The following is a 69044-nucleotide window of genomic DNA, read 5'->3' as shown; positions in this document are numbered from 1 at the left end:
TTAGGCTACCTGGCCTTTAATTCCTGGGATCCCTCTGGATCCTCTTTTTTTTAAAAAAAAGCTGGAGTGAAAATTGCTATGTTCCAGTCATCTAACAGAGACCAGTTTTAATGACAAATTTCATATACTAGTTAGTAGACCAACAATTTAATATTCGAGTTCTCCAAGAACCCTCAAGTGTATGCCCTCTGGACCTGCAGACCTGTTAATTTGCAGTTTGTGTAGTGGTCCTAGAACTTCATCTCTCATCACCTCAGTTTGACACAGTTCTTCAGGCTCCCTTCCTAAAAAACAGCAGCTGCAGTGTGGTATGTGCCACATAAGGGGTTCCCAACCTCCAGGTGAGAACTGGAGTTATGGCCAATCTCCAGACTTCAGAGGTAAGTTCACCTGGTGAAAATGGCTGCATTGGAGGGTGGGCACTTTGGCATCACATTCTTGCTGAGCTCCTCCCCTCCACAAAATCTGTCCTCCCCAAGCACCACCCTCAAATCTCCAGGAGTTCCCAAGCCAGAATTGGCAACCCTAGGGACCCCCACATTTTCCACAGTGAAAAGACTTGACAAGAAGTTGTTGTTTCTTTGCTCTCTGCCCAACTTCCTTGAGCAATTCCTTAGTCTCCCGAAGACTCAACTGCTTCCCTAGCTGGTTTCCTGCACCTGATGTATTTGAAGAAATGCTTATTGTTTCTCTTAATGTTTTCATCCATCTCCTCCTCAAATTCTCTTTTTGCTCACCTTATTGCCAACTTACATTTGCTTTGCCAGAACCTGTGCTCCTTCGTGTTCATCACTTTAAAAATAAATCCCGTTATGGCTTCCTTGATTTGAGTCATTAATCATGCAGGCATATATTAGACTTGGTGGTACCTTTCCTGATTTGAGATATACATTCTATCTGGGTCTCAATTAGTGTATTTTTGTATAATGTAAGCAGATAATGCAATTGCCCTGACCTGAATGGCCCAAGCTAGCCTGACCTTGTCAGATCTTGGAAGATAAGCAGGGGTGGCCCTGGTTAGTACTTGGATGGGAGACCACCAAAGAATTCCAGGATTGCAACACAGAGAAAGACAGTGGCAAACCACCTCTGTTTATCTGTTGCTTTGAAAACCCTTTGGAGTCACCATAAGTTGGCGCTGACTTGACAGCACTTTCCAGTATTCAAAGGTGTTCGTATACAGTATTACAGTCATATTTACAACATCCCTGTAAATATCATGCAGAAGAACAGGGCAAGGAAAGAAACTGAAATGCTCCTGAATATGCTGTTCACAAAGGCGTCTCAGTGGCTTCTCATATGTGTGTGTGTGGGTGTGTGGGTGTGGCACATTGATGTGTGAATTAGAGAGCTGGAGTCGCTGCAGAAGGAGCATTTCAGGACCCAGACAGCAAGAAGCATAACCATTTCACTGTACAGCCGTTTGATGCCGCAGCCGATATCCTACCAGTTTGGTGTAGAGCCAGTTTGGTGTAGTGGTTGAGTGCACGGACTCTAATCTGGGAGAACCGGGTTTGATTCCCCCACTCCTCCACTTGCACCTGGCTGGATGACCTTGGGCAAGCCGTAACTCTGGCACAGCTGTTCTTGAAAAAGAGCAGTTTCTGTCAAGAGTTCTCTCAGCCCCACCCACCTCACAGGGTGTCTGTTGTGGGGAGGGGAAGGGAAAGGAGTTTGTAAGCCGCTCTGAGACACCTTTGGGTAGTGAAGGGCGGGGTATAAATCCAATCTCTTCTTCTTCTTCTTCTTCTACCACTCCTCTGAGCAAAGGCTGAATATTTTCCCTGATTTAAAGGGCTCTTACTACAATGGAGGAAATCTCTCCAGCCTAAGGAACATCCCAGAAAAGAGGGGGTTAAAGGCATCTTCCTTATGAGGAAAGGACAAGGCCTTGGGATGGATTTGTTTAGCAAAAGGGGGGGGGGATGGTCAAGGTTTATAAAATGCTGAGCAGCCTAAGAGAGGCTTCCTTAATGAAGACTGGAGGGTTGCCATCGTACTTCTAAAGGATGGTCTGCTGCTTAAGAATTACCAAAGAGAATAGGTGGGTGGCCCTTCGGTCTGTGCTACCCATTCTTATGTGGTATTTCACTCCTAAGAAAAAAGATGACAGCTCCCAAGCCTTATCAGGAAACCACAGGGTGTGAAGCCTCCTGATTTCAAAGGTGTGTTGTGTGTGTGGGGGGGGAGGGATTGTTGACAGAGGGCTGTGAGGGCTCCCATGGGGGAAGGCAAGAATCAGCAACAGGGTTCCTGTGTCCTTCAGTCTGCTCTTGGCATTTACACTTTTTAAAAATATTCCCTACTTTCCCCTCCTAAATCAAGTTAAGTCTCTAGCCCTTCTGCATGGATATCATAAATACTAGCATTACCACCACAACAGTACTGAGGCTCTTTAGCTATACTGCCACAATGAATACAGGTGATCCAATGAAAGTGGTCTGTATCTCAATGCTCTTTTCAAGCTTTGACAGTGGAGGATGGAAACTCGAGATCTGCTGGGCCGGTTCTCCAGCCAAGCCACCCAGGCAAGTGCTCGGGGCAGCACGGTAAGGAAAGTACCAATGGCATCGTTCCCTGCCACGAGCGGCATCCCCTCTTGGGCTGGCACTGTCACCACAGCTTAAGTCTCAGCCAAATCCCCATGACAACACTGCAGGGGCTGATGCAGGCCCCAGAAAGTATGGGTTTACCTTGTTTGGGGTGCAAATTATCCTGAACCGGATGGGGGGGTGGTTCCCTAAAAGCAGGGAACATTTTTTTTTAACGGGCATGCTCACCCTCAGCTACCACAATACCAAGGACAGCTGTGGGTCATATATAGGCATTGGATTTGGGCCTGTTGGGTCTTGAGCTGTTTTTCCCCTGAGCGGAGCCCAGCTTCTGCAAAGAATTCAGATTGAAGTTGTCACTGGGGTTCAAACCAACAGTCCCCCCAGAGGGAGGCAGGAAAGAAAAAAAAGTTTATTCCAACTAGCTATTCTACTTGTTGAAAAGAGGAGGGGGATCTCCATTGACCGCACAGAGCGAGAGAGAGAAAAGGCTATGTGCAGGATCATGTGACCTACACAGATAAAAGCCATGTAAAATAGGGATGGTCATCAGGAGGGGAATCCGGTGAGATTGAGCGAAAAAGCTGGTTGGATCCAGTGTCAGAAAACACAGCTGCTTGTGATGAATGCCCTCCACTATCCAACCCAAGCCCCAGTGGTTTACCATGGACGGGATCCCGGTGGGCTGATCTGCTGACCCCTGAAGTTTACATTCCTAACTACCATTAAGGGGGGGCACCATGGAATGGAGGTAAGCCCTGGGTGGCTCCAGCAGCTTCCCTTGAACTTGCAACTGTGTTGTAAAAGGACCTTCTTTCCCAAATTTACCAACACCTTGCAAAAACATGGCAGCTTTTCAAGTTGCAGGTCTGTGGCTTTTGACTTGCATTGCAGAAAGCCATTGTCTCTCTGCACGGACACTGAACAGACCCTCCCACTCTCCCTCCTTGCAAAACCGACCAGTTTCCTTTCCTCAGGCCATCCATCATAGAGCCCCAATGAGATTAGTCTTGTTGTGGTCCCCAGGATGGGGAAGATTAATAGACGCAGCAAGTCCTTGGTGCTCAGAAAGCAAGGCCACAATTCAGCTGAGGGTATCGATTCTCAATCCAGTTCTAAACACTATGGCTCAGATACTGCTAAAGCCAATTGTGACGATATGTGCTCTTGGATGGGAGCAAGATCCATTGAAACCAGTGGGGTTCAACAGCCCATGTATTACATGTATAGCATGAGGTATGTGTGATCAAAGGTCATTTGAGGATACACAGTGGCATGTCTTGTTTCACCCTCAGAAGTAGATGTCCCAATGAAATCAATGGAAGATGTTAGTGGCAAATTATGCAAACCCCATTCTTCAAGTTGGTTTTATATCCCGCCCTTCACTGATCTGGCCTGGCGTGATCTGGTCCATGGGGTCGCAAAGAGTCAGACTCGACTGTGCGACTGAACAACAACTTCACTACCCGAAGGAGTCTCGGCATAGCTTACAATCGCCTTCCTCTCCTCTACCCACAATAGATGCCCTGTGAGGTAGGTGGGGCTGAGAGATCTCTGAGAGAACTGCTCTTGAGAGAACAGCTCTGGGAGAATTGTGACTGATCCAAGGTCACCCAGCTGGCTGTATGTGGAGGGGTGGGGAATCAAACCCAGTTTCTTTTGTTGATAAATTCCTACCTTTTCTTGTTGTGGTCCCCAGGATGGGGAAGATTAATAGACGCAGCAAGTCCTTGGTGCTCAGAAAGCAAGGCCACAATTCAGCTGAGGGTATCGATTCTCAATCCAGTTCTAAACACTATGGCTCAGATACTGCTAAAGCCAATTGTGACGATATGTGCTCTTGGATGGGAGCAAGATCCATTGAAACCAGTGGGGTTCAACAGCCCATGTATTACATGTATAGCATGAGGTATGTGTGATCAAAGGTCATTTGAGGATATGCAATGGCATGTCTTGTTTCACCCTCAGAAGTAGATGTCCCAGTGAAATCAATGGAAGATGTTAGTAGCAAACTATGCAATCCCCATTCTTCAAGTTGGTTTTATATCCCGCCCTTCACTGATCTGGCCTGGAGTGATCTGGTCCATGGGGTCGCAAAGAGTCGGACTCGACTGTGCGACTGAACAACAACTTCACTAACCGAAGGAGTCTCAGCACAGCTTACAATCACCTTCCTTTCCTCTACCCACAATAGATGCCGTGAGGTAGGTGGGGCTGAGAGAGCTCTTTCGAGGACTGCTCTTGAGAGAACAGCTCTGGGAGAATTGTGACTGATCCAAGGTCACCCAGCTGGCTGTATGTGGAGGAGTGGGGAATCAAACCCAGGTTTTTTTTGTTGATAAAGTCCTACCTTTTAACTTAAGTAACTGATCTATCGAGAAGAAACAAATCTGCATATTACCAGAGCCACAGCATACATACCTTTCCAAGATACAGAAGGAAGTAACCTAGCCAAAACCCACCTCATTGTTAGGTGGGATGATCCAGTTTAACTGGTCTCTTTTTAAGTACCCTATAAATGTTTTAAACAAATAGCGCTAAGAAGACTGAGCTTGGATGCAGGAACTTCCTAGTTCAACTTTGCCATCAAGAACTCAGTAGGAAAAGCACACCCGCCCTTCCCTCCAAATATGGAGTAAAGATACCAATCTGCTTTGCTTTTTTGTTGTATAGAATTACTGGACTAATGTATTGTGAATAACTTTGACCAAAATTTCAAAAATAGCCTAAAAAACTACAGACCAGTCTTCAAGTATATCTTTAACTCTCAGCTCCACCAACTACAGCTTCCCCCCACTGATCATCCAAGTAGAGCTTATTTGATTAGAGATTAAACCTTGAAGCCCTGCTAGATATATTATTTGCTATTCCTAAGTAAGGTACTGGCTTCTCAGCATTCAGGTATTTCTGGATGAGACCTGTTATCAAGATTCACATCAATCAATCTGGCTTCTGTCCTTGTCATGGCACAGAAGCCACCTTGGTCACACCAACAGATGGTCCCATAGTGGTCGACTGTTGGGAGTGCATCCCTGCTGCTTCTCCAGGGCTTTTCGGGCATTTGGTACCATCAACCGTGGTATCCTTCTGGATCATCTAGTAGGACATCATCTTGGTGGGAATAATGATGTAGTTCTGGCCTCTCTTGAAGGGAAAGTCTCAGAGGTTGATGCTGAGGCACTGTGGTCCTGCTCCCTGGCTACTGGCCTGTGGGGTCCCTCGAGGCTCCATCTTGTCCCCCATCCTGCCTCACACATACATGCTGGAAGAGATCACCTGGAAGCCTGCAGGAAAAGTGTCACCCACGTAGCGATGATGGCAACTCTGCCTGTCCTTTCCACCTAACTTCAGAGAGGTCCTGGCAGTACTGAAGCAGTGCTTAGAGGCAGCAAAAGAGTGGATGAGGTTGAACAAACTTAATCTGGAAAACATGGAAGTGCTGTGGGTGGGGGATGAAGCGGATACGGGAATACAGGTACTGCCTGGTCTGGAGGGCATTGAATTCCCCGTGTGTAACCTCAATCTTGTACCTACCAGATCGGTTCTCAATTTGCTGCTGGCCTAACGCAAAACGCTTGTTTGACCTCTAAAGCCCAAATGGTTGCAGTCCAAAACCTCCACCCATATATGTGTTCAGTGACCATCTGAGGGAGCAAGGCTATGGAAACCCACACTGCAACTGGCATGGTTAGTTAAGATCCACACAAAAGTCTTCCCAGCTTGACTTCGGAACTCTTCCCCGGGAATTGCATTTAGCCCTCTTACTGAAGACCTTTCCCCATCAGTCTTTCTACTCAAAAGCACCTTTGAGCAGAAATGAGGGTTGCCAGCCTCCAGGTGGGGCCTGGCGATCCCCCGCTTTTACAACTGATCTCCAGCTGACAGAGATCAGCTCCCCTGGAGAAAATGGCTGCTTTGAAGGGTGGACTCCATGGCACTGTACTATGCTGAGGCCCCTCCCCTCCCCAAACCCCGCCCTCTCCTGGATCCACCCCCAAAGTCTCCAGGTATTTTCCAACCCAGAGCTGACAACCCTAACAGAAATCCTGTTTCCTGGTTTTAATAATAATTGTGAGCAAGGGTGGCTTGCCATTGCCTTCCTCTGCATAGAAGTCCCAGTCTTCCTTGGTGGACTCCTGTCCTAATACTAACCATAGCTGACCATGCATAGCCTCCAAGCTCTGACAAGATCAAGCTAGGCTGGACTACCAGGCTGCAACATTCCTGGTTTTAGTCCCTTTTAAAATATGTATTTCTGTATTTATGACTGCATTTGGTACTTTAACATGAGCCACCAGGGTATAATTTTAGCGAAAGGTGGAACAGAAATTATCCTAATAATAAAAATAAAACACAAATTCTGGGATATTGTAATTAACAAAATTCATCTATGTTGGATCTTAGACTTGCAATATCTCCCAAAGACATTATTTTAGGTTTTAGTCACAATTTTCGTGAAAAATGAGCACTTAAATAACTTTGGCAGCTAAGAGAACCAGTGTGGTGTAGTGGTTAAAAGTGGCGGACTCTAATCTGAAGAACTGGGTTTGATTCCCCACTCCTCCTCCACATGAAGCCAGCTGGGTGACCTTGGGTCAGTCACAGTTCTCTCAGAGCTGTCTCAGCCCCACCTACTTCACAGAGTGTCTGTTGTGGGGGGAGGAAGGGAAGGCAATTGTAAGCTGCTCTGAGACTCCTTCAGGTAGAGAAAAGTGGGGTTAGGGTTAGAGTTTCTCCTTATAGGAAAGAATTGGAAGCCCACTGAAAATCTGAATATTAAAACTTGGCTTAAAGTCTGGAAAACTGAAAAGTTGTTTGAAAGATAGTACAAAGCATCAGATCTCAGAAGCGAAGCAGGGTCAGTACTTGGAAGGTAGACCACCAAGGAAGACTCTACAGAGGAAGGCAATGAACAACCACCTCTACTTCTCTCTTGCCTTGAAAGCCCCTTGGCTGGGGTTGTCATAAGTCAGCTGAGACTTGATGGCACTTTACACACAGAGAGAAAGCATAAATCTACTTTCCCCATCTATCTGGCATCCTCTTCTTGATTTCTGGCAACCAAAGTAGAGTCTACGTTTGCCTGTATTCATTTGATAAACTGTGTTCTAGATTCTTCCTGTTAATTTTTTCCATTCTTCTCACTCTTCCACTGTTACTGAATAGAATTCTAAAACCTATCGTTTTAAAAGGAAAAACCTTTCTTCTGCTGTTGAATTCTGTTTAGGGTTTTTGCACCCACATTTAGCAAGGCACACTTGATTTCTGCGGCGCTCCAGTAACAGGGCTTCCCCCATTTCAGCTGGTTTGACATGTACATCCCCCCACTGCATGCCCTTTTAAGTATTGCAGGACCGCCCGTGGTGTTTTGTTGTGAGTGCTAATGTGTTTGGAGCGGAGTGCCAGCCCTCCAATCTCGCCCTTCCTCGATGCCCAAGGGAAAGGAATGTGTGTCATGCTTTGTTTTGGGTGGTGGTGGTGGCGGCGGCAGCAGCAGTGGTCTTGCCTTTGCTCAGAAAACTGCCAACAGCTTGAGCTGCTGTAAAAGCCCAGCGCTTGCACACTCAATTATTTAAAGTACCCAATAAAGAAATTAAATGCAAGCCACGCAGGAGAGGCACGAAAGCACAGTGTGAGAGGAGAGCCAGAAATAGCTCCGGCTGCTTCCTGCTACGTCGTTGCCATTATGAGTCACCTGTGTCCTGGTTCTGTGTTACCTTTAGTGGCGGTTTAGGAAAGCACAAGCCCCTGTTGGTGACTGCAGGCAAGGACGTTACACAGGTGTGCATGCACGGGGTGCTTCTGAGCAGCAGGCAAGGAGCTGTTGATCACCTCACACGCAACAGCTGTTCCAGGCAGCCTCAAATCAGATGGCTGCTTTGTTTTGGCCTCTGCTTCTCCCTGAAAGTCCCGACGGTACCATCTCTCCCCCCCCCCCAAGAGAGACGCCAACATATAGTCGTGACGCCGTGTTTGTTTCAAAATTAGAGTCTTCATTCAAAATTAGAGTCTGATCTTTGGCAGAGATCTCTCTGCATGAATGGGCTCCAGAGAGAGAGAGACACACACACACAACCGCTCGAGATCCCGCCATGCTGCTGTAGAAAAAAAAAAAAAAAGACGGTGCCACGAGACACAAAAAGTCACACAAACCTGAAGGAGTCGGGAGAGGGGAGTTATTTCGTATCTGGGGTGGGGTTCGATCCCCCTGCCCTCTGTGCTGTGCAGGTGGGAGGAGCCAAATGTTGTTGTGCAGGTCAGATGTCCCAAGAGGTGTCTCTTTCTAAATCAAGCACTGGCTATGCACTGCCTCGGCATAGGGCTGAATAGAAGGCAGGGACAGTGTAGCAGGCACTCTATGTCCCGCACCACAACCTCCGTAACAAAGCAGATTGGGCTGGGGGGCGGAGCTGTAGGAGAGAAGATGAGCTTTCAGAAGAAGGAAGCACGTACACAGGGAGGCCATCCTTGTTGGAGAATACAACTAGAGCAACTTCCTGTCTGAAGAACTGGGCCTTCCGGTCGTCAGGTTAGTAAAGCACCTCCCAAATCAGCAAGGAGGACAGCAGTGCTAAGACTGGACTCTGTTATGGATCTTAGCCTGAGGAGGTGCCCTGAAGGTACCCCCCCGACCACGAGCCGCCCAGTCTTCAGCTCAAATGGTGACTGAAAAGAATGACTGACGAAAGCCCAAGGATGCCGGACGGCCACGGCAGGCTCACCGGCCAACTTGGCTGGAAGCTCCCTTCTGAGCATCCAGTGCTCCCCCCCCCCCAGGCCACCTCTCCTCTGCCATCCCATCCAACACAGGCTTCAGCCGCTACCCTAACCTCCTGCCTCCATCCAACCCTTCTTGCCGGGGGGATTGCCTGGAGATGCCCAACAACAGACCTGGCAGCTGAGAACGCTCGGCAACCACAAGACAGAGGAATGGAACGGATCTTGGCACCTACTCCCTGCCCATCACGCCTGCCAGCCTCACAGGCCACACGCCCCGTCGGGCCCAGGCTGGTCCTAAACTAGAGGAAGGAACCTGGGGCCAACTGTTCTAGCTAGCTAGCTAGCAGTGATGGCTCCAAACGGTCCAGAAACTGCTGAAGCGGCACCAGAGTCCAGGTTACACTCGCCGGTCTCTGCCGGCTGAATCCGCTTGAGAGTCTTGTGTTGGTGATGGGGCATCTGCGGTGGAAAGGAAGAAGAAGCCAATTAGCAGTTTCCGGTTTGAAGCAGGGGGTTCTTCACAGCTCCTTTCAATAGCCTGCCTCCAAGGTAGGCCACGCTCCACAAAAATAGGAAATCTAACCATACAAAGCTGCCCAGGATCAAGGACGAGTAGCACACCGACATCACAGCCAAGGACAGAAAGGCTGGAGACGGACATACGGTTTGAAAAGTAAATTGTTGCTCGTGGGATCCACATGGAGGTTTTTCCTGTGCCTTGGCTTCCAAACTGCAGCAGGTTTTTTGGGGAGCACCTACACAAATATGGTCCTCTAACTGTCCTCTTTCCAAACCTTCCCAGTCCCTGGCACGTTCTCTGTCAAAACGGCTTTGGTCATGTCTTTCCAAAAGGCACACAACTCTCTAATCCTTTTCATTACAGCGTCCTATTCCACACCCCACACCCCCCATGATCTAAACAATTCTAGATAAAAGGTGGGGTGTTTGCATTGGCAAAAGGATCTGGGGGGGGGGGATGGGGAACTACTTCACCACCAGCACTACATCCCCAGCAGCAGCTCCCCACTTCACAATCCCTTTTGAGTCTTGTCGCAGGCAGGCCCTTGCAGGCAGGTAGGCAGGCAGAAGGGGGGGGGGAAGTTCATCATATTGAGCCGCTGCCTGTCATGCTGGCTCAGAGCCAGGGCACACACCTTTTTTTCCTACTGTGTTTTTATTGCACCCCCCTCTTGCTGTTTTGAAATATTTTACACTGTTTTAAAATATTTCAAACCTGTTGTGGAGCTGCCTTGGGGCCCCCAAATGGGACTGAAAGGAAACACGCAAGCTAACTAGCTAAACCTCCAGGCGTGAGGCCCACAGAAGGGCCCCTCCCACGGACTTCCCACTGGACAGAGAGAACGGGGGTGAGCCAGCAGCCCTCCCTACTGGCCACGCTTCCCCTCCCATGAGACCTCACACCGTTGACTCTTGGCATCCCCTACCAGCTGCTTCTTCAACGATGGTGCCGGTGGGGCTTTCTGACCAGCAGTTCTGCTGCCCCCACTGCTGCGAGCGGAGCATCACCATCTCCTCCAGGTTGCGCAGAACTGTCACGGTGCCCCTGGGAGGGATCCGAGCCGGCTCCGGAGCTCTGCAAAGGGGAGGCAAGAAAGAACAACATGGAAGTGGAGGACAAAGAGGAGGATTTGTCAAGGGAGGGAAAGAACCTGGGGGGGAAATGTTCTTACGGAAGTCAGCATGGCATAGTGGATACAGTGCTGGACTAGGATCCTGGGAGACCTGGGTTTGAATCCCCACATCCACTATGGAAGCTTGCTGGGGGACCCTGGGCCCATCAAAAACTCTCAGCCTGGCCTACCTCACAAGGTGATGTGAAGGAATGGAGGAGGGGAGAATGATATCTCCTAAGCCACTCTGAGTCCCAACTGGGAAGAAAAGTGGGAGAAATAAAGGCAAATGCACCCACGGCACAAGGGAATTCTGCCCAATTTGGCTCCCATGGACTCTGTGCTTCGTATACTGCCTAAAGTTTATCTTCAGTCTTGGTGATCCGTTGATTACCACGTTTCCCCACAGCTCTCAGCCATCTGGGGGACTTGGGTGTTCCAGCAGTCGACTGCTGGGTTTTGTACTTGCAGTGGGATGCCTCCATCTTTGGTCTCTTTTCCCCCAGAAGCCCAAGGGGGGCAGCTGACAACAAGCACCGTTTCAAATTGGCCATGACCTGGCTCAGCATTTCACACAAGGATGCTGGAAAGGCAAGGCCTTAAGATCATGAACTGAAACATCCCATACTTCCCCCTCTTTAAATATCCTGCCTGGTGAAGAGTTCTGGAAAGCTCAAACGCCTGTGTCATTTGAAAGGTTCTAATAAAAACTATTGTGTGGCTTCTGTGGGTATTATGTGACTTCAGGTTTGGGATGTAGTATTTCTGTAGCTGTTTTAGAGTATTCTTGGTCCTTCTGCTATATCAGCTCAATAATTCCTACATCACCCCTACAAGGTAGGACTATACTATACCCATACGGCTGGTGGCTGGGTTTTGAGGATGAGAAATCATGATTTGCTCTTAAGGCCACCTATGTAAACCTGTGGCACAGCAAAAGTTTGAAAGTGAGATTTTCCAGCACAGTGTCTTAGCCTTACAGTACCAGCTCAACTAGAAGTCATGGCAGGATGGGAACTTTAGCCTCTTAGCCTGTTTCAGTATCCAGTGCCCTCGCCAAGTGATCATCATCATAACCTTCCTAAAGAGCAGATTTCAATCTGGGACTCTCTCTCCTTTTTTGCTTCTGGAAAGGCAAAAGGTCAAGAAGTGACTGCTTAAAGAAACTATTAGCTCAATCCATCAGCAAGTTATTTAGGTATGAAACATAGTATTTACATCTACTGTATAACAGTCAGAATATTGGATCAAGACTTAGGAGACTGGAGTTCAAATCCCAATTCTACCATGAAGAAGAAGAAGAGACTGGATTTATACCCCGCCCTTCACTCAGCGTCTCAGAGCGGTTTACAAACTCCTTTCCCTTTCCCTCCCCACAACAGACACCCTGTGAGGTAGGTGGGGCTGAGAGAGCTCTTTCAAGAACTGCCCCTTCAAGGACAGCTCCTGTAAGAACTGTGGCTTGCCCAAGGTCATCCAGCAGCTGCAAGTGGTGAATCAAACCCGGTTCTCCCAGATTAGAGTCCGTGCACTTAACCACTACACCAAACTGGCTCACTGACTGATCCCTATTCCACTTGCCCTGACCTGACTCCCCTATTGGGCTGCTTTTTAAGTTTATTAAACTACATATTGCAAGATCAAAGCACAGATTCCGAACACAATGTAAAGTTCTGGCCTCAAGAGTACTTTGAGTCAGGTTCCACAAAATATGCCCAGGTGGAGGGGGGGGGAGAAACCCTACACAATGTGGTAGCAAAATTCAGCTGTGAATCTCAAGTTTCTGTGGGTTTTTTTTAAAGAGACGCACAAACAAATTTCCAGCTCTTCGGGTTGTAAAGATAGCTTGGAAGTGTGTGGCAAAGCCCCCCCCCCCAACTCAGAAGCCAAAGGTAGCTCAGTGATGTTTTCCAGTGATCAGGGGGTGCTTCACATCACTCCTTGCCCCTTCCAGCTAAGAGAAGCAGAATATCATTACATCAAATATATGTTTAACTTGCATAAACTATACATGGCGCAGAATTCATCTAATTGTTGCACCACATTTCAGTCAAACCTCAGTGCAGAATTTTAAAAAATGCAAATGACCCTGCCCTTAGCCTGGCAAAACAGAAATCGGAATTCAAAGGAGGACTGCATCACTCGGAGTCTCAGAGCCTCTTACAATCTCCCTTCCCTTCCCCTCCCCACAACAGACACCCTGTGAGGTAGGTGGGGCTGAAGGAGCTCTGACAGAAACTGCTCTGACAGAGCTGTGACTGACCCAAGATCACCCAGCTGGCTGCATGTGGAGGAAGAGTGAGGAATCAAACCCCGGTTCTCTCAGATTAGAGTCCGCCACTCTTAACCACTACACCAAACAACAAGTTTTCTACCGATTTAGAATGGGGGGCAATCAGACTATTGGCAGCAAGGGTCAAACAAGATACAATCCAGGACTGATAGTGCAAACCGAAGCAGAGTTCTCCTCTTCCACTGATGTTGATGGGTTTAGAAGGGTAGAACTCTGCTTAGGATTGCATCGGGAATCGCTTCAGTTTTGCCTGAGAAGTCAAAGCACCAGCCCAGAGGGGGACAGGAAAGTGGTGCAGAGAGCAAGGGTGCTTATTTATATCTTACCTCCATGCCATGTCCCCGGGCCCCGGCCTAAATCGTTCACCCTAAATTTTATTTGTAGGGCTGCAGCCAAGTCCTGTTTGGGAAATTCCTGGAGATTTGGGGGCAGTGCCTGGCAGTGTGGCGAGGGGAAGGGGCTCAGCAAGGATGCGACACCATAGAGTCCACCCTCCAAAGCTGTCGCTTGCCCTAGGGGAATAGATTTCTGTAGCATGGCAATCGGCTGTAAGTCCAGGAGAACTCAACTTGGCAACACTAGTTATTTACCCGTGGGGGGACGGGGACGTACCACACCCCCTCCCCAATGCTGCTTCCTGAAACTGATCCCCCTCCCCACATCGGTTTCGACGCTTAAAGAAATCATTCTAAAAAATGCCACAGGAAGTCTCATCCAGCTTCTCTCCTCCCTCCCCGGCTGCTTACCTGTCTGAGGAGACTACACCTGTGTGGCTCATAGAACGCCTTACCTGGGAGGGAATAAACAAGAGAACGAGGACACATTCATCAGGTAGCATCCTTTATTTATGCCTTCTCTCTTTGCTGCTTTCACAATCACACATGTGGATTAAGTCATTGCTCCAGGCCCAACACACATTGGAAAAAACGAGAAATACCATTTTTAACTCGAACGACTGCCTGCTCCCATATGAACCCGCCTGATGGTTAAGATCTGTTTCAGAGGCCCTGTTCTGTGCGTCATCACAGGAAAGGTGGCTGAATCCCAGAGACAGGGGGGTTGGACCCAGACTGGATCCTTCCAATGGCAGAATAAAGCCTCTGTTGCCTCCCCACCACTGACCTACACAAAATGCTGCTCTTGGGGGCACCCTGAGGAATGAGATGAGGGGGACTCTGCAGCAGGAAGGGACAACCAGTGGAAATGGCCGAGCTGGAGCCAAACTAGACAACTGCTTTTTAAAAGACCTACAAAATAACTGCCGGGAAAGGCTATTAAAAATAAAGCAGAGCCTATTTAGGCTTGGAATGCCACCATGGGGGGGGGGGGGATGCCTCCTGCCTCCCCCCCCCCAAGTCATTTTCCTGTGCTGGGAGTTCTTTCCTCATTTTGGCTGCTCCACATGCACAGAATACTCCATACGGACCAGCAAAAATGGGGAAATAACTCCCTTGCAGCCATGTTTGGGCATGCGGAAACAGCAAGGGGGTAAAAGCAGGAGCTCTTCCTCCCCCTGTGGGTTCTGTTTTATTTTTTAATAGACATTCCCTGCAGTTGCTGTGCAGCTGCATGGAATCTGGAACCAACTCTTTTTAAAAAGTGAACAACTAGTCTGGCTTTCAGTCTAGATCCAACCCAGGGTCTTTTTTGTTACTTCAACTAGATCAGGGAATTCCTTCTCCTCACCTGGCACCGAACTGCCTGAATTCACACATCACTGGATATTGTACTACGACAGTCATTAGCAGCTGGATTCTCCTGTGCGGACGAGCCAGTCTGATTGCAAATGATTGCTATGGTGCAATGATAGTGTATGGATACAGCCCAGGTGGAAACATTTGTGTTGTCCTGGGCTTTTAGTTCATTGGGCAGTGTCCCCGCTCCTGCCCTTCTACTTAATTCTGTGTTGCAATCTCCTTTTTAAAAAAATCTAAGTTTAATCTCTTTTTTAAAAAAAAGTTTCCTTATTGTTTCATCCTACGCTGTAACGTATGCAACTGACAGATGACTGGAATTTTAGCATGAATTCCCAAAAACATACTATGCTACCATAACAACTACCAGCTCTGCTCCACTCCACACTAGACAGAACACATTTAGAATGCTGTGTCCAGTTGCATTAAGACAAATGCAGACAAACTTGGAACAGATTCAGGGGATTGCATCCAAGAGGGTCAGACGTCTGGAATGAGAAGTTATTGTGCGTCTTTAGCCTGAAAAAGGACGCAGGAGAGACACATTCACACTCTTCAAAATACCCAAAGAGGCTGTCATATGAGAAAAGGTACAGCCTTGTTGGAATTTCAGTACCGGTTAATGCGTTTTTGGATTTTTATGGTCCACCCTTTTTATATTTTGTGCACGAACAAACTAACGAAGAAACAAAAACATACCCGATGGGAATGTGGGAGTTTGGTGCCCACGAAATCAGAAGGTTGGGGGACCGAAGGATGGTAGAGTTCAGGAGCCAAGCGGGTGTTGGCAAATTTCATGCATTCTTCTAGTGTGCAGATGAACTGGCTGCAGGTAGCCCGCAATAAGGATGACGCTTCATTCATCTTCTGGGGGAGCCAAGCATAAAGAAAGTGGGTAAGAGCCTGCATGGTTATTCTGATCCTCAGAACCACAGTTCTGGAGGGAGCCAGACTTAAAGAGCCTTGACCCAAGGACCAATCCAAACTTTTGGTTGCTGAAACAGTGCTGCTCGCATTCCCATGCATCTGTTAGCTCCTCAGGATCCAGTTAAAGGCGCTTTCAGAGATATGACTCTGCATGCAAAAATTAAGGAAGAAAGGCCATCTTGGAACTGGTCCCAAGACCTAACTTCAGGGATCTCTTCAGAGAGCAGGCACTCAGCTTCTTTTCAGGGTGAATTCTGGCCTCCTGAATTAACTGCACTTAAGAGGGATAGCAGGGCCAACACCACAGCTAAGGCTTGCGAGGGTCCTTGCTCACCCAGGATTTTTACCCAGGTTGGTGAAGAATCCCACTTGGAGGAAAGGTGGGCGGGCGGGTGCAAACATAAGGTTTCTGATTACTTAACCACAGCGAGGCAGGCAGGAACAGGCTGCGGGGCTGCTGGCTCCCTCCCGCCACCCCCTCCATTCTGGAGCACAAACTCCATCGGTCAAAAGCATACTCTATGTTCTGCTAGAATGGGAGGCAGGAACGCCAGCAGGCTCAGCTCTGTCTGCTAAACCCCAGTCCTATCTCATGCCGATCCCACTCCCAAGCAACTGTTAGGGATTAGATGCCACAGCTGAAATCCTCCATGCAATCAGGGTTTTGAGGCAAGCCAGCAGCAGCTGTGAAGGAGGCCAGCCGAACTGACACAGGCATGAAGCTCAGTGGTAGTTCAGACATATAGTGACTGCCACCCACATCCCCAAGAGCTGCTGCGCTCCATGCCCTGGGAACACAGCAACTCTGGCCAAGTCTACGAGTGGAACCCAGTGGATGCTGTTCTGGAAGATCTTTCTTCAGGCGATCAGGTTTTTATCACCTCCTCCCACCAAGCTTAAAGGGCTTGGATCATTTGGTGCAAACATTCTGCAACCAGTGTCAGACTAGGATCTGGGTTGGAATCCTCGCTCTGCCATGGAAGCTTATTGGGTGACCTAGGGCTAGACACATTCTTTCAGCCTAACCTACCTCACAGGGTTGTCGTGAGGATAAAATGGAGGAGCAGAGAATGATGTAAGGCCCTCTGGGTCGGGGGGGGGGGGGAGAAGCAGGGTATAAATGAATTAAAGCAGAGAGACCGATGTGTTCTCTTCTCTCTCTCTCGAGTACATTTTTATCCTGCCCTTTCGTCAAGGAGCTCAAGGCAGTGTATACCGTTCTCCTTTTCTCCGTGTGATCCTCACAACAATCCTGCGAGGTAGGTTGGGCCTAGATAAAGACTGGCTCAGGGTCACCCAGCAGACTTCATTGCAGTGTGGATACTTGAACCTGGATCTCCCAAGATCACAGTCTGACACGCTAACCATTACACCTCAATACCCTGTTCCAGTAATGTGAGGGCTACTGATGTTGTCATTGCCTCCAGGTCTGGGTGGGGACACAGATAAATGGGTATGGTTAAAGGAAGTTGGGACTACAGGATCACAGCCGCAATACTGACAAACAATTCCCCTCCTCCACTTATGCCCCTGGGGAAGGCACAGGGCTGAGCCCCAGAGCTGCTACTGTGAGAACCAAGGGTGCTAACTTATTCTAATAGTCAAATCAGTGGCAGCCCACTGGCTTATGGTACTTTTCCAACATTGCCATGAGAACTGAATCATTGTTCCTGCCCTTCTGCTCAAAAACATGCTTTTGCTGCTACAGCCCACCCTCCTGTGCCAATCCAACTCATCACCAGTCTTTTGATATTTACTGAATGCTTCCCCCCCCAAGCAAAACCCAATGAGAAAAGGAAGACAGAACCGCCTAATAACCAGATCAGGTTTTTAGCACATCCCCCACCAAGTTTAAGGGCTTGGATCAATTGGTGCAAATAATCCGGAACCATATACCTGCTGGGACCATTATGTGGGGCACCCTGCCTCCATGTAGGGCATTCAGCTCTCAAGGGTGATTTGGTGGCGGTGGTGATGGGGAGAACCTTCCATGTGGTGGGCTGTCAGATTTGTGGTTGCCCCCAACTCTGTGATTGCTCCTCTTCAGAAATGGCAAGACATCAAATTTTGGGTGCTACTGGGGGGGCAGCAGGGGGAGATGTACAAGCCCCCCCCCCCCTAAATGAATGAGAACTGTCCATTGGCTTGATTTGATGTAGTGGTTTGGTGTAGCGGTTAAGTATGTGGACTCTAATCTGGGAGAACCGGGTTTGATTCCCCACTCCTCCACTTGCAGCTGCTAGATGACCTTGAGCAAGCTATAGTTCTGTCAGAGCTGTTCTCTCAAGGATAGTTCTCTCAGAGCTCTCTCAGCCCCGCCTACCTCACAGGGTGTCTGTTGTGGGGAGGCGAAGAGAAAAGAGCGTGTAAGCCACTCTGACACTCCGAGTGAAGGGCGGGGTATAAATACAATCTCTTCTCTTCTTCTTCTTCTTAAACCAGAATTGCACAGAACTTCCTGGTGGATAGTGCCTCATGTTATGTTTGTGGGAGGGGAAGTATCTTGTGGGTTTTCCACCCCAGCAACCAAAGTATTCCTGCCTCTTATCTGATCTGGACTTCTGCAGGTGTTAACCTGCAAATGGGCAACATCAACAACTGCCTGTGCATGGGCTTTCTCCATGGTGGCTCCCGTCTTGTGGAACAGCCTGCCCAAGGAGGTCAAGAAAGCTCCCACTCCCCTGGCCATCTGCAAACCTGAACTATTCAAGAGGGCTTTTTTGCGCAGGTTAATCGGGTTGCACTATACAAAATGGTTCACAAGCTTATCTGGATGAATAATTGGGATTGTGGTCTATACTTGGTATGTTCCCCCGGAGAGCACTGCGTTCAGGAGAACAACATCTGCTGGAAGTCCCTGGCTCAAAAAGCATCCGGCTGTCCTCAACCAGAGCCAGGGCCTTCTCAGCCCTGGCTCCGGCTTGGTGGGACTCTCTGCCAAATGATACCAGGGCCCTGTGGGACTGGTTACTGTTCTGCAGGGCCTGTAAGGCAGAGATGTTCCGCCAAGCATAGAGTTGGAAGGGACCTCCAGGATCATCTAGTCCAACCCCCTGCACAATGCAGGATAGTCACAAATACCTCCCCCCCCCCCCCACGACCCCTCACAATGCAGGATATTCACAAATCCCTCCCCCCCCCCCAAGAACCCCTGTTCCATACTCAGAAAATGACAAAAAACCTCCAGGATCCCTGGCCAAACTGGCACAGAGAAAAATTGCTTCCTGACCCCAGAGTGGACAGCAATGGCTTGGCAATTAGCTGCCTCTCCCCTGCCATCGGGGGTTAAAATTGTACTGTGACGCCATATAGATTTTATGTTTTTGTATATACCACCTATTGTTTTAAGATTTCTGTATTTTATCTGGATATTTAGATTAATGGATTGTTTTTATGCTTTGATGTAAAATGTTGTACACCATTCTGAGCCTGCTCTGTGGGGTGAGTGATATAAAAGTCGTTATTATTATTATTAATAACAAATGCTGTGTATAACTTATCACAAGTAGGATCCTATTTATGTACTTTCTATACTGCTTAAGGTCTCATGCAATGCTCCCTTGAAGCTGTGGAGTCTTGTGAGCAAAAATTCTACTTTGTGAGCTACTGGCATTGAAGTTGTGAGTGAGCAATTTGGCTGCTGCATAAATTCATTTGCTCTGGAGCCATCCTTCCTGAGCTAAGGCAAAAAACGTGTGAGCTGGAGGCTAAAAAACTGTGAGCTAGCTCACACTAACTCAGCTTAGAGGGAACACTGCCCATCAGCTGTGTACCCCCCCCCCTTATAGTCTGGACCAGGCAACACAAAAAGGAGGTTTGTTGAGCTCTGGTGGGTCACCGTAAATGGCTGGTAAACTTCAGCAAAGTGGGTCAGAAATTGTATTGGGCCATTTATAATTAGTATTTATAGCTCACAACTTTAATGCCAGTAGTTCACACAGTAGAATTTTTGCTCACAAGACTCCACAGTTTAGAGGGAACATTGCTCGTGTGTACTTATGTTATGCTGTAGTTCTTTCTGGTGCTTCGATTCTAAAATCCGACTGCACTGATTCACTATCTGTAACACGCCTTGAGTCCCTGTGAGAAAGGTGGACTATAAACAATGTAAATAAGTAATTAAACAAATACATATATATGTTGTGTTTTGATTTTAAATTTTCAGTTTTAACATATCTCAGTGTCTATATATATATGTATGTATGCATGTATATATGTATGTATGTATATATATTCTGTAAGCTGCCCTAAGCCTGCCTTGGCAGGGAAGGCAGGATACAAATTAAACAAACAAACAAATCGGCTTTAGGTCATAAGAGCTACATTCATTAATCCTTCAGGTGCAGCCAGGACTCTTGGGTATTTGGGCTGCAACAGAGTCACATAGCTGCAACATAGAGGCTGCTCGTCTATCACTGCCTCCGACACTCCAGAAACCTCTCTGAATACAACTGTTAGACATTAGGATTATGCACTGGACTCCGACCCGTTAATACCCTGCACTGCAATAACAATGGGGCATTTGCCCTCGGACTTCCTCCAGGCTGGGATGCTTCGTCTTCCTGCCCCAAGCCACCTTCCTCCCAAGCTGCCCCTACCAGGTGGATGGTAGGATCCAGATGCAGCATCTCAGAAGCCCACTTTGGACCCTGGCCATGGCAGCATCTGCACAGTCTGGGAGGAGACGACAGGCACAGGCCGCTCCGGGAGTCTCCTCACCAACTGCCGTTCTCTGCTACTTTGGCACCCCGATAAGACAAAGATCGCCTTTTGCTCAAAAACGATACAAGGTATGCCTTCTTGCCATGCTGCACGGAACTAGAGCGTGGAACAGTCCAAACACACAAGCTCAAGAGATGTCCCCACCTGAATGTCAAGCGGAGAGCCGTTGTCTTGGGGATGTGTTGCCTCCTGCACAGCCAGGACCTGCTGCGTCAGCACATCACAGTACAGCCGCAGTTCAGACAGCTTCCTCCCCAAGGACTCATGGCTTAGGTCCAGATCTGAAGAAGACACACGCACACATGGATTTATGCAAATACTGCCAGTGCCCTTTTAGGGGCTGCTTGTGGAGCAACTGGGTGCCCTTTCCAGTGCTGGGCATCTTTACATCTATATTTGAAGGCCAAAATCCTGGACTCCGTCAACTTTCCAAATCTCACAACAGCCAGAGACGGGCTTCTTCCCTCCCAGCATCTTTCCAGGACACATTTGGCTGTTTGTGAAGAACCTTTCCTTTCATTGATTAGCTTCACTGACCTGAGGCCTTAAGCCAAACGTACAAACAGCTACTATAAAACACATTACATATAATTACAAGATGATTTAGACCAAACATTTTTATTTATTAAGAACAACAAAAGACAAAAGGTAAGAAAAGAGCAAGAGTCCAGTAGCACCTTAAAGACTAACAAAATTTGTGGCAAGGTATGAGCTTTTGTGAGTCACTGCAGTGACTCACAAAAGCTCACGCGTGGCCACAAATTCTGTTAGTCTTTAAGGTGTTGCCAGACTCCTGCTTTTTTCTACTGCTACAAGACAGACTAACACGGCTACCCATCTTCATCTGTCTCCAAAAGGTAAGAAGGAAGCAATGAGCGTATGTCAGGGTGCAAGTAAATCACAGAACAGTTGCTCAGCGTGCTTGCAATATGGCATGGGACAGTAAATAGCAACAGCAGCCTCTTGAGCCCTGATCTCAGGAGAAGGAACTCAAAGGGCATCAGCAAAGGTTGTGGGTTTGGGGATGGTCTATGCGTGCATGCAACAAGACTCAAAAAGGAGTCCTATCATACCTTAAAGAGTAACAGATTTGTTGCAGCACAAGTTAAACATAAATAAATGAAACAATTTTAAGAGGTGACAACTCCCGCTTTTGTTTATTATGGCCACAGAAAAAGCCCCCCCCCCAACACACCTGCAGAGGAACGAAAAGGCAGAGACCTAAGGTGGGAGAATACGGACTGCGTCATTTCCAATGGCAGCAGGAGGATCATGTTTTTGGAACATTCTCGTTGACTAAACCTCCTTGCAAGTAGAACACCAGCAAAGAAAGCAAACAGAAAATGGGGGAGGGGAGATATAGAAGCTTTCTTCCTGCTGTGCTAACTTTCCTATTAGCATGGATCCCCCCCCCTCGCAAAGAACCATTCAAAGCTGGACCTCCTATCCATAGCCTGTCATTCATTCTACCACTCCACTGTCATCTCCTTCCACTACCTGTCATGACCCCCCCGTGGGTCACCACCCTCGTCTGCCACCACTCTGGACTTAGGGTCCCTTGGAAAGGCTCAGAGTACCCTCCCAAGCCCAACCAAAATGCCCCTTTTAAGCCGTGATGACCAGGCAGAGAACATAAAACAAAGGGTTTATTAACACAGTAATGGGGCATTGAAAACAAGACAAGGTGCTTAAAATATATAACAGTGTTTAAAGGCAAAATAATCAAATCTAATGTGACTACCTATTTTGCTTAACTAGTTACTATTTCCAGGCCCACAGCCCTCTTATTCCAGACCTCCTGCCTGTACTCACTCTGTCCCAAGTGAGGGATCTTTTCCTCAGACCAGACTGTCCCCTCAGTTTAGCTCTGTGAGACAAGACCGCAGAAGAGAAAGAACACAGTTTTTCAGCCCTCAAAGCTTAAGTTCCATTTCCTCACCCAACCTCTGTACACTGATTGGCTACAACTGTTGCTAAGCATTGTGGGGGTTGTAGGCTGTCTGCTCTCCACGCCCACACAGGCCTCTAGGCCTTTCTCCCAGACCTACACAGATCATGACACTACCCTAGTAGAATTTGTGTTTAAGTAAGGCTGTGCCACAGCTCCCATCCATGTAGGACTAGAATTGGAGAGACCCAAGTTTAAACCCCCAGTCTGCCTTGGAAGCCTGCTGGGTGACCTTGGGCCAGTCACACTTCCTCATCCCTAGCTACCTTACAGCGTTGTGGGGAAGATAAAATGCAGGTGAAGAGAACAAAGTAAATAATAAATACATGTAACCAAGCTGAATAAATATGAACCCTTGCAGGGTCAAGAAGAAAGTGGCATATTTCAGTATTCTGCATTAGACTAGTCTGTAAGCATCATAACAGCTAAGACTGACTCCAGTTACTGCAGAGTGAGCTGAACTGAACTAAGAAAATGATCCAAGGGGTGGGGCTTAAAACACCCAGGGGTTTCTGGCTTGGTAAATAGACATTGTTGATTCAAGATAATAGCACCCTTAACAAGCCCGGATATCCTTGTGCAAACAAGCCCTAGATCTACCCAGTCTGGTGGGGCCAAAAAAGAACTGGCTCAGGAGCAACAGTCCAGTTTTTCAGTACTCCTCTAGTTTTTTCAGTTTCTCTTTTTCTTTCCAGGTTTTGCCAAACACAGAACTCTTCAGAATAAACATCAAAACTTCATAGAAGTTCTGCATAGCATAGCATCCCTCAATATTCCAGCCACTCCTCAACATTCCATCACATCCTGGGATGACCAAGCAACAGAAACTAGGGCCAAGCTGTGCAGAGGGGACCAGGCTTCATCCTCAGCAATGCCTTTGAAGTGTTTTAGGAGACTAAGAAAATGAGCTGCCATCTGGGGCACAGCTGAGAGGGGGCAAAACCTGCCTTCCATGCCAGGATCTGGTAATGTACTAGGGCAGGTTTAGCCACTGCCTTGAGGGTGTACACACCTTCACTTTCCCACATATGGATGGCATTCATCCCCACTGGATGAGAAGCAGAAAAATATATGCAGGGAAGGGGAGGGGGTTGAGAAAAGGCTTGCCCTCCCTCCCCCCACCTGTTATACCAGTCAGGCCTTTAGCCAGCTACCAAATAAAAGCAAATGTTATCTAGGGAATTATATTAACTTAAACACAACACCACAACATGAGGCTGCCTTATTGTGACCCTCTGTGGCGAATTCTCAGTGCCAGCTGCAATGCTGAATCGCTGCGAGGACCTCTAAGGTTTCCCCCCAGCCCTCTCAAAGCAGTATGAGGGTAGAGGAAAATCCATTTCATTACATCATAAGGAGAGCCCTGATAGATCAGACCAGTGGTCCATCTAGTCCAGCATCCACTCATGTCTCACACCGTGGCCAACCAGTTCCTCTGGAGGAACAGCAACAGGATATAGAGGCCAAGACCTTCCCCTTAGGACCTGGGATCCAGAGGTTTAGTGCCTCTGAACATAGAGGTTCCCCTCAGTCACCACAGCTAGTAGTCACTGATAGACTGAATCTATCGAATCCCTTTTTAAAGTTGTTTATTCCTGTGGCCATCACTACATCCTCTGATGCACTGATCTTTCTCTCTATCCCCTGCCTGGCCCCCGTGGTGGAACTGATTACTATTTTTCCAGCCTTTGTTAACAACGAGCCATACTTCAGGACTAGGGTTGCTAAGTCGGCATGACTCACTGGCAGGGGAGCGTTCCTTCTGTCCGGGAGCTGCCGAGGGATGCGTGCACCGCCAGAACGTCACAGGAAGAGACGCACGACATAGGGCATGTTGGGGGCATGGCCCAGATCGTTGGGGGGGGGAAGCATATGGTTCCCCCCCCCGACGATCTGGGCCACGCCCCCAATGTGCCCTACGTCGTGCGGCGCCCCCCCCGGCGCCCCCGCCCGGGCTTCGGGGGCGGAGTTCCCCCCAGGGCCCGATTCCGCCCTGGCGGAAATCGGGCTTCCAAAGCGGGGGTTTCCCCACCCCCACTTGGCAGCCCTATTCAGGACTGAAGAATGTGCCAATGTGAATTGCTGGACGTGTGACACCTATGTGAAGGACTGCTGTCAAGGTCAGCAAAATGAAGTACAGAAGGGGGAACAGAAACAGAGCAAAAATACAAAGGGGGGGAAACCAAGGCAGGTAACAGATGGGGGTGCAGACAGAAAGCGCAATATGGAGTGTAGAGAGGCGCTCTGTGGCACGGAGTGACAAAAGAAGGGCTAAGAGGGAATTAGACAGTAACCAATTAAGGGAGAATGAGTTAAAACACAACAGCACAGAATCGCAAGATTAAGACAAAACTTTTTCTCTGGTAAACACAATGAAGTGACCCCCAGGAACTTGGGTCTGTATGCCCACGCTAGCACTGAAGATCCCTGCAAAGAATGTATCACCACTTTGCAACCAGAATAGCTTTGCCCAGGGCTTTTTTTGTAGAAAAAGCCCAGCAGGAACTCATTAGCATAATAGGCCACACCCAACAGCAGAAACTCATTAGCATATTAGGCCACACCCTGACAGCACAGCTCATTAGCATATTAGGCCATTCCTTGCTAGAGGTGAAACCACCCACTCTTACCCTCCCTGCAGTGCCCTTTGTAAGATTGTCAGCTCTGGCTTGGGATACCTCCACCCCCCCCCCCCCCCGGCCCATCCGCCTTGGAGTCACTGGGGGGGGGGTGTCGCTCTCCAGGCCTTCCCTCTGTAGCCACGCACGTACAGATTTTGGCTGTAGTGGGTGTGGCCAACTCTGAAGCCAGCCGGAACTCCGTTCCTGTGCGTTCCTGCCCAAAAATAGCCCTGGGCCTGCTGCAGATCACACAGCTAACCAACAGATTGAGCCTGTTTAATGGCTTACACCGAGGACATTTTCATACATCGGTGGAGAATTTCAGCCATGTATGAATTGCACGTGAATAGCTAGGCTATCTCTCATTCTTTTGGAACATGGCTATCTCCTTGGATATCCATATTTTTTTTTTAAAAAAAGAAGGAAATCCACATTATTTCTAGAGAGAGAGCAAGTGTACAATCCAGTTTCACTCCTTCTTCTCACTGAATCAGCCAAGGATGAAACATAGGAAACTCAGACTCAAATTATGTTGAAAATTATCTCCAAGTTATCTCCAAAACACAATACAAACAACTGAACAGGCTCACAGAGGTTGGCCAAGGAAGAGAGGTATTCAGCCTAATCTCAGTTTATCAGGATGATAATCCTCACTTCATTTGTGTCTATCTCTGCCAACACCCTCCCTAATCTCTACACACAATCCCTGTTATTTTAAGCTCCCTCAACGCAGCTGACGCATTTCTAAAGAACCAACCTTTCTCTTTTTGACTTCTGCTGTCCCCAAGGCAGGCCTTGGAGCTGCCCAGGGCCACCAACCATTTCTGTCTTTCAGCAGCCCCTCCTGCCTTCAGGTAGAAGTACTGTTCACCGGGGATGACCAGTTCCATACGGGTGGGGTCAGTAGTGTGCACTACATGAAGGGGGGAAAAATCAGAAACACCAAAACAGACAGTGAAAGCTAAAATGTCAGTGACTCTGTTACCCTATATTCTGAGTACACAAGATTGTGAGTACACACACCTTTGCAATTTGTGTTAACTACCACCACGTGAAGTCTCTATCAGGTCAATGATAATTGGGGTTGCCAGCTCTGAGTTGGGAAATACCTGGAGATTTTGAGGGTGGAGCTTGAGAGGGGGGGAAGGGACCACAGCAGGGCATGATACCATACAGTCAACCCTGCAAAGCAGCCATTTCCTCCTGACCTTGGTTGGGAGATCTCCAGGTGCCACCTGGAGATTGGCAACCCTAATGACAACACCCAGAGGCAGAACTAGGTGCCCACTTTTGCTTTAGTCTGATTTTGAAAGTACTGGGAAGGCTAAAGAGTAACTAACCCACAAGAGGTGAGCAACTTGGAATATATGCTTCGGATGAATTGGGGGCAGCCAAGAGTACGCCAGATTCAGCACTACCCAAAAGATTCTGGGGATACAATCACTGACGGTTCCCATATCAATAGATCAGCCCATTTCTATCAATGTACAGCCCAGGCCTTACATGGAAAGGGAGCAGGTGACACCTGAAGCTGGGGAAGAAGCAGAGTAAAACTGCTGCAGAGGGAGCATGTACTAGAATGGAGGAGCCTGTAGAATCTGAGACTCAAAAACAAATCAGTCTTCTTGGGCCTGTCTTCCACATACCCAAATGTCTGTAGACCAGGAGGTCTGCAACTGATGGCTCTACAGACAAATAGAACTGAAGATGGCTATTAAAGGAAGAAAAGGAAGTCTTTAAGCCCAAGTATGTACAAGGGTGGGGTGCTAGAGTAATTGGTATTTGAACAGAATGGCAGGCAAATATTTGTATGCAAATAAAAGGTTCTTAGAGCCTAAATAGACTTTACAAACTGCACAAGTTTGTCTGGGAGACTTGCTGCTATACTGTGGCAACTTGTGTGTAAACATGGAGTGGAAGCCTAATTTGGATCAGAACCACTGCACAGAGAAAAGGAGGAATTCCTGCCTTCTCCCCTGCACTGTTTTCGGTGACTGAAATAGCCCATGGGCTGTTGGGGGTGTGTGTCATTAATTGCTTTGCTGGAAGCTAGAGTCAGCTCCCCACAGAGAAAGTAACAGCCCCTAGGCTGTTTCTGTCACTGAAAGCAGTACAGGGAGAAGGCAGGAATTCCTCTTTCACCCATGCAGCGGTCCCAATCCAAACCGGACCCTTCAGCATGTTTACTTGTATGTTACCACTGGGACACAGCTACTGTATAGTTGCAAATCCTGATGGCAAACTTGTGCAGTTTGTAACATCTAGGTAGTCTCTTTGAGACTTTTTGCAGAAAAGAAAATTGATAAAGGTGAACAGTTACCAGTAACCCCAGAACTCATTGTGCACAGATTTCTGCTAGCATGCTAAAACAATTGTGCAGGGTGCTTCAGTGTATTGCAAGACCTTGTGTGTGCTACATCCTGATAAAGAGCTCACAACAACCAGTGTTTGGGCTGTGGAAGCTTTATGGATTATGCAACAACATGTCAATTACCAATAATATTAAATGGTACAATTTCAGTTAAGCAAAACTCTCTCTTTTGTTGATTTCTCACTCTGAATTCTGAAGTAGCCCAGCTCTCTCAATGCCAAAGTTGCAGACCTTTGCAGCGGATACAGAGTGAGTCCCCTCCCCCAACATTAACTCAGCCTACCTTTGATCTCACACACAGCCATCTTGATGCTGCCTTTGCTTCCTTTGCCCACATCATCCTGCGAGTCGTAATACGAAAGGATGCCATTCTCCAGCACAAAGTATCGTGGCTGCCAACCTGAGGCGAGAGAGAGAGAAAGAGAGAGACTAATATATCCAAACATCTATTGGCCTGTGTTTGCCAGGCTTGCCTATAGTAAGCCAAGTAGTCCCTCTGTGAAAAGAATAATCAACTGAGCCTCCATGCATAGATCAAGGAACACATCCAGAGAGGCTTTTTGTTTGGGCTCAGATCCCTAAAAGTTGCTAGTTCGCATTGAGCCTAGGAGGCCTGAGAGGTCAGCACACATGGCTTGGTTAACAAAAAAAATCCCTAAAAGTGACCCTTCCTTTGAATGTATACAAATGTATCCTGCTTCCCACATTTCCACTTTAATGGCATAGTTCTTACCTATAAGACTCCAAATAGGCTAGGATCAGGACACTTGAAAGACTGCTTACTCCTACACAAACCTGCCCCTCAGTTAAAATTGGCATCAGGGCCTTGTGTCTATTCCGAGGTAAAGCAAGTGGCAACAAAAAAGAAAGGACTTCTCTGTGGTGGCACCTCAGTGCCAGAACATTCTAACTGCAGTGGCTTTCTTGGTGCCTAGTTTACTAAGCTTCAGTTACCAGGTGTAAACTTTATTTACTTGCCCAGATCAACATGCATAATCCCCGTGCTTAACTCCCCCCCACAACCCAGCAATTTCTAAGTCGCTGTTTTTAACTCCACTGCTCTTCTCCTTCATGCCTATTTTGTTTTATATTTGGAGCTTTCAATCTATCTATCTATATAGCATTCAGCTTCATTAACACAGAAGACTCCAAGAAATAATTTAAAATAAATAAATGCCCTTATCTAATCATGAAAGCAATAGAACAATAACCACTATCTGGTTATCTGGGGGGGGGGGGAAGAGGAGAGAATGTGACTTTTCCTTTTGAGAAAGACTTGAGGACAGATCTTGCAAGGAAAAAGAAAATATCTAGGGGGATTTAGGAATGTGGGTGGAAGGAAGGAGACCAGTCCCTACCTATGGAACAGCTATGTTGCTAGGATACGGGAAAGGTTTTTTTGAGCCCTAAAGGCCTGCACTACCAGGTAACGGGAAGACAACAGGGCGAAATCGGACCCACTTGAGGACCTACACTCACCTGAAAGGTAGTTGGTCCATTTCAACAGCGCTCCCTCCATCACCAGCACGGCTTACTGACATCGCCGGTGTGCCGAGTTTAGCCAATTACGGCTCTGCGCCGGTAAGGTTGGACCAATCACACAACAGGATGGAGGCGGGTCCGGGGCGAGTGAGGCCAAAGGGAAAACAGGCAATTGGACGCTAGGGTGGCTGGGCGGGGGGACAAACCAAAGAAGGGACCAATCAGAATGGGAATTGGTCAAGGATTTAGTTGAGGGAACAAAGCCAAAGAGCTCCGAGAAAGGCAGCCCAGGAATCCAATCGGGTTATCGCCTTCGCTCTTTCGCGCGTTTATGGGTAATGTAGTTTTGATACCCGTTGGTTACTTGGTCTTGGGAGCCGGCGTAGTTTAATCCCCTTGAGTCCCAGGCTACGGTTAAGGAGGCGTGGTTGTAATTGGCTAAATTTTGCCGAGAGCGCAGTAGAGCTGCGCTAGAATCTGAGGCTTAGGTAAACTTGCAGTGCGATCCTATGCACGTATTCTTGTAAGGCCCACTGGGACTCACTTAGGCAAAGAACTGCAGTACATTGCATAATATACAAGTGGCCTGAGTAGCTCCCGAACCCATTCCTAATTGAAAGGAAGAGAAGTTGCCATTTCAAAGGCAGATGTAAACTTGAGACGTGGTCTAAGCAAGATTAAGAAAGGCATCACTGTGAACAAATCAAGCTCTATGCACTGAACTATATTTTACTTGTGATCCAAAACGGAGTCCACACTCTTATTTGGGAATGAATCTCATGAAAGTCAGAGGAACTTACCTCCGAGAAAACATGGGTGACTTAATGGGGCTAGATTCAGGTGGGTAGCCAGGTTGGTCTGAAGCAATAGAGCAAAGTTTGAGTCCAGTGGCCTCTTTAAGACCAACAAAGTTTAATTCTGGGTATAAGCTTTCATGTGCACCTAGGCCAAGGGCGTATAGCTGTTCTGGAACAGAGTTCTGTTTGTTGTTGAAGCTCTGTTTATTATTTTGAAAAGTACGCAGACAGAGAGTGATTTCAGCTAAGCATACTTTATTCAATCAGGAACAAGATAACTTTGGCCGGCTCGCAGGCCGGTTTATATTTCCCCAGAAACCGCTACCCAAAACACCCCCCCGCCACTTCCCAATAGGTTATTTACAGTGGCTGAGAGTCCCATTGGCTTCTTGGCCAGGAACCCAGCCCCCTGATTGGAGGGGGCTAGGATCCGCATAGTCCATTGTCTTTCGGAGCGAAGCTCGACGGTTGTCCCTGGACATGTCTGGACTTGTCAGGACTTGATACACTACAATTTATATCCCACTTTTCTCCCTCGTGGGGACCCAAAGCAGCTCCCTGGCTCCACTTTATCCTCACAACAACATACTTGTGAGAGAAGTGAAGCTGAGAGATTGTGATGGGCCCAAGATCACTCACCAAGCTTCTAAGGCAGAGGTTGTCCCAGGACCTAGTCTGACAGTCTGCTGTCCGTGCTAGCTTTCTTTCTATTTGATTTTCTTGAGGTGTTTCTATAATGTTTGCATCATTTTTTTGAGGCAGAAAACCAGTTGACTGTGATGGGCAAGGTAGCAAGACTGAATCCATTTTAAATGCTTTTGAGCAGCTCAGGCCGAATAATCCTTTAGGCAAGCTGGCAAGAGCCATGTCATCTCAAATCTTAAAGCATGTTAGATAATGTTGTTTCTTAACAGTGCTGTACGCAGCTTAGGTGAGCTAAATCTTGGGCAAGCTAAATATAACACAAACTATAAAACAGGATGTGGTAGACTAGCTAAGAGGGTAAGATGTCTGGGAACAGAGCTGAGTATGTCTGAGAACAGAACTAAATCAGCAGAGCTATAATTGGAGTCGGGAGATACGGGAACTATTTTTGCAAAGCTGACAGAAAATTGTAAAAATTCTAAATAAGGGTAGAGGGACTTTGGGGAGGGACTTCAATGGGGTATAACGCCATAAACTCAACTTTCCAAAGTGGCCATTTTCTCCAGGACAACTGGTCACTGTAGTCTGTAGATCAGTTAAAATTCCAGGAGATCTCCAGGCCCCACCTGAGGGTTGGCAAGCATAGCTGGATTCCATTTTTAACAGTACAAACAGCAGACTTGGTACTTCTCATCATGACCTCAAACCTCTTTTTCTTTTAGCCTCCATGTGGTACTTGTAGATCTCCTGGGATTACAGACAACTCATATCAGTTCTCTTGAAGAAAATGGCATTATACCCAAATGAAATCCCTCCCCTTCCCAAACCCCACTGCCGCCAGGCTCCACTCCAAAACCTTCAGAAATTTCTCAACTCAAGAGTTGGCAACCATCTTCAATGTTTTTTGTACTGAACATCAAGTTTGATAAGAGATCTGGAACGTTTGCTCACTGGGTTGTGAACTCTGTATGTGCGTGAGAGATTTATTTACTTATATAGCAGTTTCTCCCTTCTTATCTTTTCGTTAAATAAAATCCACCAATCACAAGAAGACTCTTTCTCCCAGCGTGCATTGGGAACAGCGCACGCAAAGGTACAGGGAACCCCGTCTGGGCCTCCACGCGGAGACAAAGCCCCGAGACATCATGGGATATGCAGTCCTTTAGCCTATGCCGTCCTGTGGACAAGGTGTTCGCGTGGACTCCAGGTTCCGAGATGCCTGGCAGAGCTTGGGAGGCGGTAGGGGGCCGTCGCTTCCTCTCGCCCGGCCATTGCAAGCGGGGCTGGAGGGCGGCAGGCGTTGTGGCGGTGGTGGCGGCGGCGGGGCAGGAGGAGGGAATGAGCGAGGAGGAGGCGGAGGAGCCTTGCGGGAGCGCGAGGAGCTGCGGCGGCTTCCCCAGGTGAACAACTCTCAGCCTTCTCTCAGGCGTTGCTAAGATACGCAGGGCAAGCCCCGCCCCCGGGCGGTGTTGCTAGGTTACCTCGGTTCGAAGACCACCTCCGGAGTGCGTTGCTAGGACACCTGGAAGGCCCGGTCGGGCAAGGCTCCGGTAGGGATGCGATGCCTGAGTAAGGCACGCTTGGGAACTATTCCTAAACAGGCCTTCTCAGAAGTAAGTCCCATTTAATTCAATGGAGCTTACTTGAAGGAAGGTGTTCTTAGGTTGCAGCCTCAGTGGCGTAGGAATTGAGGCTGTTGATAGGGGTAAGGGTCAACTGTCGTCAGCGTCACCCTAAATAGAGCACACAGTTAAGCTTGCAACATGGCAGTAGGTCTGTACACATGTTGCAAGGAACACATGTACCATTTTTGTACAGTGTATGCACAATTGTTTTCTTTTGTATGGATATGGAATAATTATGTTGCATTCAGCACAGATATGGCTATATGTACGACTTAAAACCCACATTTTCCCAGGTATTTATTTATTTACTTCTCCTATACCCTACCTCTCTCCCCCATGGGGACCCAAAGCGGCTTGCATCATTCTCCATTTTGTTCTTACAACAACCCTGTGAAGTAGGTTAGGCTGAGAGTGTGTGACTGGCCCAAGGTCACCAACCTGGGTCTTCCAGATCTTAGTCTGACACTCCAACCCCAATACCACACTGGCTGCCTGGTTTTAGTTTCAAACAAAATGTGCATTGGCTGCTTGTTACAAATCTGTGTACATTCAGGATGTACACTTGTTCACTGTATTGGGTGTACAGGGCTGGTGTAGGTCCCCTTTTACACAATTGATTTCCCACCCTGTTGTGAATAGAGTGCAGATCTATGTGGCAGTCGAGGTTGTGAGAACATACACAAAGTGTTTGCTTTAAAATTGGAACTCTGTGGTGCCTTTCTGTTTCCATTGATTCAAAGTTAGGCAAGGTTCATAATAACCACCCTGACAGGATTGTTTTGAAAATAAAACAGGGGAGGGAAATTCATGTACACTCACCTAGATTCCTTGGAGGAAAGGTGGTGGGTTAAATGTCAGTGCGATCGATGCTCTCTGCATTTGCAAAGTCACATCAGTTGCTTATGTGTTTACTCAGGAGTCCTGCTGAGTTCAGTGGACTTAACTCCCAAATACATAGGCTTGCAGCTGTGTGTTTTTGTTGTTGTTCAGTCGCACAGTCGAGTCCGACTCTTCACGATCCCATGGACCAGATCCCGCCATGCCCTCCTGTCTTCTGCCGTCCCCGTCTTCTTTGACCTTCAATCTTTCCCAGCATCAGGGTCTTCTCCAGTGAGTGCTCCCTTCTCATTTGGTGGCCAAAGTATTTGAGCTTCAGTTTCATTATCTGGCCTTCCAGGGAACAGTCAGGGTTGATTTCTTTGAGGATTGACTGATTTGTTCTTCTTGCAGTCCAAGGGACTCTCAAGAGTCTTCTCCAGCACCATAGTTCAAAAGAATCTATTCTTCGGCGCTCGGCCTTCCTTATAGTCCAGCTCTCGCAGCCATACATGACTACTGGGAATACCATTGCTTTGACCATGCGGACTTTTGTTGGCAGGGTGATGTCTCTACTTTTTATCATGCTGTTTAGGTTCGCCATCGCTTTCCTCCCAAGGAGCAGGCGTCTTTTAATTTCATGGCTGCAGTCACAGTCTGCGGTGATCTGGGATCCCAGGAACGTGAAGTCTGTCACTACTTCCACAGCTTCCCCTTCTATTTGCCAAGGAGTGATGGGGCCGGATGCCATGATCTTAGTTTTTTTGATGTTGAGCTTCAAGCCCACTTTTGCGCTCTCCTCTTTTACTCTGAGCAAGAGGCTCTTTAGATCCTTTTCACTTTCAGCCATTAGAGTGGTATCATCTGCATATCTGAGGTTGTTGATCTTTTCCCCAGCAATCTTAATTCCCGCTTGTGATTCATCCAGGCCAGCATTTCGCATGATGTACTCTGCATATATATTAAATAAGCAAGGTGACAGTATACATCCTTGTCGTACTCCTTTTCCTATGCTGAACCAATCAGTTGTTCCGTATCCGGTTCTAACTGTCGCTTCTTGGCCCTTATACAGGTTTCTCAAGAGACATGTGAGGTGGTCTGGTACTCCCATCTCTTTAAGGACCTGCCATAGTTTGTTGTGATCCACACAGTCAAAGGCTTTAGCATAGTCAATGAAGCAGAAGTAGATATTTTTCTGGTACTCTCTTGCTTTCTCCATAATCCAGCGAATGTTGGCAATATGATCTCTCGTTCCTCTACCTCTTCGAAACCCAGCTTGTACTTCTGGTAGTTCTCTATCCACGTACTGTTGAAGCCTAGCTTGTAGGATCTTGAGCATGACCTTGCTAGCGTGTGATATGAGTGCAATTGTGCGATAGTTTGAACATTCCTTGGCATTGCCCTTCTTTGGGATTGGAATGTATACTGATCTTTTCCAATCCTGTGGCCACTGTTGCGTTTTCCAAATTTGCTGGCAAATGGAGTGCAGAACTTTAACAGCATCATCTTCTAAGACTTTGAATAGCTCAGCTGGAATACCATCACCTCCACTAGCTTTGTTGTTAGTAATGCTTTCTAAGGCCCATTTAACTTCACATTCCAGGATGTCTGGCTCAAGGTCAGTGATTATACCGTCGTGTTTGTCAAGGACATTGAGGTCTTTCTTGTATAGTTCTTCTGTGTATTCTTGCCATCTTTTCCTAATCTCTTCTGCTTCTGTTAGGTCCCTACCGTTTTTGTCCTTTATCATGGCCAGCTTTGCATGGAACGCTCCCTTGATTTCTCCAATTTTCTTGAAGAGATCTCTAGTCCTTCCCATTCTATTGTTTTCTTCTATTACTTTGCACTGTTCATTCAGGAAGGCCTCCTTATCTCTCCTTGCTGTTCTCTGGAAATCTGCGTTCAGTTGGGTAAATCTTTCCTTTTCGCCTTTGCCTTTCGCTTTCCTTCTTTCCTCTGCTATTTGTAAAGCCTCATCAGAAAGCCACTTTGCTTTCTTACATTTCTTTTTCTTTGGGATGGTGGTGATTGCTGCCTCCTGTACGATGTCACGAACCTCTGTCCATAGTTCTTCAGGCACTCTATCTATCAAATCCAGACCCTTGAATCTATTCTTCACCTCTACTGTATATTCATCAGGGATGCGATCTAGGTCAAACCTGAATGGCCTCGTGGTTTTCCCAATTTTCTTCAGTTTAAGTCTGAATTTTGCAATGAGTAGCTCATGATCTGAACCACAGTCAGCTCCAGGTCTTGTTTTTACTGACTGGATAGAGCTTCTCCATCTTTGACTGCAAATTATATAGTCAATCTGATTTCGGTGTTGCCCATCTGGTGATGTCCATGTGTAGAGTCGCCTCTTAGGTTGTTGGAAAAGGGTGTTCGCTATGACCAGTGTGTTCTCTTGACAAAACTCTGTTAACCTTTGCCCTGCTTCATTTTGCTTTCCAAGGCCAAACTTGTCTGTTATTCCAGTTACCTTTTGACTTCCTACTTTAGCATTCCAGTCCCCTATGATGATGAGGACATCATTTTTTGGTGTTAGTTCTAGGAGGTGTTGTAGGTCTTCATAGAACCGGTCCACTTCAGCCTCTTCTGCATCAGTGGTTGGGGCATAGACTTGGATTACTGTGATGTTGAATGGTTTGCCTTGGAATCGGACCGAAATCATTCTGTCATTTTTGAGATTGTATCCCAGCACTGACTTTTGCACTCTCTTGTTGACTATAAAGGCCACACCATTTTTTCTACAGGATTCCTGGCCACAGTAGTAGATATAATGGTCTTCTGAGTTAAATTCGCCCATTCCTGTCCACCTTAGTTCACTGATTTCTAAGATACTGAAGTTCAGTCTTGCCATCTCATTTTTGACCACGTCAAGCTTACCTTGATTCATAGATCTTACATTCCAGGTTCCTATGCAGTATTGTTCTTTGCAGCATCGGACTTTCCTTTCACCATCAGACACATCCACAACTGAGCGTCCTTTCGGCTTTGGCCCAGCCGCTTCACTCTTTCTGGGGTTACTTGTACTTGCCCTCTGCTCTTCCCCAGTAGCATATTGGACACCTTCTGACCTGAGGGGCTCATCTTCCGGCGTCATATCTTTTAGCCTTTTGATACTGTCCATGGGGTTTTCTTGTTAAAAATACTGGAGTGGGTTGCCATTTCCTTCTCCAGGGGATCACGCTTGGTCTGAGTTCTCTGCTGTGGCCTGTCCATCTTGGGTGGCCCTCCACGGCATAGCCCACAGCCTCATCGAACCACACAAGCCCCCTCGCCACAACAAGGCAGTGATCCATGAGGGAGAGCTGTGTGTTAGCCTACCTATATTTACTCTGAAGTAAATTTCAGGATTTCACTTTGAGAGACTGCTGTTTAAGAGATACTATGTTTACCACATTCACAAGACGAAAGAAAGCCTCCCTTCCCTGAGCCTGCTTCAGTGGGGTATAAATCCAATAAATAAATAAATAAGAAGGCAGAGACGAATGCTGTTAGTGCAGTGGGAAAGTGAAAAAAAACTATTGTTGGAACACTAAGAAAACCCAACCTGTTTTGCCATAGCTTTGGGAGGATATCTCTAAATGTGTTTATTTGCAGCCCTTTTTCCCAGCTGCTGAAAAGGTACTGTAGATAAACACACTGAGAGATCCACTGATGAGACACTATGGCAAAACTCATATGGGCTTTCTTAGTGTTCCATTGATAAATGTTCAGTTTCCTGCTGCACTATTGGCATTTGCCTTCTTTCATCTCAGTTAATCTAAAACAGAATTTGGAGCGATGTTGGTTTTCAGTATGTCTGTGAATGGCTGCTAATAATCATAAATAAATGGGAGAGAGGGGCCATGGCTCAAGGGCAGAGCTTCTGGTTGGCATGCAGAAGGTCCCAGGTTTGATCTCCAGCATCCCCAGTTAAAGGATCTGGCAGCAGGTGATGTGAAAGACCTCTGCCTGAGACCGCAGACAGTGGCTGCCTGTCTGAGTAGACAATACTGACCTTGATGAACCAAGGGTGTGATTCAGTATAAGGCAGCTTCATGTATCCATGTGAATCTCTGTTTAGCTGGACACAAACAGCAGAGGTTATACATGAACATACATGAAGCTTGAGAGCCAGTTTGGTGTAGTGGTTAAGTGCACGGACTCTAAGCTGGGAGAACCAGGTTTGATTGCCCACTCCTCCACTTGCACCTGCTGGATGACCTTGGGCAAGCCATAGCTCTGGCACAGCTGTTCTTGAAAAAGACCAGTTTCTGTCAGAGCTCTCTGAGCCCCACCTACCTCACAGAGTGTCTGTTGTGGGGAGGGGAAGGGAAAGGAGTTTGTAAGCCACTCTGAGACTCCCTTGGGTAGTGAAGGGTGGGATATAAATCCAATCTCTTCTCTTCTTCTTCTCTTCTTATACTGAATCAGACAATCAGTTTATCATAAGAACATAAGAGACACCAATGTTGGATCAGGCCAAAGGACCATCCAGTCCAACACTCTGTGTCACGCAGTGGCCAGAAATACCAGTGCCATCAGGAGGTCCACCAGTGGGGCCAGGACATTAGAAGCCCTCCCACTGTTGACCCCCCCCCAAGCACCAAGAGCATCATGGTCAGTACTGTCTACTCAGACTGGCAGTGGTTCTCCAGTGTCTGAGGCAGAGGTCTTTCCCATCACCTACTGCCTGGTCCTTTCAACTGGAGATGTGGGGGGTTGAACCAGGGACCTTCTGCATGCAAAGCAGATGCTCTTCCACTGAGCCACAGCCCCTTCCCAAATGATCTTCATTCTGGAAACAGAATGCAGCCCTGGGTGGCTCTGGATCCAGGTCCTTATCCATAAACTTGAAATCTCGCTTTGCATATGAGAATGTGTTGAAAACTGCCTCTCTGTTCTGATTGTGAACACAGTGGGATAGTTAGAGGATGAAGCAGGCCAACTAACCTGTATAAGTGATCCTGAGAATGCAGCCCTGGTGGTCTGATTTTTCCTTCTTGCTTATCCTTCACTCTTTCTGGGACTTCTGGCACATGAGAGATGGGGGAGGGAAGGGGCTGGTCCCGCTTTGGATCTGCTAACCAAGGGGACCTTGCCGATAGGGGTGTCACTGTGGAACATGTTCCTGCCAGTGAAATAGAGTAATGACATGTGAAGGGAATGGGGGTGGGGAGAGCAAGAAAGAAGACAGTACCCTTTGTTGTAGAGGATGGAATCACAGAAGGTGCCGGCGTTGTCTGAAGTATCAGGTTCCAAGCACAGGTTCCAAGCACAACGATAGGGTGACCCGTCATGTAAACTGGCAACAAATCATCTCAGTGCCCCCCAAACATTCATCTTTGTCTCCTTGTTGCCCTCAGTATAGAGCAAATGCTGGCGTCCAACCCCGGCAAGACCCCTATCAGCCTGCTGCAGGAGTATGGGACGCGCATAGGCAAAACACCCGTCTACGACCTGCTCAAAGCCGAGGGACAAGCACACCAGCCCAACTTCACCTTCCGCGTCACTGTCGGTGACATCAGCTGCACTGGTTTGTTGCAATAAAGGACACGGGCAGGGATGATTAGACGCCCTTTGCTTTAAAGGGATGGGGGAAGACTTCGTGGCAGCCGTAGGCCTGAATGCACTTTGGAGGGGGTCGGGAGAGGGAACAGCGATTCACCAGTTGCACTTCTGAGCTGTGCCTCCTGCCGTCCATTTAGTGTGCATTACTGTTGACTTGTGGGGGGCAATGTTCCCTCTAAGCTGTGAAGACTTGTGAGCAAAAACTCTACTTTGTGAGCTACTGGCATTAAAGTTGTGAGCAAGTCATTTGGCTGCAGCATAGATTAGTTTGCTCTGGGCCATCTTTCCTGAGCTAAGACAAAAATGTGTGAGCTGGAAGCTAAAAAACTGTGAGCTAGCTCACACTAACTCAGCTTAGAGGGAACTCTGGTGGGGGGGGATCTTTTCGGCAGGGGGGGTCTTTACAGCACATTTTCCCCTCACCTTGACCTACCATCATGGGACTAGTATGGCCCTAAACAGTCTGCATGGCTGGATTCCCCCTATCCTTAACGGGTAAAAGAGGAGAGAAGGTGCATTTTTAAAGAGGCATTTCCTATACTACCCCATCTTTCATTCACTTATCCCTATTGTGAAAGCCGGGAGTGGGGTATTTTAAAAATAAAAAAGCCGCTCACCTCTTGCTACATAAGTAAAACTGCAGTTAGCACTTTTTAGGCTTAGAGACAGAACGGGTGAAAGAGTCCATGTCAAAAGGCTCCCATAGAAACCCCAAATCCCTCTCCTCCTCAAACCCATCCACTCACATGCGCCTTAATCTAGGGAACATTCCACCCCCATCCAAATTAGCAAGACACTCACCCAGTCCTGAAAAAATATGTCCTCACCCTGATGACTTTCCCTAAGGGAGCTCCTAGTTTGTCCCCCTCCCCTTTTTTGTATTTTTGCATTTGTGTGTGTGTTTGTATGTGCCCGCGTCCATGCCTGAAAGCCATGGAGACCTCAGGCGACTCCTACTGGGGCATGGAGGACATTCAGAGAAGTGGCTTGATAGCCTGCCTCTGGCCTCCCAGCCCCCTGACATTCTCTGGAGGTCTCCCATCCAAGTACTTGCCAGGGTTGGCCCTGCTTAGCTTCTGAGAGCTGATGAGATTGGGCTGGCCTGGGCTATCCAGGTCAGGGCCCCAGTTTGTTTTTCTTCTCAGTAAATGAAGCCCACAGAAAGCTATAATTCCCCTCTAGTTTTATTCCACCCTTTCTCCAAGGATGGTGTACATGGTTTCCAGATATTTTGAAGCCGGGGGGAAAAGTTTTTCTCTGGAGGAAAAAAAAAAGTTCCAATGGGAATAATCAAAATATATGGAATACTTTCTTTCTTATCAAGCCCAAGCTTGTTTTACTGCTTTAACAACATAAAATGCATCATATATCTATATTAGTCATCACATACAATAGTACTATTTGAGATATTTATGGAATTCAAAAGTATAAATTGCTATAGTTTTCTATAAGCAAAATTCTAGATATACCCACCAGCACTTGAGAGGGAGCTGTAAACAGCTGCACTCTATGCTAGGTAAAGGTAAAGGTTTCCCTTGCTCAAAAGCCAATCGAATCCGACTCTAGGGTTGCAGTGTTCATCTCCCTTACCAAGCTGAAGAGCCAGCACTGTCCGAAGACGTTTCCATGGTCATGTGGCCGGCATGACTAAACACCAAGGCGCACGGAACGCTGTTACCTTCCCACCGAAGCGGTACCTATTTATCTACCTGCAATTTCTTGCTTTCGAACTGCTAGGTTGGCAGGAGCTGGGGCCAGAGACGGGAGCTCACTCCGTCATGTGGCACTTGGGTCTCGAACTGTTGAACTACCGACCTTCCAGCCTGCAGTTCAGCATCTTAACCACGTGAGCCAACGCAGCCCCTATGCTACCTGAGCGCATATATATATATTTTTGCCATCATAGAGGAAGAAAAAAAATAAGATTTTTTTTTTAGTGAACTAGAGTGTATTATCTGGACAGAACAAAGTTTGAGTCCAGTGGCACAATTAAGACCAAATAAGTTTTATTCAAAGTATAAGCTTTCATGTGCAAGCACACTTCTTCAGATACAGTGAAACATGAAAGCTTATACCTTGGATAAAGCTTTGTCAGTCTTAAAGGTGCCAGTGTTCCCTCTAAGCTGAGTTAGTGTGAGCTAGCTCACATGCCTTTAGCCTCCAGCTCACATATTTTTGTCTTGGCTCAGGAAGGATGGCTCCAGAGCAATGCTCCCTCTAAGCTGTGCAGTCTTGTGAGCAAAAATTCTGCTTTGTGAGCTACTGGCATTAAAGTTGCGAGCAGCGATTTGGCTACTGGATAAATTAGTTTGCTCTGAAGCCATCCTTCCTGAGCTAAGACAAAGATGTATGAGCCAGAGGCTAAAAAACTGTCAGCTAGCTCACACTAACTCAGCTTAGATGGAACACTGCTCCAGAGCAAACTAATTTATGCAGTAGCCAAATGGCTTGCTTACAACTTTAGTACCAGCAGCTCACAAAGTAGAATTTTTGCTCGCAAGACTCCACAGCATAGAGGGAGTATGGGCCACTGGACTCAAACTTTGTTCTCCTGCTTCAGACCCACACAGCAGCCCACCTGGATTTATCTGGACAGAAACAGTCTCACAGTCACAATAGGATTTCTAGCATATTTCAGTATAATGTTAAATTCCATAATGAATACACTGAATACTTTAATGTATTGATGAACATGTTATATCATGTTTATTGTTGCCAGACTTATTCATACCTAAGCAAATATATTTTTAAAACTATGCTGTGCATGTCTACAGCATAAGCAGGAATAATGATCTAATTCTATAGCTGTTCACGCTATACTTTTTGAGTAAAGAACCCCTTATCTTAGAAAGCATTTTGCTTCTTTCCAAAGAGATAACATTTCATGGCATTTCTTTTCGCTGACCTTCAGCATTCTGTCCGGAAAGATGGAAGTGCTAATTTTCCCCCCTTGGTGTTGACCTCTCCAGCAGTCCCCTTCTGTGTTCTGTCCTCACAACAGCCACCCTCTTAAGTAGGTTAGGCTGAGAGAGAACAATCGGCTCAAGATCATCTACTGACCTTCATGGTGGCAGAAATTAATTTCCGCCTAGATCTCACCAAACCTGGTCTGACAGTCTAACTACTACGCTGCACTGGTCTCTGTGATATGCTACCTATAGGACATTTCCCTCCCGACAGACGAGCAAACCAAACTCTATTCCTGCAGTCTGTTCCATTTCAAAGCATCATATAGCTAACAGTCAAGTGTTGGCCCATCTGTGGATACTTAAATCCATGGGTTGGGCCCACACTGACAGGAAAGAGATAGTTCTGCAAACTTAAGGGACTCCTCAGGTTTGTAGAAAAACCTTGAAAACGTAAAAAAAATATGTGGGGAGGGGCTTAAACAAAAGCACTGAATGCTTTTGTTTAAAAACACACCTGCCTCCTCTGATGGAGAGTCCCAGTGACAATGAGCCATGCCAGGCCTGGCAATGGAGGCCAGGAGCCGTAGTGGGCCTGGCCGCAGATATTGGTGGGGTGAATAAAACTAAGAGGGGGGAAGGATCCTCCAGTGAGTATTGCAGGCCGCCACTTCTCCTTCCTGGCTTCAGAAAGTGCTAATATTAGACTCATTACACTGCCTCTTAGATTTTTAAGTAAAACCGAGGTGGTTCTGGCTCCCGGATCTTCTACCATAACCCAGTTAGGTGTAGTGGTTAAGAGCATGGACTCTAATCTGGGAGAACCGGGTTTGATTCCCAACTCCTCCACATGCAGCTGCTGGTGTGACCTTGGGTCAGTCATAAGTTCTTTCAGAGCTGTTCACTCAAGGGCAGTTCTCGATAGAGCTCTCTCAGCCCCACCTGCCTCGCAGGGTGTCTGTTGTGGGGAGGGGAAGGGGAAGGAGATTATAAGGCGCTCTGAGACTCCTTTGGGTAGTGAAGGTATAAATCCAGTCTCTCTTCTCTCTCTCATCTGACCATTCTTTTTATCCCAGAGCAAAGGACCCTGAGGGAAGATGGTAATTTTATCACAGTCCATCTCTCAAGGCTTTTTGAAAGACCTCCTAGGGTTGAGTCTCTCACCGCTGGAGCTCTTGGCAACTCTCTGTGAGCACTAATCAGTCTGTTCTCCACTGGCAGCACTAGAGGCCGGAATTGCAGGCAGGAATACTGAGCTGTCATGAGAGAGTCCAGAGGCATCTTGGAGTAGAGACTGGATTGCAGGCGGAGCAATACAACATTAAGCTGCAGCAGACACTGAGGCTTCCACCTGTGTGTGGGGTGGGGTGGGGTGGACAGTTCCTTCATTCTGATCCTGGATTGGTCAAGGACCTGTGCCCAAATGGTTCTTGGTCCAGGAAGTCAGGTGAAAGACTGCTGGCCCATCTTCAGAAATCTCATTCCTGTTTTTGGGATTTTGGGTGAATCGATACAGCCGTACAACTTTTTCCAAATCATGGGAGGACCATTCTTTTCTGAGGCGCTGCGGTTGCAGGTTGAACTGAGGAGCCAAGATGTCGCTCTGGCTCCCCATCTCCAGGGCGGAAGTGGGGGGAGGAAGATCGGCAGACGGGAAGGAGAATACCAACATAGGTGGTGCTGCCGGATTAGGGAACCCTTAGATAGTTACATTAGGTCTACCTGTTGTTCTTACTGTACCTTGATAACTGTGTAACTTTGAGTGTGGACCCTAAGCCAACACATCTAGGCCTCTAACCACTCAAGAGCTATGAAATGTTCCTTACTGGTTGACTCCATTATGTCCCCCTGCCTTGCTGAGCTTCTCTCTCCTCCTGTTTTGCCCAGTTCTGCATGGCGAGTGGCTTTGGGAAGAGGGTCAGAGAGGAGAGCGCATTGCCTCGTCTGTGGCCACTCCAGCCGTTTGCTGCTTGGCACAACCTATTTGGACAGAGCCAGGAAAACTTGGGCCCTTGATAATGAAAGCAAGGACAGGGAAATTCGGGTCTTGGAAGTGGCAACAGGACCCTATCGATCCTGGACCTGGGCAAGGTGCAGTGGCAAGTAGGGGTTGGAGGGTGCTTGACCTTGTCCTCGGTTGGGACACAGCCCTTCTATGAGGTGGTGTCATGGGCTCGGTTGCGCTCTTTGGAAGGGGGTTGTCAGGGCACGTTTGGGAGGCCTCACCTTGATGCGTTTGCCTTCCGGCCCTGTCTCCTGATTCCCTCGTCTCCCTCTCTCTTCTCCCCAGGCCAAGGCCCTAGCAAAAAAGCAGCCAAACACAAGGCAGCGGAAGTGGCACTCAGGCTCCTGAAGGGAGGAAACATGCTGGAGCCAGCAGCCCCAGAGGAAGCCAGGTGAGGGCTGCAAAGTGTGGGGAGGCCTTCCGTGGCTTTAAGTGAAATTGTTGGGCCCACACTCTCCTCTTCGGCTGCCGTTTTCTGTCTCTTGGCTATGAAAGTTAACGTGTGAGCAGCACTTGGGACCAAGACGCGGGCTTTCTGCACGGGGGTGATATTGACAGGGTAGGCTAAAGAGCTACCCGGGAGAGCTGTGCATGGCAAGCAACTGGCAGGGAAGAGGGTCTGTGGAATATTAAGAGGATAACCTGACCTGGTTTCTTCTCTTGGGTCTGAGCAAGCCCCTCTGTTCTAGTTCAGCTGTCAAGAGAGGTGTGGACTAATATTCTCTTTTTAGATGTTTTCTCTGAAGGGCTAGAAATGAGCAAGGCTGTGTGTTCCTTGTTTCTTAAAAGTAACCCAGATTTTTAATTCTGTATCAAGCAAAACCGAAGCCTGGGCACCAAACCCGCTACATGCATGTTTGCACAGTTCATTATGTCCTCCCACCTCCAAGTCAGGAGCCGGGGCCATCTGCTGTTCCACAATCCCACTATGTAGCTTACTTCAGATTCCGAATACATCTTGTTGCCTTATTCCGAGTCAGGCCATTGGTCTGTCTTTATCTGTATGGTTTGCTTTGATGAGCAGCTGCTCTCCAGGATCCCAGGTCTTTCATGCAATCTGTTACCTGATCCTTGACTTGGAGACATTGAGGCTTTGAACTCTGCACCTTCCACGGGCAATGCACGCACCCTGCCACAGCCCGTACATGCAGTAGGGCCACAGCCCTACCCACTCCTGACCAGAGATTTTTTTCAGGCGGCATGCGGATGTTTCAAAGCACATTTCCAGAGGCACCCTGAGAGCCTTTCAAAAACTGGAAAGCTGAGATATGCATGATGCTGCATTCTGTGGCGTTAAATCCTGAGCTCATGCAGCATGATCACAGATAAAAGGGGTTCTAGGTGGACGCTTCTGCCCGTCTCATTGCTTCTTGACCTCCCATCCCAGTGGTAAAGAGAAGGTTGGACGGAGTGCAGCCTCCTGAAGAACATGGGGGGCATACAGGTTGCGGGAATGGGTTTGGGATATTCTTTCGGATCAGAACCTGATCCCGCTGCTTGGGCTTCTGCTGCTTCGGTTGCTTTAATGTTGTCACCTTGTCTTTCGAAGCTCTCCTTTCTCTCTAGAGCCCCTGGCTCAGACTGCCACTCCACCCGCCACCACACCAGTGCCCGTCTTGCCGGCTGCGTCTCCCAGGTAATGAGATAAACAGGAGATGGAACCCCCCCCCCCTCCAAGCTGCTCACCACCCCCAAGCACCTGCGATAGCACATGGATGCCACGCTACAGCTGCCCTGTGCTTGTGTCTCCTGTCTGCAGATGGATTTCCCGTGGGCCACCCCATCAGCAGGAGGGAGGGAGGGAGGGAGGGCAGTCTCAGGAGCTGTCCAGCACTCTGAAAGCCCCTAGGACAAAGGAGCAAATAGGATTTTGTTTGCCCTTGAAAGTACAGCCAGCTTTATGGTATTTAATAACTACCACTGATCTGAAAATCTGCAGCGTAGATTTTCCTTTCCGGCTGTGGTCAGGATCAGTGCCTTGTCCTACAGCATATAATCAAAAAATACGAGAACCATGAAATAATAACTATGGAACGGTCAATATTTCATTATTTTCTTATTATAGTGCATATGTCTCTACAACAATACATGTCTTAATCACAATAAACAATTCATTATCACTATCAACAGTCCATTCTAACGATGAATGAAAGTGCCAGTAAGTGTTCTTTCCAAGATTAAAGTGCTTGTGCTGTAGTAAATGGTCCTGTGTCCTTTGTTCTTTCAAATCCAGTAATTGTGGGTGATTTGTGGATGTTCTGATGGAGCCTCTGATGGACTTGCGACCTTTAATTTCCATGTCTTCTCACCTTTCTCAAAGAGGCAACAGAACAAAATCCATATGGACTATATGGAGACATATGCACTATAATAAGAAAATATTGAAGTATTGAGCTTTCCATAATTATTATTTCATGGTTCTTGTATTTTTTTATTATACCTTGTTCCCATGGCTCTCTCTGGATTATATTGTGATACAGCATGGCAGACTCCAACCCTATGAGGAAATGTTCCCTAACAGGGGATCTTCCCCAGCCGAGCCCATGGAAATTCTCCTACTCCTGCTAGCCGGGGGTCTAGGAGCAGCCTTGGAGGCATCCCTCAGCTTGCTGTCTTTTACCCAGGAGCTCTCCGTTGGACATGAAGTCCCCAGTATCACCACAGCAGTCCGAGTGTAATCCGGTTGGGGCCCTGCAGGTAGGTTGCCCTTTGTGGCCACAGTTCATTTTAATCCCTGAGCACCTGCAAGCTGTGCCGTAGAGAAGCGTAGGCTGTGTGGAGTTTCCTGTCCCCGGAATTGATGGCGGTAGACACCGATGGACACGTTAACCCCATGCGGCTGCGACTCAGTAGCAGACTCTTGTCTCTCCCCCACTTTCCACTCTGCTGTGTCAGGCTGTTCCCCCCCCCCCTTGTATTTGCCCATTCCAGCAGTGCCTTATTGTGCATTTAGAAGGCCTGGTTTTTTGTCAGCAAGTCACAGCCGGTTTATGGTGACACCATGGGGTTTTCAAGGCAAGAGATGTTTAGAGATGGTTTGCCATTATCGGCTTTTGCTTAGAGACCCTGGTATTCCTTGGTGGTCTCCCATCCAAATACTGACCAGGGTCGATCCTACTTAGCTTTTGAGGTCTGATGAGATCGGGCTAGCTTGGGCTATCCATGTCAGGGTTTAGAAAGCCTTGCTGTTGCAGATAAGCCAATCACTCCACTCATGGAGCAAATGTATTAAGACCATTGGTCCATTCTAGCCCAGCGCTGCCTGCTCTGACTGGTAGCTGCTCTCCAAAGCATCCAGGTAGAGAGAAGTCTTCTCCCAGCTGCTGCTCTCAGAGAATTCAGATGTCAGAGACTGCACCTGGACCTTCTACAAGCACAGCAGATGCTCAACCACTGATCCTTAGCCCTTCCCTGACACTGAGTGAGAATCCTGCCTGCTTTGTACTGTATCTTTCAGTGCTGCCTCAAAACTCTCCCTCATGCAGGACTACAAGTGCCACAGTACAGCCATTCTCAGCTGCACGCATGGGACTCTTTGGATGCGGATGTGCAGATTCGATAGATTTGGGCTGAAATCAGCCTTGCACTTCCCCTCCAAACCGTCCTTGGACACACAACATTTTAACAGGGACAGCTTCCAGGACTTGCAGACCCAGATGTCCCTTGCCACCGTGAGTGAAATTTCACGCTGCCCTCCATCGCCCACCACTATTGTGCTGATAATCCATCCTCAAGGCTCGTCTTGAATCCACCCTGTGGGAGGTTGTGCAGGCATACCTTGGGTTTGCTTTTTGCTCCCGCTGACCTTGGCAGACTGGTCCTGGGTATTTATTTATCATATGGCAGACTTACATACAGGAAGCGTGTAGTCATATAAAATACATAACCAAGTTGATACAATGGGTATGCAGACCAATTGGGAAACCCCCCTAAATACTAATATCTAAATTTTCAATACACACCATCGCAGCTGGGGGGAGTTCAAAGAGCTCTGTCGCATCTCCTGTGACAGATGGAAAATAGTTTGGCGGGCTGCACCACAGTCGCATTCGGCTCCCGTTTAAACAACACACACAACTTGCCTGCACAACTGCCAAAGCTTGTTCATTTTCTATTCCCTGTCTTCCATACTTTATGTGGCAAGTTCAGTCCTGAGGGCCTCTCATTGGTGTTTATCAGGTTATGGAGATTGGGTGGGACTGTTTGCATCCATGTTCGCAACCATTCCTTCCCTAGAACGAAATTTTGTGATTGCAGGATCTGTGCAGATCTTATTGCTGAGTGTTGGGATCTTAGTCTGGATAGGCCTGCGCCGGGCCTGTCTTTGTGGATGGGCAACTCTCCGTTTTCAGTTATCTTTCTGTATTCGTGAAGGAGAGCATCTTGTCTTTGAAAATAATGCTACAGAGCTAGAACTTCTGGCTGCCAGACAATAGTAGGATCTCCAGGCTAACTACACACAAGGGAAACAATTGACCAGTCAAACAGTCCTTCTCAGGACTACTTGACAAGGGGTATAGGAGACTGCATTCGAATCTGCCAAATGAATATTGAGGGCCCTGGGTATATTTATGCAGCAGTAAGTGCCACCAAATTCAATAGGGTTTGCTCCCAGGACTGCAACTTTACATGCCTTCTGCCTGCAGAGACCTGATCTGTGAATCCAGGCACAGGGGAAGAGGCAAGTGCCTTTCCAATGTTCCTTCTTTCTCTCTCTCTCTCTTTCTCTCTCTCTCTAGGAGCTGGTGGTGCAGAAAGGCTGGCGGCTTCCTGAATACACAGTCACCCAGGAATCAGGACCAGCACACCGCAAGGAGTTCACCATGACCTGCCGCGTCGAGAGGTTCATTGAAATAGGTACAGCATCGCAGATCTTCAGTGGAGAATATACTTAACGCTTTCTGTCCTGTCATCCTTTGCAGTTTCCCATTCCAGTGGCTTTCAGATTCAAGAGCCACTGGTGCTTGGAGCTTTCAAGATCCTGGTGCACAGGGGCATATCCAGGAATTTGTCAGTGGAGAGGGCATGGAAGGTGTGTGATGTCACTTATGATGTCACGCAAATAAAAGGCTCCCCCTTTTAAATGCCACTCAAGCTGCGAGCGGTGAGCCTGACCGCCCGCAGTCAGTAGACAAGGAAGAGCCTCTTGAGTGGCATTTAAAAGGGGGAGCCAAGAGCCGAGTCCTCTTAAACTCCCCCTTTTAAACTGCTCAAGCGGCTCTTGGCTCCCCCATTTAAATGGCGCATGAGTGGTGAGTCCGCTCGCAGCCGAATCGACTGGCTGCGGGCAGGGGAGCTCACTAATAAGGGGGTGTGGCCAGAGAATACCCCACCATAGCTACGCGCCTGACAAGAAGCAAGACAAGACAAGAAGAGACTTGCTGTAGAGCACTCAAAGGTCTGTCAGCTGGGGCCAGGGACAGCAGAAGGTTGTGGAGCGAGCCGCGGCCCCATTTTCAAACGCAGAGGCTGGGCATCCCTTTGTCAGGAACACTCTGGCTTTTGATTTCATGCCGTGAGCCAGGGGGTTGGACTAGATGGCCCCAAAGGCTCTAGGACTGTGACCAAAGAAGAACTGTAGGCAATGTGAGAGCTGCATAGGCAGTGCCCTTGAACTGCACAACTTGGGGCCCACCAGCCCCGGACGGTCCCTTCCCAGGGGCTCAGCAAACAATCTGGTTTAGCTGCCAGTCTGGGACAACAAAAATAGCAGGTTGTCAGGGACATGGGCGACCACCGTGCTTGGTTAGCGATCTGCATTCAGCTTGGTGCATTTAGCTCAGTGCTAAACATTACATGAGCTCCCGTCTCTAGTTCCAGCTCCTGCCAACCTAGCAGTTCGAAAGCAAGAAATTGCAAGTAGATAAATAGGTACCACTTTGGTGGGAAGGGAACAGCGTTCCGTGCTCCTTGGTGTTTAGTCATGCCAGCCACATGACCACGGAAACGTCTTCGGACAGCGCTGGCTCTTCGGCTTTTTAAACGGAGATGAGCACTGCAACCCTAGAGTCGGATTCGACTGGCTTTCGAGCAAGGGAACCTTTACCTTTTTTAAACATTATGTGTCAAGGGAAGCACCATTCTGAAGGGAAAGAACTTAAAAAATGGAGGCTACAGCTTGAAACGGTAGCTTTAAAATGTATGAAGGACTCTGATCTCCAGAGGCTTAACCAGGACTTGAGATTCCTTACAGCCATTACGGGTGTTAACCAGCTTAACAAAGCTAGGGATGTTACATTACTGACAGTTGATTGGTCTTTGCACTTCATTATATTTGAATTTTACATCATTACGTCTCACTCTTCTGCTGGGTTCATTTCACAGCCCTTCGATCCAGCTGCTTAGACCTTCCCCTCCATAACCTCATGCACACCTCAGCTAGCAAGGGTCCATTCCCTACATCTGATGAAGTCACCTCTAGTCTTTGAAAGCTTAATGTTTGGCTGATCTTTAAGGTGCAACAAGGCATTGTGTTTGCATCTGGCATAAGCAGATAGATGGGTGCAGAATTCGGCTTCTCTGCTTTCTGAGTTCGTGCCGGGCCATATCATCAGGCATTCAGTGAGAGCTGCTGGAAAGCAGGTGGTGTGAAGTTTGGCAAGAAGGCAACCCTGAGCATCGCCCTAACTGTACTCAAGGGCTTACTTCCTTTTGCTGTTCTTCTCATACAGCTCTAATTCACCCCCTCCCACACAAAAACCTACGTCCCCCCCCCACTACCTTCCAAACTGCTCCTTGCCATCCCATAATTATTTCTTCTCCCTTCAGGCAGCGGCACTTCCAAAAAACTGGCCAAGCGCAATGCCGCAGCAAAGATGCTGGTGCGGATTCATAACGTGCCCCTGGACCCCCGGGAGGGCAGCGAGGCCGAAGTGGAGGAGGACCAGTTCTCTATCGTGAGTCTGGGGAATTGTGGGGAGGGGGGGCTGAGCCTTGAGGATCATGGAGTTATATAATATAGGCAAATGTATCTTCCCTCGGTATTCCATTCAAGGCCTCTGCCTTCCTTCCTGCTCTGACCACTGTGAGATAAGCTTTTGGGGTTCTTATCCCGCCCCCTGCCTTCTCCCCTGATCCTTTCCCCCACCCATAGCACTTCTTTAGGCTTCCCTAGTTGACTGGTAGTTAGATCTGCTTCTGGTCCAGCAGCGCTGGTTTGGGGAAGAGCCCTTGTCATGCCGCTAGCAACCTTTGGTTAGCCACAGGTGAAGTGGCACTGGGAACTGCCCACAGTCTCAGTGTTCTTCAGCCTTTCCAGACCAAGGACTCACCTTTAACCTCTAGACAGCACGGGATCCGGGAAGCTGTAGGCACCTGATGTCACATGACAGAAAGGGGAACAGCCAAAGCGATGACCGTGATGGTGTCAAGGTTGGAACTGTGGGCGAGAGACCGAGAGACGGGGGCAGGAAGCACAAGTGCCAGGAGGTGCCCCATAGTGAGGGACAAGTCAAGGGTCAGAGCCCTGAAAGGAGTCCTCTTCGCCTCTGAATGGCCCTGCCTCGCTGTCCTGCCTGCCTGCAGACGGGCGGGAGGTCTGGGGCCCTTCCTCTCTTAAGCATTTTCACCAGCAGCAAAAGCAAAGGGAGGGGAGTTAAAGCTAGGGTTCCCAACTCTGGGTTGGAAAATACCTGGTTATTTTTGGAGTGGAGCTTGGGGAGAGGAGGGACCTCACTGGTATATAAGGCCATGGAGTTCACCCTCCAGAGCAGCCATTTTCTCCGGGGGTACTGAGCTCCGTCATCTGGACGTGTTAAAAATTTAGTAGATCTCCAGGCCCCAATTGGAGGGTGACATTCCTACTTACAGCCTAGCAGGTAGGGCTGTGTGCCCCGACCCATGGGCCCCGACCCATGGACTGAAGACCACCATTGTAGATCAGTCATAAGTTTTCTTTTTGCTTTCAGTCCTTTTGACCTGTGTCAAGGGGCTTCCAAGTCTAGAAGGAGATGGGGTGTGTGTGTCTCGTACCTTCCTTTTTGCACCTTCTGGTGCATACACAGTTCTTGGTCTGCTTCACAGTCCTCTGGTTTGGGGATGGCGAGGGCCCAAAGGTGGCTGAAACATTGCAAGGGGGTGGCATCTGTTTTTGATTCTTTTTACCTCTTCCCTTGCCGGCTGCAAAGCGAAGCCGAACTTTCCCCCTTGCGTGCCTGGTGTAGCATCAGAAAGCCAAGTGTGAATGGAGTGCAGGGGGAAATCAGCAGGCAGGAGAGGGAGTAGCTTCTGAGGGGGTGGCTTCAGGATCTGTGCAGCAGTGACAGTGCCCTCCCGTGCTTTGGGTAATGGATACTTGTTGGCCTGTGAGAAAGAACAGCTGCTGACCCGAGTCTTGCCATTCTGCTTACAGAAGGGAGTGTGTGATGATTGTCATAGGCTTTCTCCTCTCACTGCAGAGCCCTGATTCACCAGTCATGCTGCTTGCAAGGTTCCCCTAGGAGTAACATTTGGGGCAGTGGCAAGAGGAGGGGGAGGCAAAGAAGTGCTGAGTTGCAGCCAAGCATGGCTTCAACTGAAGGGAACCGCATCACATAATCTAAACCGGGGTGTCAAACGTGTGGCCCGCGGGCCGGAACTGGCCCGTCCAGGGCACTTATCCAGCCTGCCAGTAACTGGTCATTCATTACCTTTATTTGCCAGATGATCAAGGCTCTGCATTATGTCCCTGTATACTGTCTCAGTGCTAATGAGTAACGGAAGGTGGATGTGGGAGGGTGGGCATAAGGGAGATACTTTAAGGAAATACTGTAAAAGTGTTCTAAGCATGTTTGTATTTTGAGTGAAAAATAATATCGTTAATTAGGTTTGCCTGTGTCCTTTATAAAGTTTATATCTCCCGTGCCTGGCATTACATTTTATGGCACGCATAGCCCGACCCAGCAAAGTGACATTAATGTCACATCTGGCCCTCATAACAAATGAGTTCGACACCTCTGATCTAAGCCAATACCTCCCCAGTCCCCCCCCCCCCTGTAACAGTGAAGGCAAGAAGCTTGCTCAGTCTAAATAAGGAAGATGATATTTTTGCACCTTTAGATGCATTCTCTTCTCTCAGCCTCCCCAAAAGGCTTGTGCACCTCTGTAGGGGCGCCCTAAAGGTGGAAGGGCGGAAGAGGCAGGACAGGCACACTGTCAGGTTAATCTGTGTTGGAGGAAGAGCAGCCTTGCACCACATGCCCGGGAGCCAGAACCTCCAAGGTCCAGGCCACAGACCTTTGAACAGGACGGTATGAGGGAGATACCAGGGGCACAGAAAGTTAGGCAGGTTGCGTGTGTTTAAGCCCAACTGCAAGAGAAATTGGAATGAACTGGCAAGTATCGGGCTATGAAAGGAGATAAAAAGCACGGGAAGCCAAGACTGGGGGCCGTGGGGGGAATTGTTGGGACACCTGGAGGTTCAGAGAAGCACATCTGTGTTGGAGGAAGAGCAGCCTTGCACCACATGCCTGGGAGCCGGAACCTCCAAGGGCCAGGCCACAGACTTTTGAACAGGGCGGTATAAGGGAGATACCAGGGGCACAGAAAGTTAGGTAAGTTGCATGTGTTTAAGCCTAACTGCAAGAGAAATTGGAATGGACTGGCAAGTATCGGGCAATGAAAGGAGATAAAAAGCACGGGAAGGCAAGACTGGGGGCCGTTGGGGGAATTGTTGGGACACCTGGAGGTTCAGAGAAGCACCAAGACCTGCAGAGGTGCAGAAAATGGGGGTTGTTGTAACTGTCCAAGCATGTAGTCAGGAGCCCACAGATGTTACAGGCCACTTCATATCACCTCGGAACTGGTGAGCTGACCTGGAAGGGATCAGGTGATCATGGTGCTTGGCAACAAGTAAATGATGTGTTCCTCTTCCTGCCCTACAATTCTTAGTGGGCAAGAGACAGGCATCCACACACACCCCTCAGTCTCTCAGATTTACGCTGAGAGTCCCCAGCTGTTTCTTACCTGGACCAACTGATCAAGAATCTGGGATTCTGTCTTGGGTATAGCTTTGAAGGATCATAATGCTTAGTATGATATAGAATTATAAGTTCTCAGTTGATAAAGAGTGAATATTATGATGGAGAAAAGGGAAGATATTATGTACAGGCCACTTCATATCACCTTGGAACTGGAGAGCTGACCTGGAAAGGATCAGGTGATCATGGTGCTTGGCAACAAGTAAATGATGTGTTCCTCTTCCTGCCCTACAATTCTTAATGGGCAAGAGACAGGCATCCACCCCCCCCCCCTCAGTCTTCAGATTTACACTGAGAGTCCCCAGCTGTTTCTTACCTGGACCAGCTGATCAAGAATCTGGGATTTTGCAGCACCAGCCAATCATTACAGCTTTCTGGGGTTCCGGACTGATTTCCCCATCATCAGTTGTCTACTGCTCGCCTTCAAGTGCTGCACTAACTGCTGATCCATTGTCTGCAGTCTGGTTGCCCCTCTCTGCCTTTATAGGGTTCCAAATGAAGCCCCGCCTCCTTCCTGTTCTGGGGAAGTCAGGCCCTTTTGCCCTCAGGGTCCTAGTGCTGTCTGGTTTGCCAGTCTTGATTTGCCAGTATAGTAGCACACTTGCATACAAGGAGCCCCCCACACATATTTGCTGGCCAAATAGGTGGCCAGGAAGGAGGTTCCAAAAGGTAGTTTAGGAAGCTGCTGATAGAGGGGGAAAACGTCTGTGAAGTGGCAGAGGCCAGACAGGCAGGGAGTGTGAAGTGTGCCTCAGGCAGGCGGGGGCTGGGTAGGAGGTCAGTTATTTTGCAGAAAACTCTGTCAGAAGACAAGAGCACTTCCAGCTAAAACTTGGTCCCACTTTTCAGACCACAGGGAACAAGCTGGATGGGGTGAAGGGTCGGGGCTCTGGCTGTACCTGGGACTCTCTGCGCAACTCGGCCGGGGAGAAGATCCTGCACTTGAAGAGCCACCCCTTGGGGGTGCTGAGCGCCGGATTCTGCAGCCTCTTGCAGGAGCTTTCTGAAGAGCAGAGCTTCGATATCAGCTACCTCGACATTGGTAAGAGGTGACATGCATGCAGGATGCAGGGCTGGGGGTTAGAGATGGGAGAATGTGGGGGTTTTTTAGACAGGCTGCATGAATGCACTGAATAGATGCATTGAAAATTCCAGTTGTAAGTGGAGGGGTCCGGTCAACCTTTGAAGGAACGGGCCGGAGCCTGTCTGCCCATTCTTGTCCACAACCTGGACAAGTTGGGCTTCCTGGGGAGATGGAACTTTTGCACCAGTTGCTTTAGCGTTGGCCTACAGCAGGGACCTGTCACCAGCCTCAGTATGGAACTAAATATGGCTCTTTGAGAAATAATATGAAATCTATGAAGTAGAGATTGGAAGGGTAGAGGTGGGATGCTGGAATTACCAGGGAGGGAAAGAGAATGGCAGGGTAAGATTTTTGGGGAGGTGTGGACTGAAGGGCTTCTTAGAGACGTTTTACAGAAAGGGAAATGGTAGAGGTGAACAGTGGTAATCCAAGTGTGAACCATGCACAGATTTATGCTCGTGCAGTAAACCAGCTGCACAGGGTATGGCCCTTTAATCGTAAAAGGTTGCAGATGTCCCCAGCTCAGCGTTCTTGTTCACAGGTTGTCCCCATGTCAATACAATGTGCAAAATGAGGTCAGCCGGGCCTAGGATAGAGGTTTCTGCAAACCCCAGGGAACCAGTACATTTGCAGAATGTATACAGATTTATTTAATACACAAAATTTGGGCGCAGCCCCTCCCATAAAAGCTAAATTGATGCCTGCACATGTGGAGACATCCATAACTTATTTTCCTCTAACCCTCGGATGCACAACAGAGCTAAGGTCCTCCTCCTTCTCTACTAATGTGAATATAGCTCAGTCAGAGGGGATGGGAGGGGCTGTGGCTCAGTGGTAGCGCATCTGCTTGGCATGCTGAAGGTCGTGGGTTCAATGCCCATCATCTCCAATTTAAAAAAAAGACCAGGCAGTAGGTGATGTGAAGGACCTTGGCCCGAGACCTTGAGGAGCTGCTGCCAGTCTGAGTAGACAATGTTGACCTTGGACCAGTAGTCTGATTCAGTATAAAGCAGTGTCATAATGTTCTTCTGGTTCAGCAGTCTTTTTGTTTTTAATAATAGGATTTTAGAACACCTGAAATGCTGCACCTGCGTTATCTCAAGGACCCTTACGTGCCTTTTAGGCCACCACTCCCTACCACATTGCAGATGGGGGGAATCTGAATCTAAAAGGATTAGTTTAAGGCCCCTCCAGTGAATTCGTGGCTGAGGAGAGATTTAAACTCTACTTCACTGCTTAGAACTTCCCCGTTCTGGCAAGAGTGGTCTGCCAGATTTCCCAGGGAAGATCACATAGTAAGGTGCAGTGATGTTAAGCAGCTTTTGTTTGTCCCAGTTATTTGGTTGGCTGAGGTACACTGCCTCTGATCATGGAGGCTCTGTTCCCATTTGTCACTGTTCTCTGTCCTATTTGTTATGGGCGTGGGCTGAGAAGCCCAGAATGTCCCATTCTGCCCACAGAGGAGTACTGACCTGCTGCATTAATGCCTGGCATTGCCCATCTCCTTCCCCACTCTTTGCCTGCTGCTGGAGTGACTCGTCCCCTGCAGCTACCACCTAAGATCTGTGGCTGAAGACCCTGGGATGTTTCATTCTAGAAAAAGGGATGGCTAAAGGGGAGACATGATAGAGGCTTATAAAATTATACATGGAGTGGAGAAAGTGAATAAAGAGCCTTTTCTCCATTACCCAATGAAGTTGATGGGCAATAGACTGAGGACAAATGAAAGGAAATACTTCTTAACTCAGGAAGTAACTAACTTTAGGACTTCATTGTCGGTGGACGTAGTGATGACCACTAGCATAAATGGCTTTAAGAGACTTAGATTCATGGAGGAGGAGATGTCCATCAATGGCTATTAGCCATGGAGACCAAAGGGAACCTGCATAGCCAGGGGCAGTCAGCTTTTGAATACCAGTGCTAGGAGGCAGCATGAGGGGCAGGGCGTGGCTTGTTGGTTGTTCCTTCGGGTCCACTGGTTGGTCACTGTCTGAAACAGGATGCTGGTCTAGGGCCACCTCTGGTCTGATACAGCCGGGCTCTTGTTATATTCTTAAGATCAGTTGTGAAAGGGACAAGAGAACCAAGTGATGATGCTGGAATCCTTCCAGCTGTTACACCACTAGGGGATCAGCTCTTTATTGAGAACTGGAATATGCAGCGTTTTCTCTTCAGAAGTGCAATTTGGATGAAACTGGTCCTCCGGCTTAAAGAAGCAAACCCGTTGCATTTAAAATTGCAGACCCCTGCTGTGTCTCCATGGCAGGCTACCAAGGGACCTGCTGCTGGATATGTTTTTTTGTTTGTTTCCTTTTCTTTCCCTTTCCACAGACGAGAGGAGCTTGAGCGGCCTGTACCAGTGCTTGGTGGAGCTCTCCACGCAGCCAACCACGGTGTGCCACGGCTCAGCCACCTCCCGCAATGCCGCCCGGACTGACGCCGCCCGCAACGCCTTGCAGTACCTCAAGATCATGGCGGGGGGGAAGTGACGTAACCAGACGCTGCCCCAGAACTCTGGGGTCCCCCTGGCTTCCCAAAGGGCTGGGCTCTGTTCGCCTGCCAATTAGGAGGGCTGCTTCATTTTCTTCTGACTTGGAGGTTGATGGGGTGGGCAGGCTGACAGCAGGCGGGCTGGGCCCCCCCCCCCAGTATTCTGTGGGGTGGAGAAGGGCAGTGACTTCGAGCTGGAATGAAGACTTGGGGTTTGTGGTACCTGCAAGCTCCAAAGGAGGTTGGTGGAGACTTGCAGCCCTGAGCCCTAAAGGGGCGGGATCGGCCCGCCGTGGCCTCATCAGAGGTTACCCCACTCCTCCTTGAAGTAGGGGGATGAGAACTGGATTTCAGAAACTGGAGCTCTATAAGGAGGTGTTGCCTTTTACCCATCGGACCTTGAAAGTGATTGGTGTAGAATACATGCTGCGGAACTGTGTACCTCTTGACAGCGGTCCCAGGAGGGCTGAGGCCCAGTTTCTACCTACGGCAGCATCAGATGTTAAAGCTTTTCCCTCGATTATGCCTCTTCAGGCTGCGAGAGAGGAATCGTGTGTTTGAATGCTATCCTGTCTTGAAAGAAACAGAAGGGACCTGGCACAGCAGGGGGGGAGGCTCTTTACATTTCTAAATTAGCATAGAACAGGATTTGAGTCCAGTAGCACCTCAGAGACCAGCAAGATGTCTCAGGTATAAGGTTCCAAGAGCCCCAAAGCTCCCTTTGTCTGACTCTCGAAAGCCGATACCCTGGAAATCTTGTTGTTCTTTAAGGGGCTGCTGGACTCGAATCTTGCTCTCCTGCTGCAGACCAACACGGGCTGCCCACCTGAAACTAAATGAGTACAGAAAATGCTAACTTTTTACATTCAGGGAGGCAGAGGGAGCTGGGGCTTCCAAAAAGTGGGGAGGTGATAAAAGCCCCACCCACTCTGCTAGGCCACTCCCACCACAGTTGTTTCCTCTTCACAAGACTCCCTCCTTCCTTCTCCAGCCCTGCTGGAGAACACCCTTCCTCAACAGGACCTCCATGTGCAGTGGTAGTCTCTCTCAGTACTTGAGTGGAAAGCTGTTGCCTTCGGGCCCTGCTTGTAAGCGACCCAGAGGCTTACGGTGGGCCCATGTTGGGAACCACATGCTGGATTAGGTGGAGGTGAGTGTCTTGTCCAGGATGGCAAACTCAGTGCAAGGCAGATGTGGGGACGCAACACCAAACTCTCAGAATCATTTTCCTTTCAAAAACAATCCGTCCTTTAAGCGAACTTTGGCTTTTCCTTGCCACTGAAAAAAACAACCAAATAGCAACTGCACTGTATATAATTGCAACGAAGAACAAAAACAAATCAGTTTCCCAATGTTTACTTATTATTACAATCATAAACAAATTGCTTATTACAAAATGGGGAAAAAAACTTTTTAAAAATTTGATACAGTTAGGAACCTCTGAAGACCATAGTAGAAAAGCCAGAACGCATAACAGGATGCTGGATATGTGAACGGGGACCGGCCATTTCTAGGATACTGGATCATTTGTGAAGTGGGCATACGGTGTTTACAGAGACTGTCTTAGTATATTCCAGCATCCTGTTATGCATTTTGGCTTTTCTATTACAGTCTTCAGAGTTTGTTTATGATTGTGATAATAAATAAACACAGGAAATTGATTTATTGTTGTTTTTCATTGCAGTTATATACAGTGTGGTTGCTATTTGATTATTCAGTTTTCACTGAAAAAACAAAAGCAAATCAAGCACGGTTGATGCTTGTGCACAAAACACTCAGATAATGTATAGAATTCACTGGCACCTGGTGTGTCTATGACTGCTGACTTGGATAGTTAGCCGTGGCAGCTAAATAGAATCTCGTGTTCAGAGGCTATAGCCAGGAACAGGGGAAGTCTTATCAAGTTTGTGCCCTCTTTGAGAACTTCCAGAGGCCCCTGCCTGACTCTTCTTTGCTTGAGCAAAATGGACCTTGGTCTAATTCAGGAGGGATCTTTTAATGCCACAGCCAGACCTTAAATCATCATGAGCGTGTCCCAAATGTATGAAAAATACTTGCTTTCCATTTTTTTTGCACAGATTTCTCTACCCAACCCCCCCAGCCAGAATTAATAATTAATTCATTATTTAAGATTAATAATTAGTCCTTTCCCAAAGTGTTCATTCTCCCAGAAATCCCTCCTACCACCAAACGGAAGACAAATCCCTCTGCATCGTTCCAATTTGAGTGTACGTGTTTGCCAAAGTGAACACAAATCCTCATTTTTCTCACCTCTGCATGGAGGGGTTTTTCCCCTACCCCACACAGAAGGCAAATGTGCAAACTCCACCCCCTTCCAGTCCAAGATGGCGCAACCTGGGAGAAACTTCACACATTGATTCTGTTGCCCGTAAACTAGCCTTAATCATGGTAACAGTGGGAGAGAAAAACTGGCCGCCTGATTCCGGCCGGTGCAAAGTGATTCACAAGCAAATGATGCCGATGCCGTTCAGTGTATGGTTTAGTCCACTGTGCCTTGTGGACAGAGATAAATACTGTTTCTGAACCTGAGAGGGTGCTGTTTGGACAGTTTAATCCTGTTTGTAAAATGAACGTTTATGCTAATGGCCGTCATAAGAACATCTTGCCAAAAGAAATAATAGTAATTCCGTGGCATTGTATGAATCCATTCTCTTTTTTCCCTCTACAATGTACAATGTTTGTTTCCTCTACAATGTATTGCTGCAGGATGAATATTCACCCCCCACACACCTCCATTCACTCTGCTTTTACCATTGTCCTCTTAGTATCCAACATTCTGACATCCCAAGAAACCGGACAACATTCCACAGGTGGAAGGATGGGTTCATGCAGGTAGGAGCAGGCTGGATCCTCCATGGGTGAGGGCACCAGGGAACAGATCTGACCCTCACCGTAAAGCCTTATCACATCTAACATTTTCTTCCGCACGAAGGAACTTTTTGCCATTTAGTTCTTGCGTGCGTGTGTGTGTGAGTATGAAGTGCTGTTAAGTCGCTTCTGACTTATGGTGACTCTATGAATTTAGTTCCAGAGGGGGGATTAGAGAACCGTATGTGGGGACACTTAAATTTGCTTCCCACCCTTGATATTTGCTGGCCCAGTGTTTACTGGCAGTGACCGCACAGCCCTCCATCCACCCAGACTAGCCCTGTTCACAGATTACAGTGACTGCTTGTGCAGTCCCATGTACAATATACACTTGATCTTTGCATGTGCAGTGAGTCATTCTCTCATTACAGCCAATGCACATATAGCTGAACATGCAGTTGAAACCCAACATTTATCCAGGTAGTGGTCCTTCGTTGTGTTCATAAAGTGAATGCATGTTGGCTCTTTTTGACAAACAGAAGTACACACGTACAGGCAGGTTGTATGCGCGTTCACTGTAATTTGAACAGAACGATGCCACTATGGTGAAGCAAGACCTCCTTTTCAGAGATAGTGTACCTCTGAATGCCATTTACTGGTAACAGTGATTATGGGGCTGTCGTCTTCATGCTCTGCATTGGGAGTTCCCAGAGGCATCTGGTTGGCCACTGGGAAACAGGAAGCTGGGCTTTGAACTGATCAGGCTCTTTCAATATTCTTAATGGTAGGCCTGTTGCTACTGATCTTACAAATCAATTGACCACTGATGCTTTTATCGTTTTGGTATGGAAGAGTTCGCCCACAGCCTTTGCTGTCCCGTGTAATTTATTACCAGCTTTCTCTAGGCATGCATGCACAGGGGAACATGGTGTGTGGACTGGGTAGTCGCGCATTGTGCCTGATTGTTTTTCGGAAGAAGAGTCAGCAAGTGATTCCCCAATCCCACTGCCCTCCTTATGCTGTTGTGGCAAGTCGGCTGACCATCCCCCCTCCCCCCAGAAAATTTTGAGTGACTCATTAGGCTGCCACAGGAGGGAGAGGTACTGGTGGAAACTGCCACTCCCTCTTCTGAAAAGTGTCCTTAATTCTTTGGATCGGGGTGGTTGCATATTGGACCTGCAGTAATCGCACCTTCCCAAGCCATTGGCAGAATGCTGCCGATACGCCTGGTTCCCGTTTTGTTTGCAGAGGACAGAACTCCATTGCCCTGGTTCCAGAGCTGCCTTCTGCTGTGTGCAAGAACCTTCTTGGGGGTAGGATGGAGAAAGACCACACACAATATTTCTGCTACCGTGAAGCTGCCTTCACATAAGAACGCTGTTCCGGCTGGCTTAGCCCTGTCTGCTTGGACTGACCGCCACTCCCTCAGACCTCAGACACCAGCCTTTCTCAGCCCCGCAAAGAGCTTTAGCTAGAGACGCTGCAGACTGAACCAGGGACCTTTTATCAGGCAGACCCGTTGCTCTGCCACTGAGTATGAAGGCTCTGGCAGATGCGGGGGAAGAATCCTCAGTCTAGCCAGTCAACAGGACATACAGGATTTGGCTATTTGCCTCTTGTTTTATTGTTAACAAAGAGCAAAGCACAAACCCACAGTAGGGGCGTCAGTCGCCCCACAGCACAGTGATAAGACACAGAAGGAACGGCGGAAGTGCAAGAAGGAGCTCGGGTCCCGGTTGGCAACAGTTCATGGTGGGGTTTTGCCCCGCCGGGTCCTCCTTCACTTTTTCTTGCCAAAGCGCTGCGGCGTAGCCATGCTCAGAAACTGGGGCGCCATGGAGTCCCACGCCCGGAGATTGATCCGGCCACCGTTGCTGAGACTGCTTCTGGCGTCGCGACCAAACCTATTGCAAAAAAGCAAAACAAAAAAACCCTACCAAAGCACCGTTTACCATCGGATCCCTGGAGAGAGATTTTTGGCACCCCCACAGAAAACATTCGCGGGTCACTGCTTCCTCCCTGGACACCTGGGCCCTCCACCGATCCCTCAATTTGGGGCCCTAGCGGATCACTACCTGCCCCTCATCTCTCTCCTGCAGGACTGGAAGGAAGGCAAGAAGGCAGGCAGCTGTGCAGGAGACATGCCAGAGAGGTGTCTGGCCTCTACTCGTGTTCCTAAGAGATCCAAAGAAGTGGGGGGGGGGATAATCCCCCCTATGGAAGAGAGATCCTCTCTGAGTCAGCTGAGCCCCACTCCATGTTGCCAGCCCAAGTTTCTCCAGCCAACTGGCTGCTTGGGGGTGGCCAAATGAGGAGCGAAGGCTTCACTGCAGGGGCTCCCGCCTTCGGGCAGTACGGAGGAGGACCAGCATCCCTTTGTGGGTCTGCACTGCTGCCTGTCAGGTCCAAGGCAAGCCCCTGTGTCAACGACCAACAACAGTGTGGGCCCAGGAAGGGACTGGTATACCCTGCTTGGGACGACGAAACATCTGGAGCTAGTCCTGGGGATTACTGTTTAACACATGCCATCTTGTGGGAACACGGGTGAGCAAGCAGTACAATAAAACCCATTAATAAACCCCCACCCTTCCAACATTAATCTAAAAGAGTCCCGCTTGATAAATTAGGCCAAACTGCCACGGAGGCAGAAACAACAGGAGAGCAGGAACCTGATGGGGCTCTGCAGTGTGATCCTCTGACATGTAATTTAGGGTTTAAAAGCCGCTCTGCCCCCTCCCCCCCCCAGATCAGCAAGGGGGAAGGTCTAAAACCTTCCTCCCGCTCTGCTTCTGCAGTGGAAAGGGGCCCTCTACCCCATGTACTCTACGGTCTTGTGGGGAGAAAAGGCAGACCCAACAGGCTCCCGTCTTTCTTTCCTTACCGGGACTCAGCAGCCTGGAAAGGGGGGCATTTTTGAACAGGGAAAGGGCACCAGGTGGGTGGTGAAAGAGTTCACGCCCTCCCCAGCCCTGACCCATATCCCCGCCATCCTTGGGCGTTTTTTTTTGCAGCTAAATCATACAAAGGTGGATCTGATCGGGACTCCACGATGACACATGAAGTTGAGTCCTTAATTTTCTGTTGCTGCTTTCCCTGTTAGATATTCCCCATCGGTCTGTTTTGAACTGAGCGTTGAAAATACCGCAGTGTCTACTTGTGAAAACGTAACTGTACCAGCAAAGAAAGCAAGAGTGGGAATGAACTGGGCCAGACACACTGCTTAGGCTGCAGATTTCTTCCTTTCTTTCTTTTTGCATAGGCGTAAGGGGCTAAAAATAAGGCTGCTTTGGAAACGTCAGTATGAAACATCTGTGATTTTGCTTCCGATGCGCACATTTAGGTGTGTTGATTGCAATGGAGGAACACAATCTTTCCCATAATGTCTGCTCCCCAAAGATGCTTTGTGAGCGGGTTCCGAGCAGGGCTCAAGGACAGCCCTGGGAGAGTTTAGAAGTTTCAGAACGATCACACCTCCACATTCCAATTTTAAACTCCTGCTGCTCTGTCAGAAGGGGAAGCTGCCGCAATAGCCCAGACTAGCTGGAGGGTGGCAGAGCCTAGAAGCTAAGCAGGGCCAGTACTTGGACGGGAGACCACCAAGGGAGGCAGGTGCTGCTATGCAGAGGAAGGGAATGGCAGACCACCTCTGCTCATCTCTTGCCTTGAAAACCCCATGAGGTGGGATTTCATGAGGTCACCATAAGTTGGTTACAACTTGATGGCACATTATTATAAGAAAGGACTCCTCCCCGGATCCTGCAAGCCTCCAACCAGTCCTTCGGTCTCCCATTCTTGAGCTGAGTCCCCTCACCCTTCTCCATGCTTTTTGGGGTGCAGTGAGAAGGATGCCTGGTGTGAACTGGTCCACGGGGTCGTGAAGAGTCGGACTTGACTGTGGGACTGAACAACAGCAACAAAGGAGAAGGATGCCCTGCTGAGCAAATTGCCCTGGCGTGCTGCTGTTCATGGTGTCTGCCTGCAATTACCTCTCCCTAAGACATAGTGGTGAAAACTGATAGGAAAAGCCCTGCTGGATCAGACCGGAGACCTGTGCAATCTGGCACTGTTTCACGCAGCGGCCACTGGAGCTCAGAATTACCCTGTGCCTCTGTACTCCGAGGTCCCATTTATTAGTCTCCATGGTTGATAGGTGTTGATAGACCTGTCCTTTGTGAGTCTGTCCTAACCTTTCTTTAAAGCTGTCTCAGCCAACAGAAACTGTTCGTCGCACAAGCTCATGATATGTGAAGAAGGACCTCCTTTCACCTGCCCTGCATCCATCACTGTAGTTCTAATGTCATTGGAGGAGGAGAAAATTGTCTCTGTCCAATCTCTCTCCACACCATTCTTAGTTCTATAAATCTCTGTCATGGTCCACACCCCTTTTTTGCTGAACAAAAAGGCCCATTAGGGGAAGCATTCAACCCCCTGGTTCTCTGGTGTACTCTCGTCTATACTTCCCCAGCTTTATGATAGCTACTGTGCGGCGTACAGTTTTACACTCAATCTTGGGATCTGTTTTCAATGTCAGAGCTGGAGGGTTTTATTTTTACTTTACGGATACCCCCTCCTGTCAACCCAGTGGGGACCCAAGGTGGCTTGCATACTTCTCCTCTCCTCCATTTCATCCTCACAACAACCCTGTGAGGGAGGTTAGGCTGAGAGTCTGTGACCCAAGGTCACCCAAGCAAGCTTCCATGGCAGGGTGGGGATTCAAAGGCAGGGCTGCTAGATCCTAGTCTGGCACTCTATCCCGGGGTCCCCAATGTGGTACCCATACCCTTTCCTGGTGCCTGCCCAGCATCTTTAGAAAGTGGGTGGGTCCAGGGGGTGCTTTTGCCCATCCAGGCTTCTGATTGGCCACTGGAGATTTGATTGGCTGTGCAGATTTTTAAAAACTTTGCTTTGGCAGCAGCTGCCACAACAGCACAAGGATCTTCATTGTGTGACTGAAGGGAAGCTGCGGCAGCCATTTTGTGGCTGGCTCTGCCTCCTGCGGCAGCCATTTTGTGGTTGCTTCCACCAGGCTCTGGCAAAGTTCCGAAGGTGCCCACGGGCTCAAAAAGGCTGGGGACCCCTGCTCCAACCCCTATACCACACTGGCTCTCACATAAAAGAGGAGGAGAAGGAGAGGAAGGAGGAAAAGGAAAAGTAGGATTGGATTTATACCCTGCCCTTCACTCGGAGTCTCAGAGTGGCTCAGAATTTCCTTCCCTTCCTCTCCCCACAAAAGACACCCTCTGAGGTAGGTGGGGCCGAGAGAGATCTGAGAGAACCGTGACTGACCCAAGGTCACCCAGCTGGCTTCATGTGGAGGAGTGGGGAATCAACCCTGTTCTCCAGATTAGAGTCTGCCGCTCTTAACTACTACATGCAACAGATGTAATATAGAACCATTATGTATATTTGAGCATGTACAGAGTCCCTTTTTCTTTCCTGCTCAAGTTACATGTATCCTACCTTGGGCTGGAGAAAGTACCTCTCCCCTAAGGAGTCTTTCTCCAGCTTATACAGCTCTTCCCTTGGTGGAAGAACCACATAAGTTGGAAGAAGGCTTCAAGCTTTGCTCCATGGAATGGTAGGATCCCCTCTAGTAACGATAACCAGTTCACTGCCACTCAGGTGGGATTTTGAAGGCAAGCCGTCCAAGTTAGATGCTACAGGTGTGAGGCCAGCATGGGGTCCCGTTTGGTTTTAGAAAACACTTTCCTTGTGACTTAAGCAGACCTACTTGTGAATGGGATGGATTCAGGCAGGTAGCCCTGGTGGCCTGAAGCAACAGAACAAAGTTTGAGTCCAGCGGCACCTACAAAGTTTGATTCTGGGTAGAAGCTTTTGCGTGCGTGCAGATCTGAAGGCGACGTGTGCGTGCACACAAAAGCTTATACCCAGAATCAAACTTTGTAGGTGCCGCTGGACTCAGACTTTGTTCTTGTGAATGGGGTCATCCCGAAATACATCCTGCTGGTCGTATTGAAGTCCACATTCCTTACCTCTGGGGCTGGAATAGGAAGGACGGGCTGCGTCCCGGTCTTTGGACAGCGTGCATCAGGGAACGGAGGAGACTACCCAGCGGATGCTCTTCAGGTGGGCTCTGGCCCGCGTGCTCCTCATTTTCTTGCTGCTGTAAGGAAAAGGGGCAGCTGGGAGTGAATTAGAGCCTCCTGCTCGACGACTGTATTCTTTTCCCAGTGCCGGCATTTCCTGTTTTTATCTCACAACAGGATCTTGCTGCTTACGACTCCCCTCTTTATCATTCTTTTTAATGACTTTATTGCCACTTTAATGCAGCTGTTTTTAAAGCCTCCAATAATAATAATAATAAATAATTATCATGGCATTGTGTGCAGTATAGTCAGGAGATCCTAACATTGTCTGGCAGCCTGAAGCTCTAGCATTATGCATGGTGAGCTAGACTTATTTTTGGGGCTGAGAGAGCACTGAAAGAGCTGTGACTGACCCAAGGTCACCCAGCTGGCTTCATGTGGAGGAGTGCAGATTCGAACCTGGTTTCCCAGATTAGAGTCTGTCGCTCTTAACCACTACACCACACTGGCTCTTAAGCCTCCAAATGTGTATTTCTTAAACACTGCTTTTGATTGATGATGTACGTCACTTAGGAAATATTTTAAGCGAGAGGACGGAATATTTCAAATAGTCCAGCTAGACATCCCAGCACAGACAGACTGGCTACAAAACCAAGAGGCCAATGAAAAAAGGAAAAAGAACTGTGACAATTAGCGCTTGGTAATATATTCATAAATCATAATATACAATAACAGAAAATAAGTAATATATATAGTGAATGTAGATGGTGGTCTCCGGAATGGATTGCTGAATTATAGTCCATTGAAGAACATAGCTGTAAGCATAGCCTCTTAATGAAGTGAATCAACAGTATATTTCCAATACGTCACCAAGAAATGAATTGTTGAAAGACAGTTTTTGTACACACCCCTGTTCAGAATAGGGAGCTGCGGTGGCTCAAGTGGTTAAGACGCTGAACTGCAGGCTGTGGAAGGTCAGTAGTTCAGCAGTTCAAGACCCGAGTGCCGCAAGACAGGGTGAGCTCCTGTCTCTAGTTCCAGCTCCTGCCAACCTAGCAGTTCGAAAGCAAGAAATTGCAAGTAGATAAATAGGGACCACTTCGGTGGGAAGGTAACAGCGTTCCGTGCGCCTTGGTGTTTAGTCATGCCGGCCACATGACCACGGAAAAGTCTTCGGACAGCGCTGGCTCTTCAGCTTTGAAACGGAGATGAGCACCACAACCCTAGAGTCGGATTCGACTGGCTTTTGAGCAAGGGAACCTTTACCTTTACCTTTACCTGTTCAGAATAAGATCATTGTCGAAACGGCACACCATTCCGGAGACCACCGTCTACATTCACTATATATATTACTTATTTTCTGTTATTGTATATTATGATTTATGAATATATCACCAAGCACTAATTGTCACAGTTCTTTTTCCTTTTTTCATTGGCCTTATTACTGTGCCCATTCTTGTAACTATTCTCTACAAAACCAAGAGGGACAGAGGGTGGCAGGCAATATGAAGCCAGGGAACAACCATGGTTAATATTCAACACTGATTGGACACCAAAGAAGGTGCTAGCCCTTTCATAATCATTCCAGCAATGCGTGGGGTATCCATTTGGGCTGCTCTTGCACCGCAGTCCCCGTTTGTGTGAGGCTTCCTCCGTGAGGGTGCTGTAGGTGCAGCTACCATGGTGGCAGCAACATTCTTTGGAGATGCCAAGACTGGGCAAGTCTTTATGGAGAAGCATCGGTTCACACCAAACAGCATTTTACACGCACCCGACAGCAGCTCCATCCCTTCTTGTGTGACTTGCCTCCTCACAGCAGTGGACCTATTGTCTGTGTTCACCCCAAATAAATCAGGTTGGTTATACTAGCTGCTCATGTGCATTGCGTGCTTCATGCACAGACACACATATCCTGACTTCAAAGCCGTGCCCAAGGCAATCCTAATTTTACACCCAGAAAAACTGAATTCTCATTATATTGCACAAATTATGAACACCTTTGACTATTTTGGAAGGAAGGAAAGAAGTCCTAGTTACCTTCCCATATGACTTTGCATCTACATGGTACTTTCAAAGCAATTTGCACCTCACACCACATATTGGCTGCTACTTGTGAGCGGCAGCTCTGAGTCCAAGGGAAAATAGGATCCTCCTGCCAAACTGCCTTTTGTTCAGAAGCATCGTTGTTTCTCCCTGCTCACATAATTCCACCAACTGCTCATTCTGTTCTCACCACTGAGCGCCATGCTCTTTCACAGAGCATGAGTTTGTATGTGTGTGTGAGAGAGTGAGAGAGAGCGGTATCTGGGCGTTTAGCAACCAAGGATCTCAAATGCCCAATCTCTCTTCAGGAGAAGAAAAAAAGGTGATCAAAGGTTGGGATCCAGTCCTTAGGTGCTTAATGGCACTCAGCCCTGTTTCCCATCCTGGCCTTGACAAGAATCTGTCTTGGAATTCACACCTTGTGATCAATGTTCCCTCTAAGCTGTGGAGTCCTGTGAGCAAAAATTCTACTTTGTGAGCTACTGGCATTAGAATTCTGAGCAAGTTATTTGGCTACTGCATAAAGTAGTTTGCTCTGGAGCCCTCCTTCCTGAGCTAAGCCAAAAACGTGTGAGCCAGAGGCTAAAAAACTGTGAGCCAGCTCACACTAACTCAGCTTAGAGGGAACACTGCTTGTGATAGCCCCGGCTTCCTTCTCCACCACCACCCGCTAGATCTCTGCCGTTCAGACCACCACTGCTTCTTCTCCCCCCCCCCCCTGCACTTCCAATCGCCCATCCCCTCCCCCCAAGTCCCAGCCTAGCCCACTGGTCCCCCCTGCCAGGTGATGAAGATCAAATCCCATTGATTATTGAGCCCCATGGACTGCAACAATGGCCCCCTCTCCTTTTCAATGTGTGTGTGTATTGGGGGTGCTCTCTAGATCCCAGGGAGCCTCCTGAAGGGGGAAATGGGAGACCGGGTATTGGCAGCAGGCATCTGTTCCCAGGGCGGGCTCGCTTTTCACTCTGCTGGCTTGAACACTGAAGTTTTGCTCCACCTTTGCTTCCAAACTGGACCCTTTGGCAGTGGGGAGAACCTCCGTGCACCGTTGTGCTCGCGCCGTCCTCTTTCCAAGGTCTCGCGATCCTCAGTTATTACCCTCTTCGCCTCCATTTTTAGAACCCCTCAGGACTGGCCAAGCTTTCCCTGGGCTGCTCTCGGCCAAGAGCCCAAACCAGGTGAAAGTTTTAAACGGGGACAAACCAAGCGGCACCTCCACCACATTGCCCTCTGGCACCCACAGCCCAACCCAGACCCCATGGGAGAGCAAGGCACGTGACT

General features: G+C 48.2%; 3 protein-coding genes across 5 annotated transcripts in view; 1 reads left to right on the top strand and 2 right to left on the bottom strand.

Annotated features, from left to right (window-relative positions):
• Nucleotides 1–9357: 9357 nt before the first annotated feature.
• On the bottom strand, nucleotides 9358–29033 carry LOC107119298 (pleckstrin homology domain-containing family A member 3-like). Of its 2 annotated transcripts, none has more exons than XM_015421764.1 (8): nucleotides 28959–29033; nucleotides 27763–27879; nucleotides 25866–26021; nucleotides 20684–20820; nucleotides 15590–15757; nucleotides 13943–13986; nucleotides 10718–10866; nucleotides 9358–9731 (listed from the first exon to the last, which is right to left on the bottom strand). In XM_015421764.1, exons 1-8 carry the CDS (start codon nucleotides 28996–28998, stop codon nucleotides 9670–9672), a joined length of 873 nt encoding a protein of 290 aa, XP_015277250.1. In that variant the 5' UTR covers nucleotides 28999–29033; the 3' UTR covers nucleotides 9358–9669. The 2 variants fall into 2 exon arrangements, with proteins under 2 accessions (XP_015277250.1, XP_015277251.1); XM_015421765.1 differs by having other exon boundaries at nucleotides 15590–15754.
• Nucleotides 29034–31694: 2661 nt separating this feature from the next.
• Nucleotides 31695–57577, top strand: TARBP2 (TAR (HIV-1) RNA binding protein 2). 2 transcript variants are annotated; one of them, XM_015421762.1, is made up of 9 exons: nucleotides 31695–31803; nucleotides 38196–38365; nucleotides 43597–43702; nucleotides 44861–44947; nucleotides 45936–46008; nucleotides 48051–48168; nucleotides 50080–50207; nucleotides 54117–54309; nucleotides 56683–57577. In XM_015421762.1, exons 1-9 carry the CDS (start codon nucleotides 31742–31744, stop codon nucleotides 56838–56840), a joined length of 1095 nt encoding a protein of 364 aa, XP_015277248.1. In that variant the 5' UTR covers nucleotides 31695–31741; the 3' UTR covers nucleotides 56841–57577. The 2 variants fall into 2 exon arrangements, with proteins under 2 accessions (XP_015277248.1, XP_015277249.1); XM_015421763.1 differs by lacking the exons at nucleotides 31695–31803; nucleotides 38196–38365 and adding an exon at nucleotides 43233–43397.
• A 3873-nt stretch (nucleotides 57578–61450) lies between these two features.
• NPFF (neuropeptide FF-amide peptide precursor) overlaps nucleotides 61451–69044 on the bottom strand; it is an 8111-nt gene continuing 517 nt past the window's right edge. Inside the window, exons 2-3 of the mRNA XM_015421761.1 lie at nucleotides 65664–65794; nucleotides 61451–61574 (exon numbers count right to left, since the gene is read on the bottom strand). Coding sequence (XP_015277247.1) covers nucleotides 61451–61574; nucleotides 65664–65794 — 255 coding nt within the window. The remainder of the gene's footprint in view (nucleotides 61575–65663; nucleotides 65795–69044) is intronic.

Source organism: Gekko japonicus, unplaced genomic scaffold (assembly GCF_001447785.1).
Source record: "Gekko japonicus isolate JY-2015 unplaced genomic scaffold, Gekko_japonicus_V1.1 scaffold4267, whole genome shotgun sequence".
Taxonomy (NCBI): domain Eukaryota; kingdom Metazoa; phylum Chordata; class Lepidosauria; order Squamata; family Gekkonidae; genus Gekko; species Gekko japonicus.
This window is presented reverse-complemented; position numbering and strand designations above follow the sequence as displayed.

Coding starts and splice junctions, on each gene's coding strand:
- LOC107119298 (XM_015421764.1), bottom strand. CDS start 28,998: ATGGAGGGAGCGCTGTTGAAATGGACCAACTACCTTTCAG. Junction 27,880..28,958: donor ATGGACCAACTACCTTTCAG/GTGAGTGTAGGT, acceptor CTCTCGCCTCAG/GTTGGCAGCCACGATACTTT. Junction 10,867..13,942: donor GGTGTAGTCTCCTCAGACAG/GTAAGCAGCCGG, acceptor TCCCCTTTGCAG/AGCTCCGGAGCCGGCTCGGA.
- TARBP2 (XM_015421762.1), top strand. CDS start 31,742: ATGAGCGAGGAGGAGGCGGAGGAGCCTTGCGGGAGCGCGAGGAGCTGC. Junction 38,366..43,596: donor CGGTGACATCAGCTGCACTG/GTTTGTTGCAAT, acceptor TCTTCTCCCCAG/GCCAAGGCCCTAGCAAAAAA. Junction 46,009..48,050: donor ATCCGGTTGGGGCCCTGCAG/GTAGGTTGCCCT, acceptor CTCTCTCTCTAG/GAGCTGGTGGTGCAGAAAGG.